This window comes from Microtus pennsylvanicus, chromosome 7 (assembly GCF_037038515.1).
Source record: "Microtus pennsylvanicus isolate mMicPen1 chromosome 7, mMicPen1.hap1, whole genome shotgun sequence".
Classification (NCBI taxonomy): domain Eukaryota; kingdom Metazoa; phylum Chordata; class Mammalia; order Rodentia; family Cricetidae; genus Microtus; species Microtus pennsylvanicus.
In genome coordinates this window covers 116,785,689-116,857,777 of record NC_134585.1, presented here as the reverse complement: position 1 = coordinate 116,857,777, position 72,089 = coordinate 116,785,689, and the positions used below count along the sequence as shown (strand labels likewise).

Here is a 72,089-nt window from a genome sequence, read left to right as displayed (position 1 = left end):
TATGTCAATCTTACAGATCCATGAGCATGGGAGATCTTCCCATCTTCTGATATCTTCTTCAAAGATTTGAAGTTTTATCACAGAAGTCTTTCACTTGCTTGGTTAGATTTACCCCAAGATATTTTATATTATTTGAGGCTATTGTGAAAAATGTTGTTTCCTGATTTCTTTCTCAAGTTCATTTGTCATTTGTACATAGGAATGCTGTTACGTTTTTAAAATTAATCTTGTAACCAGTCACTTTACTGAAAGTGTTTATCAGCTGTAGGAGTTCCCTGGTAGAATTTAGGGTCGCTTATGTATACTATCATATCATCTGCAAATAATGAAACTTTGACTTCTTCCTTTCCAATTTGTATCCCCTTGGTTTCCTTCAGTTGTCTTATTGCTCTAGTTAGAACCTCAAGTACTATACTGAGCAGACATGGAGAGAGTGGGCAACCTTGTCTCATTCCTAATTTTAGTGGAATTGCTTTGAGTTTAGCTTCATAACTTTGATGCTGGCTATAGGCATGCTGTATATTACCTTCATTATGTTTAGCTATATTACGTGTATCCCTAATCTCTCAAAGACCTTTATCAGAAGGGGGTACTGGGTTTTGTCAAAGATCTTTTCTGTATCTAATGAGACGATCATGAGTTTTTTTTCCTTTCAGTTTATTTATGTGGTGGATTACAATTACTGATTTTTACATATTGAACCATCCCTGCATCTCTGAGATGAGGCCTACTTGATGATGGTGGATGATCTTTTTGATGTGTTCTTCAATTTGGTTTGGAAGTATTTTACTGAATACTATTTTATAGTATTTTACTATTTTTGCATCTTTGCTCATAAGGGAAATTTGTAATTTTTTTCATTCTTGGGTCTTTGTGCAGTTTAGGTATCGGGTAAAGTAACTCTGCGGAAGGAATTATACAATCTTCCTTCTGTTTTTATTTTGCAAAATAATTTAAGAAGTATTAGCATTAATTCTTCTTTGAAAGTCCGGTAGGATTCTCTGCTGAATCCATCTGGCTATGGACTTTTTTTTTCAGTTGGGAGATTCTTAATGATTATTTCTATTTCAGTAGGGGTTAGAGGTCTGTTTAAATTGAGTGATAGCTGTTATTGGTTGTCAACTTGACTACATCTGGAATGAACTACAATCCAGAAATGGAGGGCACACCTGTGAGAGATTTTCTGCTTGGGTTAAAGTGGGTGAATCAACTTCTAGTCCAGACCTTGGAGGAAGGAAGACACAGGTCTTTGATTTGGATCTTGAGGCAGGAAGACACACCCTTAATCTGGAGGTCTATATAAGGATATAGAAGAAGGACTCTTTCACTCCTAGCCCATTTGCCCTTGCCTTGCTAGCACATCCATTCCGTCACTGGCAGTGTCTCTATTCTTCAGGGGTCCAGCACACACTGAAGACTGGCTGAGATGCCCTGCCTTGCGGACTGAGCAAGCCCACTACTGGATTCTTGGACTTCCTGTTCGTAGCCTTTGTTGCATAATTTGACTGTGGCACGTCAATCATTCCAATAAATTCCCTTTATGCATATACAGAGAGACATTCACTCTATAAGTTCTGTTCCTTTAAGAGAACCCTGATTAATACAAACTGCTTATCTGATCTTTATTTAACTTGGGTAGGTGGTATATATATCAAAAAACTTATTCATTTCTTTTAGGTTTTCCAAATGGGGGGAGTATAGATTTTTAAAGTATGCCCTTCTGATTCTCTGGATTTCCTTGGTGTCCATTGTGATGCCCCCGCTTTTTCATCTCTAATTTCATTTTGGTTTTCTATCTCTGTCTTTTACTTAGTTTGGCTAAAGGTCTATTTACTGTATTGATTTTCCAAAGAACTCTTCATTTTATTGACTCTTTGTATTTTTTAGTTTATTATTGTTATAATATTTTATAAGAATATATAAATATTTCTTATATTTTAGCCCCAAGTTTGACTATTTCTTGACATCTATTCCCTTTGGATGTTATTTTTCTTTTTGTTCTAGAACTTCCATATGTGCTAAGTCACTAATACTAGATCTTTCCAATTTTTTTATGTAGCACTTAGTGCCATGAGCTTGCCTCTTAGAACCACCTTCATTTTGTCCTGTAGGCTTGGGTTTGTTGTGTTTTTATTTTCATTTAATTCTAAAAACGTTTCTTTTTGTTTCTCTCTTAATTTCTGTCTTGACCCATTTTTCATTCAGTGGTGAGTCGTTCAGTTTCTATGAGTCTGTGAGCTTTCTGTTGTTGATATCCAGCTGTAATTCCTGCCATCAGTTAGGATGCAGGGTGAAACGTTCTCTAACTCTCCGCTAGCTGCATTTGATCTATAATGTTGTTCAGTGTTGGGAGCCGTGAATCTAATCTCAGACCAGATCTGACTGCCTGTCCAGTGGGTGTCCTCAGGGCAAGGCATCTGTGGAACCAGATTCTCACTTGCCGAGGACCAGGACCAGTGGTCCACAGCACAGCATAGGAATCTGCAAAATTCATGAAGCGTGCAGGCTCTTTTTTCTCATTATATTGGTGGTTCTTTGGGCAGTTTTTAGTTTCACTTTGTCACTGTGACTTCCCCTGGAAATTCTGTTCTTTTCAAATATTTCCCCCTAAGATTAAACAGAGGGCTAGTGATGTTCAGATCTTTCATCTGGAATCACTAACTACAACTCCTAAGCCCGGGAACTTTCCTGACTCAACTGAAACAGTTAGGTACATATGAGAAAACAACACTTGGAACACAGACCTTGTCCCACTGTCTGGAAAGGAGAGCAAGGCATGTATACATGTATGCTTCCTTTACCTTGATAGGTACCTCCTTCTTTAGATTAGGGATTGTTTTTCTTCAATGATTTTGAGGAATATTTTCTGTACCTTTGACCTGGATTTGTTATCCTTCCTCTATTCTTATAAGTCAGGGTTCTCTAGAGAAACAGACTGATAGAATGAATATATAGGGTGTTACTAGAGTGGTTACAAGCTGTGGTCCAAACAGTCATACAACAGCTGTCTACCCATGGAAACTCCAAGAGTCCAGCCGTTGTTTAGTCCTTGAGACTGCATGTCTCAGTTGGTCATCATTATACACCCGAATCCCAGAGAAGTGGGCTCTAATACCAATGAAAGGAGGCACTTGTCAGCAAGAGGAGAGCAAACAGGCCCAGAGCAAAACCTTCCTTCTTCCGTGTCCATATACAGGCTGCCTATATAAGGTGTGGCTCATGTTCAAGACGCATCTCCCCACCTCAAAGACTTTAATCCAGAAATTCCCAAGTGGTGCACCCAGACGCTTGACTTTTCGTTAATTCCAGATGTAGCCAGTTGACAGCCAAGACTAGCCATCACACTAGTACCACAGAGGTGGTCTTTTCACAGTGTCCCAGAGTTCCTGGAAGTCTTGTGCCTGGAGTTTTTGGGGTGAACATTTTCTCTGGCTGAGGTGGTCATGGCTTCTGCCTTGTCTGCGGTGTCCGAGGTTCTCTCTTCCATCTCTTGTATTCTGTTGGCGAGACTTCATTCTGAGGTTTGACTTGGCTTCCTAAAGTTTTCATTTCCTGTTTTACCCAAGTTTGCTTTTTCTTTAGTGGTTCTATTTCTTTGTTAAATTCCACTACCTGTCTTGAATTGATTTTCATCACTTCATTCCACTGTTTGTATTTTCACAGACTTCCTTAAGGGGATTCCTATCTTCTCTGAGATACTTAAACAAGTTCACAGCACTGTTCTGAAGCCCTTGTCTTGTGATTCAGCTATCTTTTATTCCTCAGGGCTAGTGTAATAGCATCACTGGATTCTAGTGGAGACACATTGCCTTGTGTGTTAACATTTGTGGTTTTGTGCTGTCTCTGGGCACCTGGGTTTGGAATGATTGTGATTCTGGGCATTGATAACTGGCTCGCCTTTGTTGGTTGGGTGGTCTGTTTTTTGGTTTCTTTGTCCTCTCTGGATTTGGGGAATGCGTGATGTCTGTGGGTTTCCTGGGCTCACTGCTTCCGAGTCGGTGCCAGGCAGAATGTTTTTCTAGGTATTGGGGCTGGGGTTGACATAAAGGCATGGGAATGGGCTAGAAAGGAGGAATTGATGAGAGAGCGGGTCCACAGGAAAGGGGAAAGCTGTGTCTGCCGTAAGGTCTGTCTGAGTCCTCAGAAAGTGGAGACAGAGAGGGAGAGCAGGCCCCTGCAAGAGCTCTGCTACAGGGCTGGAGATGAGGCAGGGGAGTTCGAAGTGGTGGACAGGAAGGAGAGCAAAGATGCTCTCTTGATCCCCAGGTCAGCGTGGCCAGATGGTTCTCTGATCGAGTCCCTCTGGGTACTGGCAGCTGACACCCTGAAGCTGCATTTATGCCTCTCTGGGTATAAGAGCTTCAGAAGCAGAAGAAATCCATAATTTTGTCATATAAAATAGTGTATGTATCTCTACCACAGGTACAGTGTGAATTTTATTTACTGATATAGTTGCATGATATAGAGAGTAAAATGCATTCATCTTAAGTGTTTGATTCGATAAATGTAGACAAAATTAAAGGTGGCTACCTAGGAGACCACCTGTCAAGGTGAGGTCAAGGTGAAGACCTCTGTGACTCAGAATCTCCCTTCTGTCCCTTCCATCAATCTCTACTGTCCACAACCCCCAGGGAACAACTTTCTCATTCCAGCCACTGTAGCAGTGCCTTGGGCTGGCCCAGCATAGATGTACTATTTTGTGTCTGGCCTTATTGTACTCAACACAAGGAAGCTAACTAACACAGTGTTTTGATTGTTTGTTCTTTCTTTTTAAGATGTAGGTTTTTTTTTCTTCAACAATCAGTGCTAGTATACGGTAGTATACTCAGGACGGAAAGAACCCCAACCCTGACTTTTCTCAGTGTTGAAGACTCGGTGTAAACTGTGCTGTGTTTATTCAGTTTTATTTTTAATTTATGAATAATTTATACGGTAATACACTTCTGTATAATAGTGGGTATTTAACAAAAGTATTTAGCTTATATATGGGTATGTTATATAGACTTAGTTTTTTTCTAAAGATGAAAAAGGCTATAAGGGGAACAAAAATTTATTTGCTAGATGCTAACAGCAAATTTAAACTTACAGAATAAAAGACCGATACACTCAAAGCTAGAGCAATAGAAACTATTTAAATTAAAGCACAGAGATTAGACAGGGAAGAAAGCAAACTTTAATAATTTGTGGGACAACAACACCCAGTGACTAATCCCACAGCTAACTGGAGTTTCAGGAAAGAGTAGGGAGAAGAATGGTCAGTCTTCACGCTATGAAGTTATAAGCCTCCAGCACAGCGTCGTGAGGCAGCGCATCATATAGCTAGCAGCAGTACTTTATTTTAGAAAAAGAAAATTTAAAGAAAACCTGTCTTACAAAAAGTATTATAGTAACCATAGAAAAATATATATACAGAGGAACAAGAGTAAGAATTATTGATGGCTTCTTGTGGCTAACTATGGGAGCCAGCTGACAATGGAATGTGATTTAAGTCCTGGGGAAGTTGATTACACCATAACCAACGCGTTTATCTTTCTTTTCTTTTCTCTTTCTTTCTTTCCTTCTTTTTTCCTTCCTTCCTTCCTTCCTTCCTTCCTTCCTTCCTTCCTTCCTTCCTTCCTTTCTTTCTTTCTTTCTTTCTTTCTTTCTTTCTTTCTTTCTTTCTTTCTTTCTTTCTTTCTTTCTTTCTTTCTTTCTGGGTTTTTCAAGACAAGGTTTCTCTGTGTATCTCTTGCTGTCCTGGAACTAGCTCTTGTAGACCAGGCTGACCTGGAACTCACAGAGATCCTTTTGCCTCTGCCTCCCTGAGTGCTGGGATTAAAGGCGTGCGCCACCACTGCTCGACTTGTATTTAATTTTCAAGAAAAAAATTAAAGTGAACACATTAGTATTGAAATCATCACTTGGGTGTTTCCTGTAATATTTATATTATTAACTTCTCAAAGATAGATCCTCCCGTGGATACATAATAGATAGCTCCTTAAAAATCTTCTTTATTGGGCTGGAGAGATAGTTCAGCCATTAGCCCTGTTGCTACTTTTGCAGAGGACCTGGGGTTCAGTTCCCAGCACCCACATGGTGACTCATGACTGTCTGTAGCTCTAATTCCAGGGGATTCTATGCCCTCTTCTAGCCTCTGTGGGAAACAGGCATGCACCAATGCATATGCATACATGCAAGCAAAATACTCCTGCACTTAAAATTTAAAAATACAAATAAACATATTTTTATTAATCTCTTTTTTGCACTCTTCCCCCATCTTCTATGTTTAACTCTCTACAATATTGCTGGAGATTTTTCTAAAATCTAGGAGTAATCTAGAACACTTATCTAGATATAAATACTAGATATAGGTAAACACTTATAGATATTTATATAAACGCATCGATCTTTTATTCCCTGTCCCTTCTGCCACGCTCCCTGAGGTTGGGGTAGGTAGGACAGATATTCCATTGAAGGCTGAGCCCTCGGCAGTTATTTGTTCTCAGCACTTTGACACATTTATAGCAACAACCAACTGCAAAAAGAAGCCTCCAGCAGCGCTGGTCTGCACACACAAATGTAAACATTTAGACGCGGTCGTTTAGAAGGTAGTTTGATGTGTGCAGCAAGTCCATCCAGCAGGACAACAGTCACGCCGCTATTGCATCAGGGGACAAACCTTACCTGGCATGTTAGGAGCATGCAATAGCCACAGCTAAGTAAGACAGTTGCTGACAGCTCAGCCCCGCAGCCGACACAGTCACCCCCAGCACCATGAAAGCTGAGCAGCAGGAGGAAGCTTCTAGCCCAGTTCCAGTTTGTGTGTTCTCCGGCCTCCAGCCAAAGCCTGGAGTGTCTGTAGAAATGGGGTCTTCCAGCCTGGGTCTAGTGGCAGTGACCTGTATAGTTTTGCATTTTTGTTTTTTTCATAATGTATTTTTGAAATTATTTTTTAATTTTGGATTTTAATTTAGATCAATTTAATGCTTTCAAGGGCTATTGCAATAATGACGCGGAGGAGCCTTTCTATTATGGCTCATTTACTTTCCTATCTAAGGCATTTATTTTAGACAGGGTCTCACTCTGCCTAGCCTCTAATTCACGGGTCCTCCTTCCTCTACCTCCCTGGTGGGTGCTGGGATTAGAGGTGTGCACTACACTGTACCTGTCATAAATATATGGTTACTCTTGCATCTCCTTTGCCTGGTGTACTGACCAACATCTCTGCAATGCAGGGGGCAGAGATAGGAATGCTCGCTGGTTCTTGGGCTTACTCGGTATGTCAGTCAGACTTCCTTATGGCTGTGAACAAGCACCAGGGAGAAACAATTTAAATAGGCTATTGTGTCTTTGTGGTTTCTGAAATTCTTCATTACATAGTCCTTGACTGCTCCACAGACTTCAGGTCAGAGGTGAGGCAGCACAACATGGCAGCAGGAGAACAGGACAGAGGTTGTACCCAAGACAAGAGACTTCCCATGGCCATGGCCTCAGTGGTCTTCTTCCAGCGAGTTCACATCTACAGTTTCCATAACCTCCAAAAAGGAGCCATCGTCTGGGGACCAACCCTTCAATCCGTGAGCCTTTTGGCCCTTGATATTCAACCCTAGCATTTGTCTTAGAGTTCTGTGCATCTGGGTGGTAGTTGCTCTTTCCAGAGGTTATTTTTGCCTCATTTCACGGGATTTTATCCTATGCACACATATCTTGGTATTTAGTCAAAGACTCAAGGGAATGCTTACATAAATTTCTGGAGCTCTTTCTCTGCGTGGCTTCCTGCGCTCAGTATTTCGTTTTCTTGCCCCCCTGTACTTCTGTGTCTCCTCAGATGAATGAAATTACTGGGCTGTGTTTGGAGTCTATCTCCCTGCGACACACATGGGAAATTACCTCGTGGTAGGAAGCCTGAATGATAGGTCTTTGTTATGGTTTTTCTATTCTCAGCGATCGCAGTTCTGTGCTGTCCAATATCTGAAATGTTATTTCCTGTGTTTTCACAGATTTTAAAAAGCCATTTATGATTTCAGGCTCTCTTACTCTTCAAGGTTGTAAGAAGAATTCCAGGAATATATATTTTGTTGTGGGAAATACGAGATGGGGTTGCTACATACAGTGTTTTATTGGGGGAGACAGATAGAAGATTGGTGATTTTTTTTAATTGATAGTTTTTTTTTAAAAAAAATACTTTCCAATTGTTTTTGCGAGTGTGTGTTTGTGTGAGTGTGTGTGTGTGCGTGTGTGCAAGTGTATGCGAGTGTGTATATGCAAGTGTGTCCTCAGTGCAAGAAGAGAGTGTCTTGATCACCAGGAGTCTGAATTAATTACTTGCAGGATGCCCATTTTGTTCTGTGGCTGCTGGAGTCTGAACTCTGACCCTCACAGTTGCATTGCAAGTGTTTTTAAATGCTGAGTCATCTTTCTAGCCCAATGGATTTTTCAAAGCTTCATTTATCTTAATTTTTAACAAGTTTGACTGCTGTGTAGCAATTATACATTTTATGGGGTACAGTGTTGGTAATTCAATCCCTATAACATGCACTGCAAATAATATGTACTGACCCACATTTAGGTGAATTTTCATTTTCTCATTGTTTCTTATATTTATACTTTTCAGCCTCCTTCCAGTTTTTCATAAAGTGTGTGCTACGTTGTTGCAAGCTTGTCACATTTTGGATGCTGAACATCAGAATTTACTACTTTTATCTAAATGTGTGTTGGTGGTACCTGATTTTCAATTTCTCTTCCTTCCCAGCTGCTAGTAATCACAATTCTATATTCAGACCAAATGTAGCTTTAGTTATGAAAACCACAAACTATTTGTATATGAGTTCTTCCATTTAACATGGTGTTCTCCAGTTCCATTTGTAATTGCGCACAAAGATGGGGTCTAAATAGTGGCCCAGCATTTGAAAACATGACAGTCCGGGAGCATCCAACCTCTAAACTGCTTGAGTTGTGAATGACATTTAAACAGGAATTGAAAGAACCACACGTGGGCTGGTGTAAGAGACTGTGGCATGGGGGCTGATGGGGACTGGTTTGAATGATTTGCAAGTGGAGAAACTGAGTAAAGTAATTACCCATCCTTCCTTGCATCTCCATTAATCTGTGTATCCCCACGAGGCTGTGGCTTACCAGGTAAAGCTCCGGCATCTGTCTCTGGTGGGGCTACATGGCTTCTCCTGACTCTGCCTTCTTTCTCCCAGCATTCAGTATAGTTTTCCCTACCTAATTCTACTCTGCCCTATCAACAGGCCAAGGCAGTTTTTTTTTAATTCATTAACCAATAAAAGCAACACATATACAGAAGGACCTCCCACACCAGACGGGACTTCTGGGTAGAGGTAGGAACCCTGGGAAAGAATCTGAGGTGAGAGATTCATCAGTCAGATGTGGAAGAGATTGGATACAGTACTGAGGAGAGGTAACGAGCATGTGACAGAAATTAGATTACTATAAACAGGTTGATTTAAGCTTTAAGAGCTAGTTGGGAACAAGCTTAAGCAAGACCAAGCTTTCACAATTCATGAAAAGTCTCCCTGTCATTATTTAAGAGCTAGGGATCTAAAGAGAGACCCACGACATTGACAGAGTGGGCTCCTATGAGCACCAGAGACTGGGTATTGCTTGCAAAGATCCCGAGATAGAAGCAGGGAGACCAGCATTATCGAGGGAACTGGGAATGTGTGAGACAGTGTTTGATTCAGGACGATGTCCACAGAGTTAAGGAAGAGGTTAACTTAGCAAAGTGCTCAAAGATGCTCTAAAACTTTAGCACTGTATGAAACCCTATGGTAAGATATGCTATTCTTAAGACAGGAGAGGCATTTGCAGAGCTGAGTGACTTATCATGGAAACCAGGTTTGGAAGCTGGAAAAAAATCGATATGAGATTGTTTTTAAGGCACAAAAAGGGGGGACAGTCTCCCAGGACATGTCTGGAAAAGGGGGCCTCACTTGGGATATTGCCTCCATCTAATTGGCTCCTGCTGGGCATGTCCGTGGGGGCATTTTCTTGATTGCTAGCTGGTACGGGAGGTCACAGCCCACTGCGGTATCATCCTTAGGTAGGTAGTATGGGCTGTCTATGAAAAGCATCTGAATAGGATTCTGCAAGCAAACCAGGAGCAGTGCTCTACTCAAACCAGGAGCATGGCTCTCGGCTCTGCTCCAGCTTGTGCTCCTGCCCTGATTTCTCGCGGTGATGTCAGGAGCCACCATTTTGTGGTGACTTTTGCTGTGGTCCTAACCAAGGCAGGTTCATACGCTCCAGGATAGGGGCATGAAGATTAGAAAAGTTAGGTAGGAGGAACAGAGATAAGAAAGAATCACAGAGACATAGGATTGTAACAGGAGGGCAACTCAGCACATACTGAATTCTGAGTTTGCCTGTGCTTAATTTTCCATACACTTTTATATATCGATATAAAAGGGGGGAAAGAAGGCAAAAGACTGCTCTAACATAATACAAAGGACAACTAGAATAGTTACTCTCTTCCACACTTGAGACATCAAGTCATTATTTCTTGAGAAAAGCATTCTGTTGTTTAGGCAGTGAACCCGCCATAGACCAAGTGTCCTGAAAGCAGCCATTCCCTGTGTCAAACCTCCTGTTTCAAAAGAAGGAACAGAAGTACACTTGAACTCTCTGACCTTTGGTCAGGGTAGAGTGGATCTACCTCTATGGGCCATCCTAATGTCCAAAACACCAAGTAACTACACCCTAAGTCAGGGTGCGTAGCCACAGTTGTTGTCAACAACTTTGAGCAAGCTAAAACTTTCTGACCTTTTTTATACAAGGTGGAAAAGGCACACATTTTTGGGCCTCCACATTGTGGCCTGGAAGTGGAAGCCAAATACCACTTCCACAAAGTTATTTTAGGTCATGGTATTCATTACAGCAATAGAAACCAAACTAGGGTACCAGGTTACTCCGAAGTGAATGTGGCAAGTTTTGTGTCAAACTGAGGTGAAAGCCAGTGGGGGAGCTACTGGGAGGCTTTCCTACCTGAAAAACAGTTCACAGAAGGTCTACACGGCAAAACAGCGTAGATGAGAAAGACTAAACTTGTTCCAGGGGTGGACAATTATCCCCAGAGAGTAAACCAAACAGCATGCTGGGAGCGGAAATAGCTCACCTAGCCTGCTGCTCTCGCGCAGACACGCGCTGCTGAAGCAGAGACGATGGGAGTGGTGACCCAGCAGAGCTGGCCCAGACCCGGGTCTCCAACAGTAGCCATGTGTGGCTGAAGAAAGCAGTGATACCGGCTGCGGGCCAAAGCTTGTCAGCCCCAAGGAGCCAACTCAACTGGCAGAGAAAAGCACAACACTGCTCCACCTTGGACCTAGCCTGGGCCAGCCGGTTGAGCTAACTCTACTGAAGCCCTTGGAGCGGAGAGATGCGCAGTGGGTCCCATGACAGTGCCCCAGCTAGTGAAGTGCACGGAATTATAAACAGCTAGATAAATTGGTGCTTCCCATACACACAACTATGCTCAACATAGCTCTTACTTTTTAGGGGCGTGTGCGCGTGTCCGTGTGCGCGCCTGCGCGCGCCCACCGCGCTTTTGTGTTTACACATGCGGATGCTTGTGGAGGCCAGAGAACACGGACACCCCGGAGCTGGAGTTGTAGGCGGTTTTAAACTGCCCTGTGTGGGCACTGGAAGCTGAAGCCCTGTCCTCTGCAAGAGCAGAAGGCACTTAAATACAGAGTCACCGCTTCAGAACCTCCACATTGATCTTTGGAGGAAGTAGTTGATAAAAGATAGGCTCTTTTCATGCTGCGCTGGACCTTGCTAACAGTTTAGCCCTTTAGCTGCTGACTCTTGAGATCAACTGAGTGCCGTGGCCTTTGGAGCGCCTGCCCACTCTGTTTGAACACTGACCTCTGAGTCTCTTAGAGACTTGTAAAACAGCCTTCAGACCAAATTAAGCAGTAAAAAATAATAAAAGTGGGGTTTATTGTTTGTTTGTTTCTTGGCTGTTAAATGAAAATCCCGGTGCCAGGGGTGAGTTTCTTCCCTTAGAGTTGCTGGCCAGGGAGATCCAGAGGACCCCCCAAACGAAAAAGGTCATTGACGCTGCTGTTGATTGGATGCCATAACTAAATGCTACCGTCTGGACGGGGCTGCATGCTTTGGTTCAGAACATGGAGAAATCAAGCCGGGACTGACCTGTGAGCGTTCCCTTCCTGCCGGCGGGTTCTCACAGCGCCGGAAAGGGGCTATGCAGGCTACTGGGGGAGAATTATCCCGCGGAGCCTGATTCGGCTGTGGCCCCTGCAGCCTGCTTTGCTATCAGCTTGTCCTACAGGCCGCACCAGCTGGTGCAATAGCATCGTGAACTATTTTGGATACAACCAACAACTTTCTGATTAGATTTAAGGCCTGCTCCACAGGAGGCAATTCGCACCTGGCCCTGTTAGCGCAGATAAAACCCCCCGTGGTGTAAAAAGCCATAGGCCCCGTGGGGGAAGCGGCTGCTGCTGTTTTGTTAAGTGGACGTGATGCACCTGTCAAATTGCCTTGGAAATCTTTGTGCTTACACTCAGAGTACTGACGCTGTCTTGCTTGTGGGGGAACACTTAACAGTGGACGTGGTTGCTGATCGAGAGACTCAAAACTGGCTAAACTGCTGAGAACAAGTGATGTGGTTGCCAGGCTGCCCCATCCTCAGAGAAGGTTAACGGCTACATCTCCTCTTCCAAGGCTCAGGGAAGCAGGGCAGAAGCAGACAGAAGGTGGAGGAACGGCGGGGGGGGGGGGGGGGGGGGGGGGGCGGGGAGTTGTGCGATGTGTTGTCCTGCAGACGCAATATGATGCTGTCTTGAATCAGTTGAACTTGAATCAGTGGCCATGGAAACTAAGGAGGCTCATGAGACCCTCGCCTGGGTTGAAGCTATTGCTCCCCCAACCGCAAGTAGATCTCGGGAGATGCTAAAGTCCATAGGAAGTAGAGGGTTAATTGAACGAAGGACTCCATGATACCGCTTCCATGAGAGCATCATGATGGGTCTGGCGGTAACGCAGCTGTTTTGGAGTCACCCATGTACCGGTACGAAAGCCCAATGAACGCTTCGGTTAAAGTTGTTCTATGGTGAAATTTTACTCTGGCCTGTTGATGGTATTCTGGGATGAACAGACATTTGTTCACACCTTCTTGGGGGAAAGCTAATACATCAGCTAAGCTAAGGGTACACCAAGCGCTGTTCCTCATGTTCACGCAAAACAGATGTACCAAGAAGCCCCAGCTAGCAAATTACTCCAAACATGCATGCCTCAAAGACAATGTGTCTGCTCTAAAAACGTGCTAATCCCATAGTAACAACTCACAATGACTATGACTTAGCTTTAATTCTAACAGTTATAGAAAGGTTCAAAGAATTCAAAGAGGAAGCCAATAAACTCCTGAGTAAATTCTAAGGGACCACAATAGCAAAGTCAATTCAGGATATGAAAATCTACATTGGTAATAAGATAGAAATAATGAAGAAAACAAACAAATGACACTGGAAATTCAATAAGCCAAAAAAAGAAAAAAAAAAAAGCCTGGTAGAGAGGCTCACCAACAGAATGGGCCCTGTGGAGACAGAATTTAAGGTAGGAGGAACTGGATTGTTTAGTCAAAGTCAATGATACATTAAATTTTTTGAAACTAAATCTATTTATTAATGCGTGTGTGTGCTATTGCACGTGTCCCACGACATGAGTGTGGTGGTCAAGGGACAAATTCCAGGAGTCACTCCTTCCTGTGGACCCTGGGAGTTAAACTCAGATTGTCAGGCTTGGTGGCAAGTACCTTTTCCCACTAAGACATCTTACTAGCCCAAACTCTAATGAAATGTATTGATGGAACAAGTAAGGTGTTTAAGAAAGCAAATCTGAGAATTATCAGCTAAGAAATATTTCCTGTAAAATCATGGGAGAAAAATTTCCAACTCCAGGGAAAGAGAGGTCCAATCAGTATGAGATACACACAGAACGCCACAGCGACAGCAACAGAAAAGAGATTCCCACACCATTTCATAGTTAAAACACTAACCACACAGAACAAAAGCGTACTGAAAGCTTCAAGATAGAAGGACCAAGTGGCTGGGCGGTGGTGGCACATGCCTTTCATCCCAGCACTAGGAAGGCAGAGGTAGTTGGATCTCTGTGAGTTCGAGGCCAGCCTGGTCTACAGAGTGAGTTCCAGGACAAGCTCCAAAGCTACAGAGAAACTGAAAATGTCTGGCAGAAATGAGAAGAAGACACGAGATGCAAATGAACCCACTTAGGAGTTTATTAAGAGGGGTTTTGCTCACAGGTCCCCGAGGAAAAGGTGTGGAAAGAAGGAGAGAGCGTAAAAATGGCGTGTCCAGCTTTTAAAGGCTTCCTAGCACATGCGCACGAGGGGAAAGACGTGCTTGTGTCAGCGCTGATGATGGGCGACACTATGCCTTGCAACTGCGTACAGGAGCTTTTGCATGGGCACGTCAGACGCTGATGACGCAGATGGTGGGCGACCCATGCATGCGCACACAGGGGGTACATGCGCCTGCTTTAGAACCCGGAAGTTCAGCCTGATGGGTGGTTAAAAGAATTACAGAAACCTGTCTGGAAAAAGAAGGACCAAGTCACACATAATGTAGGTACTGTATGACAGACTTCTTGAGGAATGCTGCATACATGTATCATGTATAAGGAATACTGCATACATTCTACCCACTCCAGATGGGGGGCCCACCACAGAGCAAAGTACTGATACCACTGAAGTCCAACTTAGTAGTACCATGGGTGAGGGGTTACTTACAAGAGCAGAAATGATTCAAAGACAGCTGCATCACCAGAACCCACCCTAGCGTGAGCGACAGCTTGCTGGAAACATGGAGAACACTGCACAGCCTATAGCAGCTCGACAGGCGGGAGAGTGTTGCTTCCAAGTGACTCAGTCAAGCTGAACCTCTTCCAGATATCCTGGCTGGTGTCTGCTTCTTCCAGGCAGCTCAGCAGGCTTTATTATTTACTCTTGGGAAGAAGGGGGCCGAATGAATCTGACCAGTTTCAGGGATTTCCTGAAGCTATTTTGAGTTATTGACTTTCTGTCTTAAGGAGGTTTTTGGAGAAGGAAAGTTTCAGTCTCAAAGAAGCTGCCACCTAACAGCAGGATCAGCAGACGCCAGCTGTTTTTGTCAGTGGAAAACTTAGAGCTTGGAATGATGTAAATGAAGTTTGAAAGGCAATAGCAGCCAACGCAGGCTAACATACCTTATAATGTCTGCCGTGAACTGAAGGAGAAGAAAAAGCTTTCTATGACAATAGGAGTCCGGAGGAATCCACGACCACGAAGCCAGCTCTGAGAAGATATGGGGAGAAGTACTTTGGGCTGAAGAAAAGATTAAACAGGCCTCAGAGACTTCCTGAGGGAAAATAGATGCTAAGACAGTTATAAGCAAATGAGGGTTCAGGAAGCAGCAAGTGTATAAAATCAACAAAATGATGAAAATTAATACACTCCTTTCAGTAATAACTCTGCATATTGATTGTCTCAATTACCCATTCAAAATACACAGAATAGCAGATTGGATAAGAAAACAGAATCCATCTTTGTGCTACCTCCAAGAAACACACACTCACCTTTAAGATAGATGCTATTGCAGGATGAAGGAATGAGCAAAGACTAAGCAAACAAAGCCAGGAAACAAGAGGAGTTCCCATTCCCCATTTGTTCCAATATCTGAGAAAATAGACATCAAGGCAAAAATGATCACTTCATACTGGTTGGGCAATTCTAAACATGCACACACTAAACACAGGTAATGTAATTTCATAAAACATATATTACTAAATAGAGATAAAGATTAACCTCAACACAGTAACAGTGAGTGATTTCAATACCCAACTCTCATCAGGAGACTGGGTGTCCCAACAAAAAATAAACAGAAACATCTAAGTTAAGTGACATCATAGATCAAATATACCTAAAAGGTATCTACAAAGCAGTCCCTCCTAACACTGCAGAATACATTCTTCTCAGTAGCCCCTGGGACTGCACATAAAACAGATCATGTGCCAGGACGCAAAGCAAATTTAATAAACAGAGCAAAATTAAAATAATCTTTTGCATCCAATCTGACCACATGGGATCCAGGTAGAAATCAACAGCAAGAGAAACTGTAGAACATAAACAGACTTCTGGAGACGGATTGGCACACTACTGAGTGAAGAGTGGGCCACTGAAGGAATTAATAAGAAAAATTAAAACCTTTCTATAATTGAATGAAGATGAAAATGCAGCACACAGAAGCCTCTGGAACCCAGTGACAGCAGAACGCAGGGAAGCCCATAGGTACAGGTGTTTCATTGGAAAACAACAGAGTGACCACAAATAAATAGCTCGATAAGGCACCTTAGAGCCTTAGAGAAGACACAAGAAGGAGACAAAATAAGAAGACAATCAAGATAAAGGCAGAGGTTAATGAAGTGGAAATGGAAAAAAAGACACCGACTAACAAAAATCCCTACAAAGTCAGGGCTGGAGAGAGGGCTAAGGAATTAAGAACATACAATGCTCTTGCAAAGAACTAGAGTTCAGTTCATGCGTGTGTGTGTGTGTGTGTGTGTGTGTGAGAGAGAGAGGGGGGGGGGGATGGTTCCAGCTCCAGGGGACCTGACGCCCTCTTCTGGAGTCCAAAGGGCATCTGCACACTCACAAAAATAAACACACAATTTAAAATGTCTTTAAAAATCCCACACAAAATCAAACAGGCAAAGAATGACTTCTTTGAAGAGATTAAAAAACTTGTAGTCAAATTAACCGAGAGAGAGAGAGAGAGAGAGAGAGAGAGAGAGAGAGAGAGAGGAGAAAAAAAAGACCTGAATTAGTAAAAGCAGAGATGAAAAGGGAGACACTATAACTGATGCCAAAGAAATATAGAAACATCATAAAGATATTCCTTAGAACTTATATTTTTCTAAATTGAAAACTCTAAAGGAAATGGCTGGATATCCAGATGCATATGACTCACCAAAGCAAAACCAAGCTGAGGTACATAATTTAACAGATCTGTAGAAAGCAAAGAGACTGAAGTAGTAATAAGATAATCTCCCAATTAAAACAAGCTCATGGCCAGATGGAGACAGTGAAAAATTCTACCAGATCTTTTAAGTATAACGAATGCTACCACTTATCAAATTATTATGTAAAAATATAAAAGGAATGAATGCTTCCAAAGCTAAAAAGAAAAAAAGGAAAGTAAGAAAAGAAAAAGAAAAAAAAAAGAAAATTATGGACCAAATTCTCCCAGGATATAGATGCAAAATTTCTCATTAAAACACTTGAAAGTAAAGCTCAAAAAACAAATAAAAAATCACTTACCATTACCAAGTTGACTTTATTCCAGAGATGCAGAGATGGCTCAGTATACACAAATTAAAAAAATGTGATGCAACTCATGAATGAAGTCAAGGACAGAAATCACAAGATCATCTCAATAGATGGAGAAAAAGCCTTTTATAACGTCTACCATGATAAAAGCCCTGAAGAGTCTGTGAATGGAAGGGTCTTATCTCAATATAATACAGGTTATACGTCATAAACCTGCAGCCATCGTTATACTTGATGGAGAAAAATCTCTGTTCTTATGAATACCAGAAAGAAGTAGGCTACTGTGGTGGTTTGAAAGAAAATGACACCCTTCCCCCCAAGGGAGTGACACTATTAGGAGGTGGCCTTGTTGGAGTAGGTGTGGTCTTGTTGGAGGAAGTATGTCACTGTAGAGGTGGGCTTTGAAGTCTCATATATGTTCAAGCCATGCCCAGTGTCTCAGTTGACTTCCTGTTGCCTTTGGATCAAGATGTAAGGACTCTCAGCTCCAGCATCATGTCTGCCTGTACTCTGCCTTGCTTCCTGCCATGACAATAATGGACTAAACCTCTGAACTGTAATTGAGCCACCCCAATTAAATGTTTTCCTTTATAAGAGTTACCATGGCCATGATGTCTCTTCACAGCAATAGAAACCCTAAGACATCTACCTACCCTCTCCATTCCTATTTGATGTATGATAGACGACTTAGCTAGAACAGTAACCAAGAAGATGCAACTAAGAACTAGAACATGCAACTAAGAAGGGAATAAGTCAAAATATTCTTATTTGCAGATGATATGATTTTATATATGAAAGACCTTAAAGCAGTGATTCCCAGTCTTCCTGATTCTGCAACCCTTTAATACAATTCCTCATGTTGTGGTGACCGCCCACTATAAAATTATTTTTGTTGCTACTCCATACCTGTAATTTTGCTTCTGCTATGAATCATAATGTAATTTTGGAGACAGAGGTTTGTCAAAGGGGTCAAGACCCAAAGGTTGAACTGATGCCCTAAAGACAGAACTAGAAAACTCCTAGAGCTGGTAAACTCAGCTAAGTGATAGCATATAAAATTAACACACATATCAGTAATCTTCCAAATGACAAACTGCCAATTACAAACAAATTGAGAAAGAAATCAGGAAAGCAATCTCATTCACAATAGCCTCAAAGATGCTGCGGAGTAAATCTAACTAAAGAAAACTTGCAAACACGGAGGAAAGAAGTTGAGGAAGACATTAGAAGTTGGAGAGGCCTCCCATGTTCACGGATTGGAAGAGTCAATGTGATTAAAACAGCCGTGGGATTTTACTGAATCTATAGAAACTCGTTGGGAAGAAAACTGGACTCAGTGGGAGTGGAAAGGGGTAAGAGAGCGGCGAGGGTGAATATGATCAAAGTATATATCTATATATATATCTATAGATATATATCTATATATATCTGCTTATGTGAAGTTGTCAAAGAATAAGTAGATAAACAAGAAGTTAGGTTTTGTTTACTGTTGTTTTACGGTCAGACCTAAAAATAAATGGCTGCCTAAAGGTCTTAGCATTTTTCTCCACTACGTTTCCCTCAAGGACTTTCACAACCTTACTGTTATGTTTGGGTTTTTGATCCATTTTTAGCTGCCTGGGTGAGAGACAAGGACCATGCTTCAGTCTTGTGTTTATGAGCGCCCAGTTTCCCCAGCATCGTTCTTGAAGAGATTGCTGTGTCCAGTGCTTGTTTTTGGCAGTTTGTCAAGAATCATCGTCTGTAGAGTCATGGGTTTCCTGCTTACAACCCCACTCTTCCATCAGCCCGCATGCCTGATTTTATGCAGAACAATTTGTATTAGGTCTTTAAATTATGTGCTATGGTGCCTCCAGCTTTGTTCTTTTTGCCCAAAATTTCTTTGTCTATTCGGGATCTTTTGTGCTCTCCATAGTCTTTAGAATTATTCTGCCCCCCCCCATTTCTGCCTAATGTTTGGGTGTGTGTCTCTGTATCTGCTCCAATTAGCTGCTGGGAAAAGCTTGACTCTGAAGAAAAGGGGAAGGAAGGATTGCAGGAGCCAGAGAGGTCAAGGGCATCAGGAGAACACGGCCCACAGAATCAACTAAGCAGTCTCTAGGGGCTCACAGAGACTGAGTGACAATCAGGGAGCCCATATGGGTCTGCGCTTGGTCCTCTGCATACATGCTGTGATTGTTAAGCTTGGGGTGTTAGTGGGAGTGGGTCTGTCTCGGACTCTTTTCCTAATCTTGGGATCCTTTTCCTCCTACTGGGTTGCCTTGTATATGAGGATATGAGGGTCTGTGCCTAGTCTTATTGCATCTTGCTATGCCATGTTCCTTGACGTCTCTGGGAAACCTGCTCTTTTCTGAATCACAGAGAAACAGTGGATCTGGGGAAGGCGTGGGGATTGGGAAGAGGGAGGGGAGGCTGTGTTCGGGATATATGAGAGATGAACAAGTAAAATAAATAAATCATTTTTGTCTGTGGGGAAAGAATTATCATCACCCCCGCCAGGCCTGTGAAGAAGCTATTACTATTATGACAGAGATTGAATTGAATCTCTAACCCACATTGAGTAATACAGGTATCTTTATCAATTTAATTCCCAATCCATGGACATAAGGTATTCTTCCCCCCCCCCCTCTCTTATTAAAATGTTTCTCATTGTTATTTTAAAATTTCTTTTCATGGTTCTTTTGCTCCCTTAGTTAACTTCATCTTTGGGTGTTTTATTTTGCTGCTGTTGTGAGTGGAATCAACTCACTCTCTCAGTAAGCTCATTACTCGTATATAAACATAAACCTATAGATGTTTATATGTAGATGCTGGGAACTGTGGATCACCAGACCCTGAACGTCTTATAAACAACCTTTTTCCCCTGATGGCAGGGGAGTGGGTTCTGATGAGTCTGCACCTGGAAGATCCCGAGAGCGGGGGCATGGCACTCTTGTATCAAGGATGACCCGTGTCCCCGTGTGTATGGGTGTGCTTTTAAGACTCCAGCTTAATTCCCGGCTTGCGTGCTGTCCCTTAGTGCAGGCACTACATGTAGTCATTTTAATCTTGTTTAATCCCGATGTCCTACTGAACATGTTCCCTGCTTCTCATGGTCTTCTGATGGAGCTTTTAGTGTTCTCTAGGTATGCATATATCCAAATATATAATATTGTATCACTCATATTATATGCAGAGATGGATAATTTGATTTTTTTCCTCTTCCTATTTTTATTTCTTTTCTTGGCCTAAGTGTTCTGGCAAAACTTCAAGTACCACACTGAACAAAACTAGCAAATGTGGGCAGCTTATCCTAGATCTTGGAGGAAATGCTGTCAGCTTTTCCCATCCATCTTCATGTTGACTCTCTTGAGGAAGACAAAAATAGAACACGATAGGAAAGATTAGAGACAGAAAAACAAGAATGAGGAGTCCCGCAAAATCCTGAGCTAATAGCTATAACACACACACACGGAGGACCTGGTGTAGACCTGTGCAGGCCCTGTATTTGCTGCTCCCGTCCCTGTGAGTTCATAGGCGCCTTGCTTGGTTGATTCAGAGGCCTTGTTCTCTGGGTATCCTCTATTCACTATGGCTTTCACAGTTTGGTCTCCTCTTCCACGGGCTTCCCTGAGCTCGGAGGGGAGAGATTTGACGGAGACTGCCAATGTAGGCTCTCTCGGCATGATGCCTGGCTGTGGGTCTCCACGTTTGTTCCCATCTGCTGCAGAAGGAAGCCTCTCTGATGATGCCTGGATGTTTTCTTTTCTTCCTTCCTTTCTTTTTCTTTTCCTTTTTTATTCTAGAATGGTCATTTTTGGTTCCATCCTAGGTCTCTGATTCTTGGTTACCCAAGCAGTGCCAAGTGTGGGTTTCATCTCGGGATGTGCGCCTTAAGTCAATTTAGACATCAGTTGGTTACTCCCACAAGTTCTGTGCCACCATTGACCTAGCATATTTTGCAGGCAGGACATATTATACGTCAAATGTTTTACAGGCTGGCTTGGTGTCCATGTTCCTCTTTGGGTAGCCTGCAGAGTACCTTCCTGCACCAAAGAGACTAGAGCAAAGGAGTGAAGGCTTCATGTAGGCACCCGTCCCACTTCTCCATGTTCAATGAGCTGTTTGAGAATTGTCTCGGCAATGGGGCCCCTTCTGTCAGTTTGTAGAGAGCAACCCTTGATCTTAGCATCAGCCTGGGTTGTGTGAGGATTTTTTATGACTCCCTTGGCCAACAACTCTACTGTCTTCAACTCAGACCCACCACTGGAAACACAATCATCATAGCACAAACATTTTCCCTATAGATTTCCACATACTTGAATATATAATTTATAAATATTGGGGAATACATATAAGATATTTCATCAATCCCATATTGTTGAAAAATTAGAGAAAAGGCTGTTTATATGTTTGCTTGTAAAGAAGTACTATGATGAGCATCTTTGATACAATTATATAAATCATCTGGTAATTTCCATGAGATAAATCTTCATGTTCCATGTTCTTAACAGATCTCTTAAGAATTACTTTTTTGAAGAAGCATTTTTTTTTCCAAATATTTTTATGGCCTTTGGTTTTCTTAATAAAGTGATTTCTCTTTTCACAGTCTGTAAATTTTAGAAATTTTAGTTAACTAACTCTTTTAGACCAACTTCTCTTGATATATTCTTCATTGGCATAGCTCATCAATCCAAATATGTTATATGTCTTGAGGACGGGAAGTCATCAAGATGGGCACAGATATTCTTATCTCTTCCTTTTCATTCAGAACCAGTGTTGGGCTGCTTCAGTGGGCTGCAGGGGAAGAAGCCTGTTTAGCTGATCTAAGATCATGGACAAGCCTTCTCTTCTCAGCCTTAGTTAATCCACACAGATGAGAACGACCGCCTCATACTAGATTATACTAGTCTTTGTAAGAGCCTCTTAAAACACAGCACTCTCATTAAACGTGTCTTCTGAGTCTCGCCACCACCTCCACTGTTAAGCTCCCCAGGCCAAGCCGCTTCTCTCACGTGGACTATGGACTGTCTGTCATCTGTCCCCTGACTATTGATTTAGTGCATTCTCATCGCAAACAAACAAGTGCCCACTTACTGACAACAGCCTGCTGCTTTCGAATACTCTTTTGTCTCTTTGCCTTGTTTCTCCACACAAAGCAAAAGGTCCTACAATTCCTTCAGTGACTTTCCATAGAGAGCCCTGCCCAGGAAAACCCAAAGCTCTCAGTGACTTTGCCTATGGCTGCTTGGCCTTGAACCAGTCTCTCTCCTGCTCACTCTACCGCATCAACAGAGTTACTGCTGTCGAACACGCCACACGCAGTGAACCCAGCCACTTCCCAATGGGCTAATTAACTTTTATCCAGGTGAGCTGCATATTTAACTAAGCAGAGGGAGACTGTAGGCATCAGGGGAGAAGCGCACTGTTGCCAGTGAGGCCACACACAGAACACGCTCTAATTATGGCAGGAAGAAAGATGCTGAAATGCCGTTATCCTCCTCCTAAAAGATGACCTCCATCAAAGGGGTCAGGGCTGGGGGTGTGAGGCCGGGAAAGCAAGAAATGAACAAGCCGCTTGCTGGTGGCAACTGGTGAGCCCAGGAGACTCCTAGTAACGGGAAGGGAAGCTTTTACACTGAAAACACAATTGTGTTCTTTATTGGGGTGGACAGAATAATAGACTTCAAGAGATGTTCCTTCCTAATACTTACAACGTGTGAATTGCAAAGGGGCCTTTGAATTAGGGACCAAAAAGAGGGGAAGTTTCTCTTGGATTCCCTGGGTCAGACAAATGTAATCATGAAGAGATTTATCAACAACATGTGGGTCAGATGTTAACGGAGACGATGTGACAATGGAAGCGGAGGTTGGAAGAATGGAAGAGGTGATGGTGTCTGGGGACTCAGGCGGTCTCTATCAAGGAAGAACCATGAACAGAGACACGGCCTTATAGGCTCCAGAAGGAATGTATCCCTGGGCCTTATAGTTCCTTAGAAGTAGATAATAGATTGGTCTGTTGTAAGCCCCAAGGTCCATGGTAATCGGGGATAACAGAGCACTAGGAAGCTATCCACTCAAAGCTGCTTACTACCCCACAGTCTGGGTGGTGGTCTCCAGCAGCGGAGAAGAAGCCAGTAATGAACTGAGCAAAACTGCTGCTCCAGCATCATTGAGATGTCAGACTAGGGGAACATATTCTATCTGTTCATGAGGAAATGCTACTCCAAGTCTACTCAAAATAATTTCTCATGTGTACGGACATCGGTTGAAAATTTCACAAAACCCAGAGGACAACATAATGATTCTCTTCTGATAGACATATCAGGAAGTCTTCCTTCCTCTCCCTGGATAGAGATGAGGTTAAAGCTATCCTTGACATATTTTCTTTTTTTCTTTTTGGTTTTGTTAGCAAATATGCTTTTTATTGAGCTTTACATTTTTCTCTGCTTCCCTCTCTGTCTCTTCCCTCCCTCTTCAGCCCCCCCCAAAGTCCCCATGCTCCCAACTTACTCAGGAGATCTTGTCTTTTTCTACTTTCTACTTCCCATATAGATTAGATTTATGTAAGTCTCTCTTAGGGTCCTCATTGTTGTCTGAGTTCTCTGGGATTGTGGTTTGTAGTCTGGTTCTCTGCTTTATGTTTAAAAACCACATATGAGTGAGTACATGTGATAATTGTCTTTCTGTATCTGGGTTACCTCACTCAAAATGATGTTTTCAAGCTCCATCCATTTTCCTGCAAAATTCAAGATGTTGCTATTTTTTTCTGCTGTGTAGTACTCCATTGTGTAAAAGTACCACATTTTCCTTAACCATTATTCAGTTGAGGGGAATCTAGATTGTTTCCAGGTTCTGGCTATGACAAACAAAGCTGCTATGAACATAGTTGAGCACATGTCCTTGTGGCACGATTGAGCATCCTTTGGATATATACCCCAAAGTGGTATTACTGGGTCTTGAGGAAGTCTGTTTCCTAATTTTCTGAGAAATCGCCATACTGACATCCAAAGGGGTTGTACCAGTTTGCATTCCCACCAGCAATGCAGAAGTGTTCCCTTTTCCCCACAACCTCTCCAGCATAAGTTGTCATCAGTGTTTTTGATCTTGGCCGTTCTTACAGGTGTAAGATGGAATCTCAGAGTTGTTTTGATTTGCATTTCTCTGATAACTAAGGATGTTGAACATTTCCTTAAGTGATCTTGACATCTTTTCTTATGAAAAATGATTCTGCAGAGAGGGCTCTGAAGGCCAGTGCCAGGGAAGTTCCTTGTGGTGTCACAGTATAACTGCACCATGGTCAAGGATTCCGGGTAGAGATGGGAGTCCTTGCTTTTTCTTTATAAAAAGCAGCAGGGTATGTACATATGTTAAAACTGGCCTCTTTCTTTTTTCATCTTTAAAATTAATTAAACATTTTGATAGTCGCACACATGTATGTCGTATGTTTTGGTTATTCTCACTACCCACTCTCTTACCTCCCTTCTGCCCTATTGACCCCCTGACTTCCCTACAATCCCCTTTCTCACCTTCATCTCTTTTTGTTTTGTTTTGGGACCCTGTGAGTTTACCCAGGTCTGTTTGTGTGACCATAGGTTTGGTGGGTATACAACTAAAGACCCTAAATCTCTCTCTCCCAGAATCTATCGGTAGCCAATAGTTCAACAGGGAGGGATAGGGTCACAAGAGTCCTTTCCCCATCCAGGACTGACTATTGACAAGTCTAGTCTTGTGCAACCCAAGTACAGGTAGCCACAGTGACTGTAAGCTCATGATTACAATGACCGTGTTATTCCTAGACGATGGTATTTTGTAGGCCTTCTTCTGGTCCTCTGGCTCTTATTTTATTCTGTGATGTTGCATGAACCCTAAAGGAGATAATATAAATGTCTTGTTTAGGGCAGAGCCCTCAAACACCACTTATTCTTGCTTGGTACCTTGTGCATCCCAGAGTCATACTGCATTCACTGGTAAGAGATGATTTTCTGATTAAGGCTGAGAGCAGCATTTCTCTATGGATATAAACATAGTTATTTAGAAGGCAGTTTGACAGTATGTTAGTTTAGCTAAACAACAGTAATAAGTTCCCCACTTAGTGCCTATGACTTCCGAAGATATGGATTTGTGCCAGAGTTATAGTACTGGGGGACATGAATCAGTATTGTTGGTTACCTCTATAGCAGCTGTGCCACTGTCATATAGGTGACCCCATCTTGCCTGGCAGATTGGTGTTATACTTCATAGAGCTCACAGCTCATACAACTATTCATGCCTTTTCTCCTCTTGGAGCCTGCATAGTACCTTCCAGCACTGTCTTAGTCAAAAACAACGTGTGGAGAAAAGGGTTTATTTTAGCTTAAATTTCCCAATCACAGTCTATCATGAAAGAAAGTTAGGGAAGGAATCAAGGGAGGAACTTGAAGTCAGGAGCTGAAGCATATGCAGTGGAGGATAGCTGCTCACTGGCCTACACCTCATGGCTTTATCAGCCCACTTTCTTATCACTCTCAGGACCACCAGCCCAGGGGTGGCACCACCCTTGGTGAACTGGCCCCTCCCAAGTTAATCATCTGTCAAGAAAATGCCATAAAACCTTGCCCATAGGCCAGTCTGGTGGGGATATCGTCTCAGTTGAGGTTTCCTCTTCCCTAATGACTCTAGCTTGTGTCAAGTTGATGTAAGATTAGCCAGCACAATCACTATGGAAACTAAACAGAAGGGGGGGGAGGACTGACATATCTTTCAAAAGTTTGGTGCAGTGAACCTGTTTATTGGGCCACTGGTTCTTGGAGCACAGATAGACTGCAAAACCATGTTCCCAGTGCTATATATTTGTGCAAGTATTTCTGGTTGTGTGTTTATAGTGGTGGTGGTGGTGGTAGTGTTGATGGTGGTGGTAGTGTTGGTGGTAGTGGTAGTGGTGTGTATGTATGTGTGTGTGTGTTGAGTTATTCTTTAGTTACCATGTCTGAGAACACATTTATTTAGGTAACAGATAAAAATCTGATGTTAAATGATATATAAGATTACTTCAGGTTATAGTCCAGTTATGAATATTGGCATGTTTATAAATACTTAGAATGACGATAACATGAAATCTCTGTGACGTTTGGCCATCCCCAAGGGATGTATAAATGCTGATGGGAAAAGATGCTTAGGTTCTGAGTTACTAAGAAACCCACTACCATCCACTTTAGCTTTGTCCCTGAAGGTTCCTACAAGGCTACAGCTGCTGGGTGACAACGACGGAAGTCTGTGTGGGGCTTGCACAGTTTGTTTCTGAGATATGAGACGTGATGGATGGGAATCAACTGTCTTTGGGAGCAGTGGGAACTGAGCGGCACCCTTCTTTCTTGGATTAGGTCTTTCGAAGCAAGTAACTAAATTCTGTTAACAAGAACCTCTGAGAATATTTTCCTGCCGTTTTCAGATCAGCAGGGTACTTGGGGATCTTCATATATGCCAGGGCAGGATGTGGGAATTGGCAGAACAGACTGTGAAACGCCTACTAAGGATGCAAGGATGAAGCCCTGAGAGAAGGGATGCTCACTCGACAAGAACACCTGGGAGAAAATACTCTGAGGCCGATCAGACCTCAGGGTCGCAGTCTGCTTTAATGATCTGATGAAATCTAAGAGTTAAAAAAATAACCTGCGAATGTGTACAGCATTTATATGTAATTTCAAGAATGAATGCCATGATTATAAAGCCTATCAACTTTTATAGCAGTAAGTGATTCTTTTTTTTTTTTTGTTTGTTTGTTTTTCGAGACAGGGTTTCTCTGTAGCTTTGGTGACCGTCCCGGAACTAGCTCTTGTAGACCAGGCTGGCCTCGAACTCCCAGAGACCCGCCTGCCTCTGCCTCCCGAGTACTGGGATTAAAGGCGTGCAGTAAGTGATTCTTAAGTTAAAAGAAAATCCCTCTTTTAAACCTAGCTTGTGGGTAGACTTACTACTGTAATTGAAAGGAATGAGTTACCATGTGGAGATAGAGGCTTTGGATCTTAGAGAGTCCTTGCAGAAATTTTCCATAGTATCAGATTCATTTTTAGAGTAACCTGGGGTCCGCCTGTGAGTCACAATTTGTTGAGACAATTTGGATAGTCTGTTAATAAGGAGATGCCATTAAGTGATGCATAAATTGTTGAGAAGGAGCAGGCATTAGAATAAAGCTAATGAATTACTTTGGGAAATCGCAGATGCTGTGAGAAATCCACGAGGAGGTACCCAGTTAGTTGTAAAAATGAGGTGCTGAGCTGTGGTTTGACTGTGACGTGTTTCTCACAAGCTTATCTGTGTGTATAGGCTTGGTCCTCCCTGGGGTGCTGTTTGGGAAGGGACTGGGAACTTTAGAAGATGGACCTACACGAAGAAAGTAGGTTATTTAGAGGATGACTTTGAAGGATGTCTTGTCCCTGGCCTCTTCCCTTTGTTCTCTGCTCCTGACCACTGTGAAATGAACATCTTTATTCCACTATGCCCTTCTGCCATAACATTCTGCTTCACTGTGGCCCAGAAACAAAAAATCCAGATGACCATGGACAATAAACCCCAAAATTGTGTGCCAAAATAAATCTCCTCATTTTGGATTGTTTTTCTTAGGTGTTTGCCACAGTATTGACAAGTCTGACTAACAAGGATTGGTACTTAGAAGAAAGGATGAAGACAACAGTTTACTAATCCTTGGCTGAAGCTGTGTCTGTATATCAGTTACCAGAGAGAAAAGGAGGCAAGAGCAGGAAGCTGACAATTAACCCCCTCCCTGTAGTAAGAAGGGGCCGCTTGTTGATCCCTGGCTGCTCATCCCTGAAATAACCATACAGAAACTGTATTAATTAAATCACTGCTTGGCCCATTAGTTCTAGCTTCTTATTGGCTAAATCTTACATATTAATTTAACCCACTTCTGTTCATCTGTGTAAGGCCACATGGCTGTGGCTTACTGGCTAAAGTTCTGGCATTTGTCTCCAATGGGACTACATGGTGTCTTTCTGACTCCACCCTTCTTTCTCCCAGCATTCAGTTTAGTTTTGCCCCTGCCTAGCTAAGTTCTGCCCTGTTATAGGTCCAAAGCAGTTTCTTTATTCATTAATGGTAATCACAGCATACAGAGGGAAATCCCACATCACCTCCCCCCCTCCACTGTACATCATATTGAACCTGGACCTTGTGCATACCAGGGAAATACTCAACCACTGAACTACATCTTTATCACTATTTTTAATTTTTATTTTGAGATAGGGTCTCATTGAGTTGCTTAGGCTGGACTTGAACCTGTAGCCTTGGTATGCCCTGAATTTGCGATCTCTCTGCCTAAGACTCCTGAGTGGTAAACCTGAACCAGCAGGTCCTGCTTTTTTCACAGTTTCAAAAGGCAGAAAAACTTGGATGAGGATCACTGCGCAGCTCCCAGCTACTCACTTCAGCCTCTAGAGAAGCTATAAACTTTGAAATTCACAAGGCTTAGATATTGATTTTCAGTTAGTCCACATCCAAAATCAGCTAGGAATCTGTGTGCCCTATGGAATACATATGTGCAACCACGTGCTGATTTTTGTAGACTTTATCATTTTCGTTGGATGAATCTAATGATCCTATTTCAGAACCTGGTGTATTACCTTATCTCACAATAAACAGATCCTAATTTGATCTGGGTGAAGTTATATAAAGAAATGCAGAAGTGGCTTATATAAGGACATCATCCACAAGGTGCTGAGACATTGCCTTGTTTTTGAAAAACAAATTATAACATGGCCGCAGATATCAAGTGTCAAAGCTTAGTCTTTTGGAACTCATCATACTGTCTGCTTTAAATGCCCTGATAATCACACCTGTATTTGTTTAAAGATACGGGCTACAAATAACGGTAGGTTCAGTGATAGTAGCAATAAAGCTTTATGTAGCCTCTACATGCCTAAATATATTAATTCAATCAATCTTTACAACAACTTCATGAAATAGATACTATTATGACCCCATTTTATGAATGAGAAGCACGAGACAGAGACACTGAATAAGGCATCCAAGTTCATACATTCATTGTCAGAGCTGAGATATAAGTCTAGCTCTTCAGCCCCCAGTGCCTTTTTTTTAAACACAGCTTGGGTGTCTCCACAGAGTTCCCTATAGACCATCATATCCACAAAGAAAATCCACAAGGAAATGGTTATTTATAAGCATACATCCTGGAGTCAATCAGGATTTCCCAAATTTTGTTAAGTGTGATCACTTATTAGGCAATAAAATATAACCCTTACCGAGCCCTGGCTTTATCCTAATTGCTTCCTGTTTATTAGCTATTTAATCCTTACAATGAAAGCTGGGTAAAGGCCGTGTGCTACCAAGCGTGATGACCTAAATTTAATCCCTAGGATGCACGCACAGGTGGCAGGAGAGAAACAGCTCCGACAGATTTTTCTCAGACCTCCGCATGAACACCTACACACATACACCTAAGGTACATTTTGAATAAATAAACACACGTAATACAATTTAACCCTTCATTGGTTCTGAGGTGTCCTGTTGTTAATAGAAGGTGTGTGCGGGAGTCGCTTGCTATATTGTCATTCACAAGACTTTATAATATCTGACTACAGATGTCTTTAAAGCACCTTAAAATAATGAGAGAAAATATGCCAAGGAAGCCACACATCTTACTTTTTATTCTAAACATTAAAAATACATGATTATTAATACTAGGCAAACATAGCTTTCCATTAAGAATTCCAAATCTTAGAGCCCCCAAGACTCTTGAAGTACTTGCTATTCAACTGAAACTTGCTACTAAAATTAAAATTAGGTGAGTATTAAAACTGAATTTATTTACTTAACACTAATTTATTAATGTTTTAAGTTAACATACAAAGTAGTGGGTTTCATTGTGATATTCCTACACTGATTTTGTGTGATTTCTCCCTGACTCCCTGTCCCTGTCCCTGACTCCCTGTCCCAGTCTCTGTCCCTGTCTCTGTCCCTGTCCCGGTCCCTGTCCCTGACTCTCTGTCCCTGTCCTGGTTCCTGTCCCTGACTCCCTGTCCCTGTCTCTGTCCCTGTCCCGGTCCCTGTCCCTGACTCTCTGTCCCTGTCCTGGTTCCTGTCCCTGTCTCTGACTCCCTGTCCCTGTCTCTGTCCCTGTCTCTGCCCCATCTCCTTCCTATTCTCCTCCTCCCTCCATCAGTTCTCTCCTTGTGCATCAGGCATTCCACTGCCCTCTCCTCTCTTTTCTTCCTTCTGTCCGCATACCTTAGGATTTCTTTTTCTCTTCTCACGGTCACCTTTCTAATTCCATGACATTATATATAGGCGCACACACATACAGATTAGAATCAAGGCTCTGCATAAGAGGGATAATGCGGCATTTGTTTTTCCGAGTCTGGCTCATTTCCCTTAATACAATGATCCAGTTCTATCCATTCTGCGACAAATGTCACAGTATAAATTTTCTTTATGGCTGAGTGAAATTTCACTGTATATATGGACTTCATCTGTTGATGGATGTCTGAGATGGTTCCATTTCTTAGTTGTGGGAAACACTGCAGCAATAAGCCTGGATGTGCAAGTATTTTTGTGGGAGGCTGATTCAGAATCCTTTGAGTTTGTATAAGGAGTGTTAAAGGCGCATCACACAGCAGATCTAGTCATAGCTTGTTTGAGAATCCTCTGTATTAATTCCACAGTGGCGGTGCCAGTTTACACCCTCAGCAGCAGTAAATAAGGTTCCCTCTTCTCTCCACCCATTGTTTTTGTTTGCTTTTTTTGTTGACGACATTCTGACTGAAACGTTCTAAGATGGAGCCTCAAAAGGTGTTAATGTGTATTTTGCTCATGGCTAGGAATCTCATGGCTAAGCATCTTCTCAAATATTATTTTCTGTTGAGAACTTTCCGCTCAGGGCTGGAGAGAGAGAGAGAGAGCTCAGCAATTACAAGCACACACTGCTCTTACAGAGGACCTGAGTTCAGTTTTCAGCATCCTTGTCTGGCTTCTCACAATCTCCTGTAACTCCTGCTCCAGGGGGATCTGACACCTCTGACCTCCATGGGTCCTGCCCCCACATGCACCAAATTCCACATATACATTTAATTCACAATAAAATTATTTAAAAATAACTTTCTGCTTAGTTTCCTAGAATGTTTATTGGTTGAAATGTAATTTGTGTGTGTGTGTGTGTGTGTGTGTGTGTGTGTGTGTGTGTGTGTGTGTGAATGTGTTTAGGTTTTGGATCAAAGAACAGAAATGTGTCTGCAGCCTTCATATACACTGGGTAGTAGAGGCATGCAGGTTGTGGAGATAGAGGCAGAAATGCAATGAAGTCTGAGGCTGAACTTCTCCATGCATGGGAATAGCCTAGAAGGAATGGCACAGGTCATTGCCCGTACTACCAACCTCACAAAAATGCAAGGAATGAACTGCTGAACTTGGCTCTAGTCTTACCTATGGGCAGGTCTGGGAAGACACAGCCTTATGACAAAGATAAACCAGTAGGGTTTGCACATCTCCTCCATGCTTTAGTCACAGAAAGCCCCAAATGCAAAGGAAGACCCCCAAGGCCCAAGACCAAAGTCATAACTCTCAGGTGTGTATATGTGGGGGGAGGTCCCCACAAACCAGAGGATTTTGAAGGAACATAGTCTCGTGCTGTGGGGCAGTGTCTTTTATCCTGTCACTTGTATTATTTTAATAAAACACTGATTAGCCAATAGGAAGTATAGGCTGGGTGACCAGGCAGAAAGTAGAGGCGGGGTGATGAGAACAGGAGAATTCTGGGAAGAGAAAATACTCAGTCTGCAATCGTCACTCAGACACAGAGGAAGCAAGATGAGAATGCCTCACTGATAAAGGTACTATGTCACATGGCTAACATAGACAAGAGTAATGGGCCAATTTAAGATGTAAGAATTAGTTAATAAGAAGCCTGAGCTAATAGGCCAAACAGTTTATAAGTAATGTAGGCCTCTGTGTGTTTCTTTGGGACTGAACGGCTGTGGGACCAGGTGGGACAGAAACCTCTGTCAACAGTCTCCCCTGTCACTTTTTAGTGGTAAAGGACCCAGGGACTGGGCTTGTTTGATCACTGAGACTGGCAGCCCTCCTGTCACCTTCAGAGACTAACACTAAAGGCAAACAGTGGAGTACAGAGGTCACATGCAAACCATCCAGGAAGAGACGCCAGCACGGATTAGACTTGACATTCCACCTGTTTCTGATTTCATATACATATGTGGGTATATTCTGCCACAATTTCTATACCCTCACCATGCTTCAGCACCCGAGTCCAGGGAAAGCGAGGTCGCTGGACTGTCAGAGAACGTTTCAGAGTCCTGCTTTTAAAAATGATCAAGCTTGGCATGGCGGCACATGTCTTCATGCTCAGTGCTTGGGAAGTATATCTCTGTGAATCCAAGGCCAGCCTGGGTTAGATAGTGAGTTCCAAGCCAGTCAGGGTAACATAGTGAGACCCTGTCTCAAAAAGAAAAAATCAGTGAGCATATAATAATAATAGATATTTTGGATGCAAGCTGGGTGGGATAGGAAGAGAGAGGCAGTATCCGGGGATAATAGCCCCTGCAGGAAGACTAGAAAGTATAGGGGGATGAAGAATGTCTGTGCTCACTATGTTGCCCTGGACAGGCATAGTAGCCACCTGTAAGGCAAGCATTTAGGAAGCAAAGCCAGGGAACTCCTGGGGCAAGCTGACTAGTTACACTAGCTATAATTGTTATACTCCAGGCTCAATGAGATACTTGCCTCAATAAACAAAATCACTGAGCAATTAAATAAGATTCCTGGCATCAACATCAGTCCTTCACATGCATGCAGGCATGTGTGCATCACACACACCCTCATGCATGCACACACAAACAGGTGTATTCACAAACATGGATGTACACACATATACATGTGAACCTACACATATGTGAATGTATACACACACATCACAAATACATATGCATACATGTAAGCACTAAAAAAACCATAGAAAATCTTCATGACCTTGGTCTAGATAATGGTTTCTTAGGTGTGACACTGAAGGCACATAAAGCAAGCCAAGAATGTTAGCATGTGCCTGTAATCACTATACTTAAGAGCCTGAGACAGGACTTGAGCTTGAGGCCAGCTTAGGCTACGTAAGCATTTAATGGAGTACATGTTTTTAGAGTATTTCCTTACAACATTCTGAATTTCATTGGTGTCTGGTGTAATGTGTTCCCCTGCTTCCCATTCACTTCTAATGCTGTTCACTTGGGTCCTTTCTCTCTCCTGGTTACCTGGGTCAACGATCTGTCCATCTTGCTTATCTTCTCAAAGAACCAGCTATGAGATTTGTTGATTTTTTTATATTGTTTTTCTTGTTTCTATTTTATTAATTTCTGCTTTGATTTTCATCATTTCTTGGCATTGGCTGTGCTTATATTTGGTTTATTCTCGCTTTTCCAAAAAGCAAGTTACATTGTTAAGTAATTTATTTGGGCTTTCTGATTTCTTAATGTAGACACTTAGAACACTTAGAGCTATAAATTTCCTTGTAGGATTGCTTTCAGTGTGTCCCAGGGGTTTTGTTGTGTTGTGTTTTCATTTTCATTTAGTCCCAGGATTTTTGATTATGATTTTTTTCAGTTTATCAATGATTTCTTCATTGGCTATTCATCATTCAATAATGAGTTGTTTATTCCCCATGAATTTGTATAATCACTAGAAATTTGATTGCTATCAGTTTTAAGTTTTATTGCGCTATGGTCAGGCAAGATGCACAGAGTTTTTCAATCTTTCTGAATTTGTTAAGATTTGCTTTGTATCCTGGATGATGATCTATGTCAAAGAACTTCCATGTGCTTCAGAGTATAGTGCATATTCTTTGGTGTTTGGGTGGAATATTCTCTAGATGCCTGTTATGTCCTTTTGATGTATAATGTCATTTAGTCCTGATATTTCTTTGCTTATTTTTTATGTCCAGATAACCTATTTAAGAAAGTAGGATCATGGCATATAGTGGTGGTGCACATCTTTAATCTCAGCAGAGGCAGAGGCAAGTGGATTTCTGAATTTGAAGCCAGCCTGGTCTACAGAGTGAGTTCCAGGACAGCTAGGGCTACGAAGAGAAATCCTGTCTCAAAAAAAAAAAAGCAGGACTTTGAATCACCTTATATTAATGAATTGTTGTTAAGCTCTGTCTTTAATACAGTATACACATCAATAAAAGCGGGTATGCCAGAGTTTGATGCCCTTATGTTTTGCATAGTAATGTCTTCTTGGTTAACTGTTTCCTTGGTTAGACTGGCATCCCTCTTTATCTTCTCTGATTAGTTTTAGCATCGTCTATTGTGTCAGATATTAGGACCGTTATGCTTGTTTGCTTGCTAGTCCCATGTGACTGAAGTACCGTCATCCCTCCTTTTACTTTGTATATCCTTTTGCTGGGTCTACCTTTAATGCTGTGCTTTTTTGTAGATAACAGATAGTTTCTTGATCTATCCGGTTAGCCTATTTTCATTGGAGAACTGAGTGTATTGATATTCAGAGTTATTATTGAAATGTGTATGTTAATTGCAGCCACCCCGCTGTTGAGTTTTGGTGGTGATGCTTGTATTCTTAGTGATACTTTGCGTTTTAGTGATTATGGTTAATATTTTTTCTATAGTCTCTCAGCTATGCTTGTTCCTCTCTGCAGCCTGAAATAATGCTCCCTGTATTTTACTTAGCTTTAGTTTGTTGGATATTTAAGGCTGTTTATATCACAGGAAGTTTTTCTTTCTCTTTCAATTATGGTGGATAACTTTGCTGGGTATATTAGTCTAAGTTAGTCAACATGGTAGTTCAGTATTTAGAATGCATTGTTCTAGGCTCTTCTGGATTTCAAAGAATCCACTGAGAAATCAGTTGTTATTCTGATGGATTTTCTTTTATATGTGATTTGTGTTTATTTCTCTTGCAGCTTTCAATACTCGTTCTTTGTTTGGTGTACTTAGTGTTTTACCTATGATACCCTATGGGAATTTTCTTTTCTGGTGTTGCTTATTTAGTGTTCTTTGTGCTTCTTGCATATTTATGGGTATGTGTTTTCTTAGTTTGAGGAACTTTTCTCCTATGATCTTGTTGTAGATCTGGTCTATGCCACTGACCAGGAATTCTCCCTCATCTATTGCTACAATTTGAAGTTTTGGTCTTTTCATGGTGTACCACATATCCTACATGTTCCTTTACTGTCTTTACTTTTTTTTATATTCTTTGCTTATTTCCTCTAGATCCTCAGCTTTATCTTTGAGTCTTGATATCCTGACTTCTGCTTGGTTCATTCTACTTGTAAGGCCTTTAGTTATTTAGTTGAGTGTTAACAGAGGTTTCTGTCTGGCCTGGTCCGGCAGCCATTCAGTCCCAAAGAAACACACATAGGTCTACATCAATTATAAACTGGTTGTTCTGTTAACTCAGACTTCTTATTAACTACTTCTTAGATCTTACCTTAATCATAATTCTTGTCTGTGTTAGCCACATGGCTTGGTAACTTTTATCAGTTAGGCATTCTCATCTTGCTTCCTCTGTGTCTGGGAGACAACTGCAGACTGAGCCTTTCCTCTTCCCAGAATTCTCCTGTTCTGATCATTTCACCTATACTTCCTGCCTGGCTACTGGCCAATCAGCATTTTATTAAACCAATACAAGTGACAAATATTTACAGTGTCCAAGACCATTGTCCCACAGTAGTTGAGTTATTGGATTTTTCAATTTTATCTTCATTTCAGCTTGAGTCCTCTCCAAAGCGTCTATCTTTTTGCTAAAATCTATGTTCAAATCCTGGATTGTCTTTGTCGTTTCCATTGTGTTTTCTTGGGTGTTATTTAGGTGTTTGTGATGGTTTCAATGCAACTGGCCTCCATAATCTCAAAGGGAGTGTCACTATTAGGAAGTGTAGCATTGTTGAATTAGGTGTGGCCTTGTTGGAGGAAGTGTGTCACTGTGGGGGTGGACTTTGAGGTTTCCTATGCTCAGGATACCACCCAGTGTCCAGACCACTTCCTATTGCCTGTAAGATGTCGGACTCTCAGCTATTTTTCCAGCACCTAGTTCTGCCTGAATGCCACCATGCTCCCTGCCATGATGATAATGGACGGAATCTCCAAAATGTAAGTGAGCCACCAGAATGAAATGTTTTCCTTTTTAAGAGTTGCCATGGCTATGGTGCCTTTTTACAGCACTAGAAACCCTAACTAAGACTGTATTTATTCTCTTTAAGTTCATTCTAGGCAAATTCATCGAGCTGTTTCTTTGTGTCTTCTTTAAACTCCTTGAATTCTTTAATGAATTTTTTAAATTGTTCTTTTAAATTCTGTGTCCCGGAGTTCATCTAGGTAATTCTCATCAACAAACATATCCCTAGGACTAATAGATTTTGGTGGGAAGATATGTCTTAAAGTTTCATATTGCTTGTAGTTTTGTGATGAGATCTGGACATATGAATTTCATTCACTAGTTTTGGGTCTGATATGGACAGAGCATGTTGGGAGAGAATATAGAATGTGTGCAAAATCATATGGACACAGGAGACTGGACTGGCATGCAAGATGTGTGTCCTGGAGCAAGCCTGGAGTTTAGGGAAATATCTTGGGATTAGGGAGGGTGTGTGGACTAAATGAATTCACCTGGCTAGACCCTGGTAAAGGATATGCAGCATTTAGCTGGGCAGAGATGTTGAATGTGGCATGGGAAGGGACTATAGGTCGAGAGCAGGAGGTTAGGTTCCTGGCACAAGCCTAAGAGTTAAGGATGCTGGAGACTAGGCTGGGGCATTGGCTGTGGGACCCTGACTAGATCCAGAGATTGAAGAGGGTGCATGGAGGAGGAGATCAGTTGGACTCACCCAGCTAGACCACAGCAAAGGACCCCAAAGTTCTCAACAGGACAGGCATCTCTGAAGGGAGCACTGTGTGAGTTACACCTGTGAAGGAAACACCTAAGCTTCAGTGGCACTGGGGCCCCAGGCTGCTAGAGATACTGGGAATGTGGAATGTCTGTTGGGGAATGCGTCAGGCACTGAGCGGAGTTTTCCTAAAAGAGAAGTCATGTGTGCTACAGCTGGAAGCGTCTCAGGGCAATGCTGTCCAGGCCCCTTGGAACTCAACAAGTTCCTGCTAGACACAGAGTTACAGAATTTTGTGCTTTCCTGACTGACTTCTGCTCTTGTTTTGGTCACATATCTCCTTGGTAGAATGTCTTTCCTCCCTTTTGGGATGGAAATCTATGCCACTTTATATAGAAAATACATTACTTTTTTTCACGACTTTCTAGGAGCTCACAGTTAAAGAGATCACCCTTGGAATGCTGTTGGGTTGTTGAGATTATGGGAACTTTCAGATTAAGTGCATTTTGTGTTCTGAGATGGACCCAGGCTTTGATGTGGTCAGGTTTGATTTGACCCCATAGGGTCATGTCTCGAATGCTTGATTCCCAAATTGAGGCAATCTTTTGAAGGAGTTTTAGAAGCAGGGGTCGGCAGTGTAAATAAGTCAGTGGTGGTGGTGGTGGGGCTTTAGTTACTCCAACTGTGATTCTGGCCCTTCTTTCTCTGATTTCTGGCCCATGCTATGTGGATAGCCACTGCTTCTCACTCCTGCCTCTGTGGATGGAGATGCTTAGGGCTGACTACTCACCATGAACTGATTTCCCTCTGAAACCGCGAGCTGTAATAAACAGTTCCTTTTTTATGATCTTCTATCGGGAGTTTTGGACAGAGATGAGAAAACTCTGTGTAGCCCAGGAGGTTTTAAACTCACGACCCTTCTGCCTTAGCCTCTCTGGTGCAGGCACTCACCACCACAACTGAATACTCTTTGTGAATGCATACAACACTCTAGAACTTTCTAGTGAGTCCAAAAATTAAAAAAAATGAATAAGTAGAATAACAAAATTTTGGATTTATTTTCATTTCAATTGATTTCTGTCCAAATATACCTCATTATTGGCCATAAATCTTCATAAAATTTTAGAAAAGATATAAAGTATATCTCTGGGCATAATAGTATTAAACTAGAAATTAATAACAGGGAGATAAATAAAAAATCACAAAGCATTAGGAAATTAAACAGCATACATCTAAAAACCTGGGAATAAGAAAAAGGGAGTCACAACAGAATTAAAAGTATCTGGGACAAAATGATGTAAAAATGGTAATAAAAATTTAATATTAAAATTGTGGGGTCAAAATATTTTATTCAGAATATTGCTTAACAAAAATATCTTTTTAAATGGTATTATTAGAAAATAAGAACTTTTTAAAAGATTTAATTTTTTTTAATTGTACGCATGTGGGCATTTTGCCTGCATTTGTGTGTGTAGCACAAGCATGCAGTGCCTGACAAGGCCAGAAGAGGGCAGCAGATCTCCAGGAGCTGGAGTTAAACGGTGGTTGTGAGCTGCTATGTGGGTGCTGGGAATTGAACCTCCCTCTTCTAGAAGGGCAGCCACTCAAACACTGAGCCATCTTTCCAGTCTTTGGGGAAGTTTTAAAAGGATACATCATACTTCTACTTTAAGAAGCAGGAAAAATAAAACCACAGAGCAGGAAAAAAAAAACCGAAGTCAATGAAGCCCAAAATGCTGTTCTTTGAAAACACTTTTGCATGGATTCTTAGGGTTTCGTGAGTTTCTTGAATCCAATGAAGAATAGGAGAAAACCCAAAATACCCTTGAAAAAAATGGGAAGAAAAATAAAACTGGCAGTTGAGAGTTGTGAAGTGCTTTTCCCACGCCAGTCAAATTAATAGACGTGAGATGCTCCCAAGGAGACTCACATATGTGTAGTCTTAAAAGGAGTTATCACTGAAGTTTAGTAAAGCAAAACGTCCTCCAAATAAATGATTCTGGGAAGACTTGATACCTGACTGAGAAAAAACATTCACAGAGCCTTTATTCTGCACCTTTCGAATCTAATTCGTGAAGAATCATAAGTATAGATAGGATGGAAAAACAGACATATTTTCACAACTTCGTGTACAAAGTTTTTATAGGGCACAGAAAGAATGATACATTGGACTTCATGAAAAACTAAGAGGACTTCTGCTCCACACACATGTAGTCTTTTCACACCTCATGAGAACATATAAAGAGTTTTTATTCGCCAATTAGGAAAGGGTTATAGCCCACTTAAACATGAGCGAAAGGCTTGAATGTTGTGTTTCTGTTGTGATCAGACAGCTTATAGAAGACGGGTTATTTTGGCTTACACTTCCAGAGCAAGAGTCCATAAAAGCCGGGACGGTATGGAAGTAGGAAACTAAGAGCTCGGGCCTTCAATTATGACCATAAAGCAGAGAGAGCAAAGTGGCACTGGGGTGAGGCCATGAACTATTAAGGTTTGCCCCCTGTAATACAAGGGCCCACATCCTAGACTTCCCCAAACAGTGCCACCCACTGGGGACCAAATGCTGAAATACCCTAGCCTATAGGGAACAGTCCCACTCAAACCACAGACTCAAATGTCCTATAAGCATATGAAACAGTGATTAAAATCATGCAGAATTTGGTAAAGCCATAATCAAACACCACTGCATACAATACCAAGACAGCTCAAGTTAGGAATATCGCACTGCGGCTCATTCGTATTGCTAGGATTGTGACCCAAACAAGAATTCTAGAAAGCTCTTTGGCAGTTTATAAGAAAGTTAACTGGTTAACATTTGCTTAGCTTATGATACATATATAGCATAATATAGATCCAAGATATATGAATGTGTGTGTTTACAGTCAAGACTTCTGTAAGACAGTCTGTATCTACTTTATTTGTTAACATACTTAAACTGGAGGAACCCGGATGTTTATCAACACAAGTGTAGGTGAACAACAGCATAATTTTCTGTTGTGGAATATTACTTTAACTATGTAAATGTGTTACATTTGTTTATGCTGCTTTGGATTGACTATGTAAAGATGTGTTGCTGTTTGCCTTGCCTGCCTATGGCACCTGATTGGTCTAATAAAAAGCGGAATGGCTAATAGCTAGACAGTAGAGGGGTAGGCAGGGCTGGTGGGCAGAGAGAGTAAGTAGGAGAACGAGGGAAGAGAGAGTGAAGGTGAAAGAGAGGGTAACACCTGGGGCTAGGCAGCCAGGCAAATGCCAGCCAACCAGACATGGACTAGGACATACAGAAGAAAAGGTAAAAATCCCCAGGACAAAACGTGATGAAGAGAAACAAGTTCATTTAAGTTCTAAGAGCTAGTGGGTCAAGCACAAGCTAAAGCTGAGCCTTCATAACTAATAAGAAGAAATCATGTCATGATTTGGGAGCTGGTTGGTGACTCCAAAGAAAGCCTACTACAATTTATCTCCTTAAAATAAAAAAAGGACAAACCACTTATACACAAGCTGGTTAATGAGAACGACATTATTATCTCTGTGTAAGAAGAATGAACTTATGTCTCATAGTGCAGCAGGACCATTATAGCTAGCAATAATTTATCACATTCTGCAAGATTACTGGAAGAGAGAGATTTTAATATTCTTGAGATAAGTGTTTGAGGTAGTGTCCATGCCAGTTAATCTAACTTCATCATTACACATTGGATACATGTATCAAAGTATCATGCCATGCCCATAAATAGTTATATCAATTAAAAAGGAACCATACAAACGAATCTTTGAAACACTGTAAGGAAAAAGCTAGATATGAAACCATATATATTGGGTCATTTCTTATATATGAAGTTCAAGAAAAGGCAAAATCAACTATGGCAACGAGGCAGCTGCAAAGACAATGAGAATGCTTTGCTTGATCTGTATTACGGCTACAGAGTTTGCCAAACTGTATTGAGTTGTACACATAATATGTGCTTTGCGATAATCAAATTATGGCTTCACAAAATGCAACTAGAATATATGGGCTGGAGAGATGGCTCCATGGCTAGGAACACTGGCTGCTCTTCCCCAGTTCCAGACCTGGCTTTATTTCCCACCACTCACAGGGCAGCTTATCTGAAACTCCAGTCTCAGGGGATTTGACACCCTTTTCTGATCTTCATGGATACTACATGCATGTGACACAAGACATACATGTAACAGAACACTACATATATAAAACAAAATCTCCAAAAAATATGAGCTGGAATCACACACACACACACACACGCACGCACGCACGCACGCACACACACACACACGCACGCACGCACACACACACACACACACGCGCACATATACACGTGAGCACACACAGCATCTTTGAGTCTTAGTTTTTTTACACTGTTCTTCTTTCTCCTTGAAATCATACGTACACAGTTTTCTCTTAGAATTTTCTCAATATCCTTTCACTCTTGACATATCTTCTTGAAGGATAAGTAATTTAACAGTATAGATGTTCTTACAGGAATGTTTATGGCTGTAATATTTTTGTAGATAAGAATTGCATGAAAATGAAGATGGAAATTTTTACTTCTCAAAGCTAGAGAAGCATGACACGAATAAGTTACAATACCATACAGAAAAACCCAGGGAAGTGTCGATACTTGTAACAACACTATAGGAAGTCTTGGTGATTGCCCTGTCAGTTTCTATGAAACAAAAATGTTTATTAATACCTGATATATATGCATGTATCAAAATTTGCCCCCAATTTACAGATGAAATACTTTCAGTAAGGTCTTTCACAAGACAAATGCGATGACACTCAATCTAGATTATCATCAATTTGATGAAAAATGAAGCTACCCCAGCCAAGTAGATCTTCCCCCACTGCCATCATAAGCATATAAACGCTGCGGGTGTGCTTAAGACACTGGAGCAATGTTTGATTTAATGTGGAAAGAATAGGGAAGCTGTCCACCCAGAATTCTGTATTCGGAGAAAGTGTTTCCTAGAATCAAGGTTAAAGCAAGAACATTTGCAATAAAGGAAGTTAAGAGAGTAAGTTGCACCACAGAAATGAAAAGACAAATTGTCCTTCCGGCTGAAGGAAAATGATAGGAGAGTCTTGAATATCAAAGCCATCATGAAGAGACCCAGAAAGAACAGATATTGGGGTAGACTGAAGAGGCCCCTCTTACCTGACTGCTAATCAGCCCTTCTTTCAACTCTGCTGAAAGCTAAATCTGCTTTAAGCATTTTCTCATCCCACAGAATTTATCTCAGCAATCGAGTGACTTCTCTAACCTTAAGTCTAATTGCTATTTTTATTGCAACCTAGAGAGGTTTCGATGCCTTCAGGGAAACACTAGAGTAATATTCAGAGAGAGGCAGAACAGGGCTTCAGACCTATGCAGGGTTCATTCACTGAGGAAGTTGTATTTACAGCTGAGAACCATGTGACATGGAGAACTTAGTTTGGCAATTGGAGAAGGCTGTGGAAGCACAGAGGGAGCAAGCTGGCACTTTCTTAGTGACCAGGGAACCAGAGAGACGGCATCCCTGCTGGACCTCAATGGTCGTGTGTTTGCTGCTGATGCCGCTGCAGGAACCTGTGCCAGTCTGAAGTCAGCTGAGAACAGGTTTACCTTCTTTCTGAGTTTGCTCTTGTCATTGGTGATTCCGAAGGCTGGAGCCAACCAAGAGCTCTTACTGCTCGGATGTGCAGTTTTCAGATTCTCCACCTTTATTGTTCCCAGTCCACTGAGTGGGGGTCATTGGTGCCATCTGTGTAGAAGTCATGAGCAAAGAACAACTCTTTAAGTGTTGGGTGGTGGCTTACTTCAGCACTAGATGGTGCCCCCTAGTGTTACAGTACTTGTATGCAGGCCTCTGGTGCAAAGATGCTTGCTTAGCTTTTTGGAAGTCAAGGTCACCGGTACTAGTTCCCAATCTTCATGTACTAGTTCCTAGTCTTCATGTAGGGAGGCAAATGCTGTTTTAACTAACTCTCTTTTTATTTTAGTAATAAAGACTTGGGAGCCGGATGTTGGGGTAAAAACCTGCCAGCTCAGAGAGGCAGAGGAAGCAGCCAGCTGCCCTTCTGTCTCCGCTGTCTTCCCAGGAAGAGAGTTTTTCTCTCATCCGGTATGAAACAGAAACCCCTCCAACCAGATGTCCCTCCCTCCTACTTCCTGTGCCTCTCTCTCACTGACCTCCTGACTTACCCTCACTCTCTATGGTTTCTCCCAGTTGACTGGTTGCTTGCTCTGCCTCTTCACCTATGGTTGATTTTATTTAAATAATGAAATCTTGGGATTTACAGTATGATCAAATATCACACAACACTCTGAGCCCTCCAGAGAGAACGGGGTCCCTTCCATCTGTCCCATTGTGCTTCAGAAGGGCACAAATGATGAGGAGGGGGCTGAATACCAGCTCACATGACTGGTAGAAGTTATTCCCTCTATCAATCAGTAGAAAACACAGGTCCTTAAGCTCCAACCTAAACTCATGCTCAACAGCCACACAGTGCTCCTAACACCCAACTGTCCCCCACCCAAAACACACCCTCTTATCAAAACACTTCTCTTGAGTCACAGTTCCATCTAGAATATTCCACAACTAAAGACTTAGCACAACTCACTGTTCACTGACACTCCTTATAAGGAATAGTGAGGAAATGAAAAGAGGGGGTGTCTACTGACTTTATACACATGGAGAACAACAAGGAGGCCATTGCACATGGCAGCTACAGTCCCCATCACCTACTGCATCGCACCAAAGGCTCCCATCAGCAGCACCAGTATCTAAGGGCATATTAACCGTTATGGGATCTATTGACTCACAGAGCTCAAGTGTAAAGCATCTTGCTTGGTAAACCTGAGCCTGTTGCAGGGCTCCACTCAAACCTGGCAGCTTTTGGAGGACCAAGTAAATGACCCAGAATAACACACAGATAAGGAATACATTGACACCAGTATCCAGATGCCTGCTCCGTTTGCATCCTGTGTCTTCTCCCCACTCCATTGTAGAGGAAATCAGATGCAATAACTCATCCTTTACAGGAACTGGCTCTAAATGCCCCACAGCCCTGGGCCCTCAGAATTTTACTAATGCAGAAGGACTCTGAAAATTTTTTCAGTTATATTTCCTACCCTTAGACATAAATGCTTGCAACTAATTTGACAGTAGTTACATTTTTGTTCATTTGGTAATCATAATCTCAGTGCAATGGAGCAACTTGTAGCTTGGTTACCATTCTATTGCTGTGAAGAGACACTTAAAAAAGGAAGCATTGAACTGGGGGCTTGTTTAGAGTTTCAGAGAGTGAGTCCATGACATCATGGTGGCAGGCATGACACTCGAGCAGTAGATAAGAGATTACATCTGATCCAGGCAGGGAGGAAGGGAGGAAAAGAGGGAGGGAGGGAGAGAAAAAGAGGGAGGGAGGAAGAGAGAGAGAGAGAGAGATATTGGGCCTGGTATGGGTTTTGAAACCCAAATGACACACCCCTTCAACAAGGCCACCCCTTCTATGTCTTCCTAAACACTCCATAACAACTGAGAACCAATCATTCAAGTATCTGAGCCTCTGGGGACCATTCTCATCCAATTCCATGACGTGTTATGTAGAAGAGGGCCATGATGATCAAGTCAGTTGCAGAACAGGGCTAAAGGGTTGAAAGATTGAAACACCCCTAGGATGCGACATTGCCTCATTACTAGTTGAAAACACTTGCTCTGGGTGCTCTTTGAATAACAGGTACGGAGGAAAATATGCCAGATCAATGGTTGCATACAGGATTCCAGGGGTGTGTTAATACATGCAACTAATAAACCTGCATCTGCTGTAGCTGCTCTGGCCAGCGTCACTGTCTAGTAAACTCCCCAACAACTCATACAGACCCAACAGATAAGAAGAGTGGGGATGATAGGAACGACCACCACGCGTCCCTCAAGTCGTTGATGGTGACACTGCTGTCTGCAGCCCACCAGGAATGAACTCTTGAGTTTTGCTGGTTTCTTGTCCATGTTTCTGCAACCAAGGCAGCAAACTGTCAGAGCCTGCTCAATTATTGAAGATTAGCAGTTATTTTTCTGTCCCTGTGACTTAAAACCTTGACCAGGGAAACTTAGAGAAGGAGGAGTTTCCTCAGGCTTACTGTTCAGCTTACTGTCTGTCACCTTCATGGCAGGAAGGCGCGGTGCCTGGATCAAAATGTCGAGTGCTCAGATCTTGAACCGCGAGCATGAAGCAGACAGAGCTTTAGAAATGGCGTGAAGCTGTTGAAAACCGAAAGCCCCGCCCCCTCCAGTGACATACTTTCTCAAGCAAGGCCGCACCTCATGTAATCCCAGCACTCAGGTGGGAGTTTCAGCCCCGCATGCCTACAGGGTGAGTTGTAAACTAGCCCCTCCATTTGTCCATCCGGCAACTGGCTGTGAAGAGTCTCCCTCTTCAGTGCATAGAGGGAGGAATGTGGACGGCTGAGACGCTTGCTCAGGCTGTTCACTTATGCCTTCTGCATCTTTTGAGCCTGATTTCATGTGCCACCTCCCCACTGGAAGTACTGCTCTGCTCGTGTGGGTCTTGATAGGTCAAGGGACACACAATTCACACACACAGCTCTGACATCCATGCGCCTAGGGGATGTTTCTCAAAAGGCACAGAGTTATTCGAAGAAGATGATTCGGCCCCAGATTCGAGGAGATTGGAACACTGATTTTTTGACAGGGGACTCGGAGGCTTTTTATGGCGCATGCTCGGCTGTAGATGCTGCAGTCGTTGAGCTCAGGAAGAGGACTAGCTGAGGGTGCCGCTCCATCGCGATGATGTCTAGACAGCAAAATTAGGAGGTTTTCATAGTATACATAACTGGTAATATTTTAGTTGAGTTATACTTCTAGGTCAGCCCCTACTAAATGTATCTACAGATTAAAATATTAGGATTCCTGCTCAGCCACATGACCCCTGTCATTTTTAAATGCCATCATCCCGGGTTGTCCAGTGCACAGTTCTCCTAGTCAAACAAGTACCATCTCAACTAGATCCGCTGTGCCTGCTCACAAGCCATCGTCACAGCCGGCCTTGTTCCTTCTGATGTTCCCCCAGAGAAAGAGGGGGAGGGAGATACACTGGGTCCTCACCTGAGAATTCAGACCCTTTTCTCAAGCAGCTGTTTACAATTCTGCCCTATTGCATATGCTTTCGGTGTCTTGGGCTCAAGTATAGAGACTTGGGAAGACTGGGGAAGGGAGTACCATCTGTGTGGCTGAGGGGAAGCCACCATGCATTTCCAGTGAAGCCTCTCCAGTGTGGTTGCTTTGGGGGAGCCCACACTCCTGTAAGCAACGCTTCACCCAGTTTCTGTAAGTAAGCTCAATAAACTCATTGGTCTCCCCTGTTCCAGGGAATTGAACTTTGGTTTGTTGTTGAGACCTTAGAGGGACAGAGTAGATGTTTCTTGGTTCCCAGACCAGGAAGAAAAATTTCCTAACATCCCTTTTGAAACTCGGTAGACGATTTCAACCATTTTGTCTCCTAGGCTGTTGAGGACAGATAGAACAAGCTGTACAGCAATGCTGGTACTTCCTTTATCATCGGCTTTCGCAGAAGGTTCGGCCAAGGGGATGTTCTCTGGTCCTTCCTTGACTGTTTTTATGGGGCTAGGGTAGGAGAGTCACATAAAATGTATACCCACCATGATGGATTGTACCCTCAAATTATGAAAATAAAATCCCCTTCTCTAAGGTGCTCTTACAGGTTTTTTTTTAAATAGCAATGAGAAAAGTAGCTAATACAAATTCACATTCCAACATTTTTCCTTGAGTTATTATTTTGTTTGCATGTGTGCACAGGTGCCACATGTATGCCTGGTCCTGGAAAAGGTCATAAGAGGTTATCAGATCCTCTGGAAGTGGAGTTACGGAACTGCCATATGGGTACTGGGAATTGAACACAGGTCCCTCTGTAAGTGCAGTAAGTGCTCTTAACCACTGAACCATTTCTCCAAACCAACATTCCAACATTATTTTCATCCATTTTATCTCACCTTTATGAAAGTTATGCCATTACAGAGTCAACCAGAGAAAGGGAGCATTCAGGGCCTCCCTCCAAGCTGCTGGGGCCAAGTCTTTGGCCCTAGCATTTCCAATGAGTGTCTCCATCTAAATGGGTGGACAAGCAAGGCTTCTGTCCTCTTTGGCCCAGAATCTGAAAAACCTGTTAGCATGAATATTACCAATGTTTCTATCAAAAATATTGAAATCATAACTATTTATTTTGAAATGAATCTGACATACTTTCAGAGTACACTTTGTTACTATCCATAATTTTGTATCTATTATTTGTAAAAAACAATGGGCTTCCCTCTGACATCTTCAAGCATGTAGACAATGTGCTTTGGTCATGATTACCCCATCAACCTTTCCTGTCCTCCTTCCTGCTTTTGCTTGTCTCTCCTTTGCCAAATAGACCCGCCTCTACTTTAATGTCATAAAAATGTCTACATTCCACATACAAGAGAAAACTGGTATTTGTCTTTCTGAGCCTGGTTTATTTGTTAAATACTGTGATCTCTAGTTCCATCTACTTTTCCACAAATGACAGAATCGTATTCTTTTCATGGCCGAATAGCGCTCTATTGTGTATCTATACCTCATTCCCTGGTCCATTCATTCACTAATGTATTTGCCTAGGCTGATTTCTATAACTTGGACCTGACAGACAATGCTGTCTGTGTGCATAGGCATCTTTATTGCATGCTGAATCCAATACGGATGAGCATCTTAAATGGAATCTATGTTACTTATAAGATAATTGATGATCCCAAAGGGTCTCCTCAGTGAGGGAAGGGCCCCTCCTGAGGACAACGAAGGTCAATGGAAAATTAATTAAAAAATTAATGCTCTAGTATTTGTCCAAATCTCGTTGTATTTTTTTATTCTTGTTAACAGGGTTTCACAAATTCTTCTGTTAATGCTCTATCGGAGCTGATGAAATTGTGGACTTATCATCTGTTTTGTAATTCTGCAGTTCACACTGTAGTGCTGTGGGAAGCATCTGGGAAAGCTTCGTGTTGAAGACTTGACCTCCAGTTGGATGATTAAATCACTAAGGTGATTGGATTTTGAGAGCTTTCCTCCATCAATGAACTGGTTTATTGATTGATTCATAACCTGATAGAATTATTGACAGGTGGTGGGCAGTGGGACCTGATTGGAGGAAGCTCTCCCCGAAAGGTATCTGTTCTCTGGTCTCACCCATCTCCTCCCTGCCCTTCTCCCTGCTTCCTGGATAACCAGAGGTTGTCACATTGTCACTATGTTTTGGCTCCAGAAGTAAGGAATGAACCGACCATGGGCCGAAGCTTCCAGGATTGTGAGCCAAAAGAAATCTTTTTCTTTTCTAAGTAGTGACTAAGGATTTGTCATAGTAATGAAATATCTACCACACAGATTTTTTGTTCTAGTTTTTACCATTTTGTTTGTCTGGCCCGATTGATTGAATACCCAAGCCTGTCTTAATCTTTCTGTAAGCTTCCTGCTACAGTCAGCAATGGCAGCCTGTTAACCATATTGCAGCCTTCACCCCACACAGAGGTCTATGATGAATTTCAATGGAAATTCTTCTTTGGGGAATGGCTGATGATAACTTCAAGCCTCTACTTCCCCAGTGCACAGCACAAGTTGCCATATGACTGTAACAGCACTACCACATTCCAGCTTGTAGGTCAGATCGCCGATCCACTTGTGAGGGGCTGTTTACAGCCCAAATGTGAGATAATGCAGCAGCATTCATGGTGGGAATCAAAAGCTACTGGAGATACTTCAGCACAAAGGAGTGTGACATGTTATGGGTAACACTGTCCTCTCATTAGAAGCTTCCCATCTCCACAGAAGCATTCCGACTACCCTTCTCCGGTCTTACATTTTGGGAGAGAGCATACAGCAGCTACTGCCACCCCAAGGGTCTGCGGCTTCTGATGATGCTACGAGGTCCACAAGACAATCATTTCTGTTTCCTTTGTCTTTGATAAGAAAAACACAGTTGGGTTTTTATTCCTTTTTCTTTCTACTACCTCACATCTGACTCTTACAGACAGAATCCAAAATGGAAGCCTGTTGGCAGGAGAGTCTAGGAGTACAGTTGCCACACTTCTACAATGTAGAGAAGAACGCAGGAGGATAGGGATGGTGCTGAAAACCAGCACAAGGTGTGTGTCGCATCATGACTTGCATGGTGTAGGAGGGTCTTCTGTTTATGTGTTGCTTTCATTGGTTGAATAAACAGACTACTGCCTTGGCCTTTTGATAGGGCAGAATTTAGATAGGTGAAGTAGACAGAACAGAATTCTGGGAAGAAGGGAAGTATGGCAGATGGCATGATTCTCCTGCACAAGACAGACGCTGGTTAGACTCATGTTAAACTAATATGGAAGAGCTAGCCAATAGAGGCTAGAGCTAATGGCCAGGCAGTGTCTAACTGAATACAATTTCTGTGTGGTTATTTCGGGTGTAAGCTAGCAGGGCAGGATGGAACAAGGGGCCCTGCTCCCTTCAACACTTGCAGAGTGGAAAACAGGACACTTGGGAAAGAGGAAAAGGTGCTCTGGGGAAGACTAGAGCTCCAGCAAGTAGAACGGTACGTAGGGTCTGAGAATTCAGATGAAGACTCCTTGAAAGCATCTGCATCGAAACTCCCATGTCTCAGAACATGGTCCAAGGAGGGAGCCATGTGAGGAGAATTCTGAGTGCTTGTGAGGAAACTGCAAGAAAACAAGACAAGAGTCCTATGGTCTAAGTTTGTTCAAAAACAATTGTTCTTAGAATGCACTGTTTGTGCTTCTTCCTTGTGTAGAAGACAGGAGTGAGTTTACTTCAGATTCTTCATTACACCTGGCTATTACTTGTTTACAAGTCTCATGGACAAAGGGTAGTAGGCCTTTGCCCCGTTATTCTCGCTCACTTCCTCCTGGGAGGGTCCCCACTCTCTCATCCCTGTCCCTGGAGCCACTTGTTTGCTGCTCTAGAGTGATGGTGGTACCTATGAGGGACCAGCAAATAAGGCAGACTGAAGTCTGATGCAATAGCCAACTTTATGCAAAGCATCCAACAATGTATATTCTGGGGGTTAGGAAGAACCACATAAGCAAAGTATACACTCGGAAGAACAAGCTAAATGCATCTGAAACATGTTTGTCCACGAGACATCTGCAATTTAGGCAAAACCAAAAGTAAAAATAGCGCCACCCCTGATTATGCCAGTGACAGCTCCCTCTGCTCCCTAACGGAGCCTCCTTTGAACAGGCATCTTCAATTACCTGAGGGTGGTCAAAGCATGGGGTGCAGAATTTGGTAATCAACCTGATCTTGAATTCTCTCCACTTCCTGATGAAGACTTAGAAGAGCCCTTGGAAATGCTAAGTTTACAACCTATGGGAAGTAAGGCGTGCAGGGAAAAAATTTCCCGATTCCTCCCCATCCTCATGAGCAATGCTTGGTATTTCCAGTGCAAATTCAGCATAATCAAAAGGTTTCTGTGCACTAACCAGTCTATTTGAAACTCTAGGAGGCATGACAGCATTGGAAAGTCCTCGAGTTTTATCTCGACAGGCAAAGGAAGAATTACAACTATTTGAATCCAGACTAGAAGACACATTTGTATATTGTATAGATCCTTCAGTGCCCTTAAACTGATTTTCCTCCTGAATTGTCTCCTACAGGGATTATAGCCCAAAAAGATAAACCTTTGGAATGGATCTATTCACATCATAAGGGCCATAAAACACTAACTTCTTACTCTTCTTGCTCAATTAGTAAATCAAGGATGGACTGATGTCAACAATTATATAGGTTTGATCCTTGCTGTATTATGTTACCCTTAACTAACAATCAGTTTTTTTTAAATAAGAGAGCTACAGAACTCTATGGGTTTTCAAATTTCATTTGCATATTATTATGGAAGGATAGAAAATGATTATCCAGCTTGCAAGCCATGAGATTTCTTCTTAGGAACTAAATTTGTGATTACAAAAATTGTTCAACTTTCTTCCAATCCGCAGGCTCAATAAGATACTTATACTGATGGCTCATCAAAAGGCATAGAAAGGATTCATGGTTCAGATATTCATCAATTAAAACTTCTTTTTCCTCAGCTCAACAGGAGGAACTGGCTGCTTTGAGTCATCTAACAGTAAACTCCTAAATATTGTTTCTTATTTCACCTCTGTTGTAGGATTATTTCCATCAACAGACTCACACGTAGGCACATTCTAACCTTCCTGGCTTTATTGTAGAAGGAAAGAAACAAGCTGATGCGTTAACCTGCTTGATTTTTACTTCTCCGGGAGAAAATTGGGAAGGGGTGTGCATCTGTCATTGCAGATGGAGCCATAGAAACATTAATCCCTTGTCGGCTCCTCTGGTCCCAGGCCATCAAGGATAACAGCAGAAGGCAAGAAGACAGTGGAAGTCATTATAAAGATGGCAAATCTCCAGCTAAAAGGTAAGAGAAGATACCAACCATATCATTAGAAGTCAAGTCTGCCCACCTGGAGTCAAGTTAAGGCCCTCTGCATCAAGGAAGAAATTGTTCTATGAAATGCACAGAGCCCTGAGCCCCCTGAGAATATTTTTCTGTCAATGTTATCTGCTTTGACCTGTGTTTCTTTGATGAGTGCTTCTGAACTAATGTATTGGACTTTTGTTTCTCATCCTCCTCCTTTGCTTCAGCTAGTAGATGGGATGGATCCAGCACCTGCTATCTTTACTGATGTCTCTGTGCTTATGACTGGACCTTGGGACTATAATAGACTCATTCATTTCATCTGGAGAAGGAACAGCATTTAATCTTTTCTTGAGATTTAAATCACTTCCTATTTGTATAGGACACAATAACGTTTTATTCCTATTAACAATAAATATGGGCTTATGTTCTATAAGATACCAGAACTAGTAATTATATGGGTCTCTTTTGAAGCTATTCTCTAGATTTTTTTCTGATCCATATAATAGTTTTCCCAATAGTATTAGTTATAGTTCTCTACAGAGCATTACACACAATGCTTTCACTGTTCCAATATTATTCATTATGTTTATAATTTGCTTGCATATAGAATACTCATGCATCAAATGACAATTAAATTTCTCTATAACATCTCTGGTCAAAACCCCTCTGGCTATTCTTCATTTAGAAAATAAGAAAGAAGATGTTAGAACACAGTCCAAGAATGGAGTCATATATCCAGGTAATGGTGGCGCACGCCTTTAATCCCAGCACTTGGGAGGCAGAGGCAGCTGTATCTCTGTGAATCTGAGTACAGCCTGGTCTACAGAGTGAGTTCCAGAACAGGCTTCAAAGCTGCACAGAGAAACCCTGTCTTGAAAAATAGAAATAAAAACAAATGAATTCAGGCGAGAAGATTTCTTCGTGCTTGTGAGAAAACTCCAGGAAGCAGAATCTTGTGATCTCAGTTCCTTCAAAACATGGAATTGTTCTCGGAGTGTGCTTTTGTTTGTGCTCCTCCCAGGTGGAGCAGATGGGGTGAGTTTACTTCATATTGGTCATTACAGCTGGTTATTGTCATTTGTTTATTTGCCTCTATGGAAAAGCACATTTTTTTTTTTACCACAAGTACCTTGTTTTGTGTTGGATGGCTTACTCATGTGGTCTTCCTAACCCTCAGAATATAAATTGTCTGATGCTCCAGATGAAGGCTATTGCATCAGACTTCATCCTCTTCATTTATTGACCCCGTTCTTCCAGATCCCCCCACCTCTGGGTGGTGTGACACCCATGGAGAATTTTCTTCAGATGATTGCATGTTCCACTTTGAAGACTATTGGTTGAGGCACGTCCAACACATGGCCCATGGGGCACATGTATCCTAGGGTAGCTGTGAATGAATGCAGTTGAACATAAAATCCTAAACTGACTTAAATGTTCTGAGTTTTCTGTGATTTTCGTTTCGTAACTTGATTCTGTGGCTCTGGGGTGTGAACTTTATAATTGACAATGTTGCATTACAATAACAGAATGTTGGGTTACTCTCTAGGCCTTGCTATCATTAGGGAATGCACACCCTCCAGCCAGCTTTCTCAGCGCACCCTTGATTTCCTTGTTTCTCAGGCTGTAGATGATGGGGTTCAACATGGGGGTCACAACACAGAAGAGAACAGACACCAGGATGTCCATGTCCAGGGAATAGCCTTCCCTGGGTCTGTCATAGTTGAAGTTGGCTGTTCCATAAAAGACCACCACCACGGTGAGGTGGGAAGCACAGGTGGAGAAGGCCTTTCTCCGGCCCTGAGCAGAGGGAATCCTAAGGATGACAGAGATGATGAGTACATAGGAGCCTGCAGTGAACAGGCAGGGGCTGAGGCCGATGGTGGCACTGGCCACGTGGAGCACTGACTCATTGACAGAGGTGTCTGAGCAGGAGAGCTTCAGGAGCAGCGGGATGTCACAGAGGAAGTGGCTGATCTGGTTGGGCCCACACAGGGTGAGTGTGGCTGCCAGTGCCGTGTGAGTCACGGAATTCACCACGCCACACAGCCACGAGCCGGCCACCAAGCAGACACAGACCTTTGCACTCATGAGAACCGGATACTGAAGAGGGCGACAAATGGCCACATAGCGGTCATAAGCCATGGCGGCCAATAAGACACATTCAGTTCCAGCACACGCCACAAAGAAGAAGATCTGGGAGAGGCAGCCCTCATAGGAGATGGTCTTCTTCTCCCTGAAGAAGTTCACCAGCATGGCCGGAATGGTGGTGGTCGTGTAGCAGATGTCTAAGAAGCTCAGGTTGCTGAGGAAATAGTACATTGGGGTGTGGAGGGCAGGGCTGACCCTGGTGGCAGACATTATGAGTGTGTTTCCCAGGAGAGTGGTCAAGTAAATGGTCAGGAAGACCAGGAAGAAGACACCCTGTAGGCTGGGGTGGTTGGAAAATCCCAGGAAGATGAATTCTGTGACATGGGTTTGATTGTCCATTTCAGATGGAGCCAACTACAAATAGAACAAAGGACTCAGAGTAAATACGTGTTGAAGACACCGTCAAACACATTGCTGAGTTACGGGGCCATGCCCAGTAACATCAGGGATACAGCTGTCTGGGCTACGGAGAGAGGTTTAGAAGAGAGTGTCCCCTGATATCCCAGGGTTTTTTGTATGGCTGCCAATTGGTAAGAACAAATACAGACCTGGGAAAAATCCATCACAAATTGCCAACTTCTGTGTTTCTCTGGGTCTGCTATATCTCCTTTCAAACCAGAAAATCACTCTTAAATTCTTCTTTGCATGTATCTTATTTAAGTAATAAATTCTTATTGTAAAAAATGTAAGAATAACGAAGAATGCTGTAACAGTAAACCTACCCATTCTTGGGTCCATGCTGCCTTTCAATGTATTCCTTTATAGACTTTCTCTCTCTGTGCTCATCTTTTAATCTAATTATATGTTTAAAATATCAGGAGCACAAACCCTAATGTTGCATTGTACTCTCTAACACAAAAGAAATTTCATCTCCATGTTGACTAGACACTTTGATGATTGATTCCCTTTCTCTATAAACCTTGGGAGGAAAATATGCACGCAGAACATCTGAAAATGTTTCTCACTGCTTCTCCAAAATGGGATTTTCAGTCAGTCTTTAAAATAAGTTGATGTCATTTTTCAACAGAAACCTTGATCTTTTCAGCATTTATAAAAAAATATAAACAATTGAGTTACTAATTTTCTCTGAGGTCTCTTGCACTTATCTCTGGGTCATTGTTGGAACTGCTAATTTCCTGTCAGTCTTAAAGGCAGGAGCAATTGTGGATTTCTGGTCTTGAAGTGGCTTGCTATACCCGTCGTTTGTTGACAGTGGGGGCAGTGCCCCCCTGCATTGTGAAGGGTGTCTGTTACACAATTGTTGGGAAAAAAACATGACCTTATATTAGTAGTCTGTGCCCTTGACACTAAATTTGTTCAGTATCTTTACTGAGTTGAAAAGCCCCTGTTATGTAGACTTTTGAGATAGTCTTGTGTGTGTTTGTGTGTTTTGGAACTGCTGAATGGACTCAGAGTTTTGTTTTGTTCTCAACTTCCGAGACCACATGCAGCCCCATATACTAACACACACACACACACACACACACACACACACACACACACACACACAATCATCAGTACATATTTAATTTTCTAAAAACATTACTAGATGTACTGGGATGATTTTGCTTTTTTTTTTTTTTGTAGCGTGTTGACATTATATGGCTCAAATTTTTGAATGCTGAATCAGCCTTACATTGTAAGGCTTGATCTCAATGACTGTTATGCCATCCTTCCTATATGCTTCTAGATTTGATTTGCTAATTATTTGTTAAAATACTCATATTCATGAGAAATGATGCTGGTGTATGGTTGTCTTTCCTTGTTAATTTTGTTATGAGGAAAATCTTCCCATATAAAATGTTTTAGGAAGTTTCTTTTGATTCTTCTAGCAGAGATTATGCACATTCTCTATTTTTGTTATATGCCTATTTAAATTCAGCAATGAAGTCATGTATGCTTGGCAGGCATTGTTTTGAAAGGTTTTAAGCTTCAAAGTCAAATTTTCGGACAGTCATAGAACTACAAAGGCTATTTATTTCTTCCTGAGTAAGTTTGTTTTTCCTGTGTTGAGGGGTAATGAACATAGGATAGCATGGATAGCGGCCCATAAAAGTCAGTACCCACCTCTCTTCTTTTGCTCCTGATGAGCTTCCTTTTTGAGACATTTTTAAAATGAGAGCTAATTTAGATAGTAGTTGGGCTAAATTTGAAATTTATTGTTTCTGTGGTCACTCTGAATAAGTCACAAGCTTCAGTGGTACACGCTTTGCTCTTAGGGACTGGACTAGTGTATCTACATGTATTCTGCTTGGCTTCGCATATCCTTCTGGTTTTAGTTCTCCAGAGAGAATCTGTTTGGTAGACTGTTTCCCAGTAATAGAGAGGGGAGTCCTGTTCTAGATGAGGCTCAGCCTGTCCCTTCTCCGGCTATAGCACTGCACCTAGTGTGTGTTCCTGTCCTCACCCAGGTTAGGCCTTGTTACCTACTCAGTTTCCTTTCCCACACACAGTGGTTCTCATAGTACCTTAATGTGGCAATTTCTGCTACTCTTGTTCTGAAGATTTCATGTTTGGAACTATGGCTATGAAGCACGGCTGGTAGGAGTCTTGCCTACTGCTGTCTTTCCTTCCTCAGCCTCTACAAGAAAGAACACCTTGAAAGACACAGCCCCAGAACATCTTTCCATCTTTCCTGTGAGCACTTGGTAGAATTCATAGAGAAAAATTAAAAAGTAAAAACAAACCATCTCTGATGGCTGTCAAGGACTCCGTGTTCTGATTTTAATCTATATTTAGTCTAGCAATTCACCATTTATTCTTATTTGAGTCTTACTAGCTTCTGTGACATATAATATCTGTTCTAGGAAAAACATATATAGATTATTTTGGTTGCTGATGTCTCCCCAGATTTCAGTTTAGTTATTTGTTTTTCAATCTCAATTCTCCAATAAATCCAAGAAAAGCTATCGATGAGCATTTTCATCAGACTCTTTAGAGGTTGTTGTGATGATAGAAACACCATTGTTTCTGGTTCTCCAAATCTTCACAATAGAATCAAAGTCTGTACATTAATTTTTAAAAGTAACTTGGCAATTTCCAATAAGTTATGGGTATAGTTATTCTATGACTTGATGATTTCAGTCTTAGAGGAGTCTTAGTAAAATGAATATGTCACAAAAAATCCTATATGACAACTTAGAGTAGCCCAAGGAAATGGTATGTCTATCAACAGAACAGACAACAAATTGTGGCATATCATAAAATAGAACGATGAATGCAGTTTAAAAAAACACAAAATAGTAAAACATTAATAGTATTGGAAGCCTAAACAGTTGTTGTTGCATGAAAGAAGCCAGACACAATAGAATAGCTACTATATCTTTCCTTTAAATGAAGTTCAGAAGTAGCTAAATCTAAGTTACGATGATCAAGTAAGAATAGTGATTATTTATAGAACTTGGAAATGGTGTTGTTTGGAAAAAAGAATGAAGGTATCTTCTAGACTGAGGAAAATGTTCTGTATCTTAATTTTGGTGGTTTATATATGTAAACATTTATCAGTGTATGTTCTTACAATTATACTAAATAAAGAGTATAATTTGAAATTTCAAAATAAGATGAAAAATGAAATAAAAATAGGAAAATTTTTAATGCAGTCTTCCTCTCAAGATTTGTTGCACCCAGGCTTAGTTTTTGAAAAGGTTATCAACATTTTCTTTTCCCTTTTTTGGCATTATTTATTTTGTTTTCTACCATAATTGAGTACGTAACACATTACAATTGACATGTACTTCTTTTCTGACAATGGCTTATTTGGGGGATTGAATGTGATTGGTGGGCAAATGGAATTTGGGTAACAGATTCAAAGTGTTCATATATGTCTCTGTGTGTATACATATGTGCACACACATATTATGCATATTTCTTTGAGCATGTCATGTCTGAGAACACTGGTCTGTAGCTAAGGGGAGGTAAGCCGGCCTCCCAGGTGATGCTAAGGTGGAAATCCCAAGGAAAACAATCTGGATCTATTCATCCAAGGCCAAACAAACTCAAAGGGCTTCTGTTGACTTGGTTGCTACAGAAGCAAGACTCTGAGGTCTCTGAGACCTCAGTGACTTCTATGAGAGCTGCATTGTCTCTAGATTCTGGGTCTTGGAAGCCCCTGCCTCTTCATGCCTCATAATTTGAGAGTCCTGCTAGATTCCCAGGAGCTGCTAAAACAATCTAGATGGCTGCCATTAACCTTTAGATTAATTCTCAACAGATTTGTGAGTTATATTTAAGCAGAACCTCATTGGTGACCCCTCCAGAGTAGGTGGTGGGCCATCAGACTCTTGAGGATAGAAACAAAATGTGCGAAGCTCTGTCAAGCCTGCCTTTTTGGACAAAGTCAATGGGGACAAACCAGCTAAATACTTCTGCTCTAGGGACTCGGAAAGTATTGTCTCTCTTGTATGGGCAGCTGACAATGTCTTCTTGGAAGCCAGAATTTGGTGTGAGAGTGGGCAAGAATATAGAGTATAAACAATAGGGGACCATGGACAACCCTTTAGATGAGGGCAGACTGAAAGTGGGGGGACACCCGGAGTGAAAGAGCTTGAGTTTTAGAAAATCATCAGCTTTGAGAATATGAAAACAAGCAAACAGTATTGCATGTCTAGAAAATGCATGAACATCCATTCATTAAATCTTGCATGAAATTGTGAAACCCAATGACCAGAGTCCCCCCACAGTTCCAATGCCTCAGATATAAACTGCTTTATTTAGTCTAAGAGACTCTTCTGAATGCTAAAACAAGAGCCAAATGAAATGGTCCATAGCTAAAAGTATAACATCTTGGAGCTTGGGAAAAGAAATAAAAACACCCTCGGAAGCATTGTAGAGTCCATGAGGACACGGAGAAGACACCCATCAGTTTGGGATCACTCATTAAAATGGGTATCATGCTAGATGTAGTAGATTTAGGAGGACATTGTAGATTAGATTTGAGTGATGTGGAATGCCAGGCAGTATGGGATATTCGCAAAAGTGACTTCCAGACAGGCTAAAATTGCAGATGTGCATTCGAGTTTGATCATCTCAAAGGCAACTGCTGTAGCAGTGGGTACGTCCTGGGGAAAGCAGAGGGAACAGCTGGAGAGGAAGGCCAGGATGAGCACTGAGAGAGTAGCGTTTGTAAGATGGACTGAGCATGTGCCGAGGAAGGACTAAGAACACCAACTTGGCTAGGTTAGCCGTGTGCCTTGCGGTCCCTAAGTAGTCCCGGTAACTGATGAGCGTGTTCCTTGTCAGCCCTGAAACTGCACTGGGAGCCGCACGTCCTCTTATTCAAGGGCCTTATGTGCTTTTCCTTCTGTCTGCCGCACAGATGAACTTCAAGCTGTTCTAAAATCAGGGGCAGGTATTTGCTTTGTTTACACTTTCCTTATGCGATACCTCCCGGTATAGGAAGATGTCCAGACGTATACACCGAAAGAAATGAAAGTCTTTACCACCTTTTCTCCCTCTGCATTCTACTTGGGGGAAATTGGTACATGAGCTGTGGAAGTATAAACTGGGAAAGTGTAAATAAGTATCCAGGGTTCAAACAATGTATGTTTCTTCCTTTTGCTTGGTTTGAGGTAAATTCCCACTATGTAGTCAGGACTGGCCCAGGATTTAAGAATCCCTCTGAAGCTGTGTATAATATCTACTCTAAAGTTCTTAGAAACTGCTGCTTAGGTGTCATCAGTTCCCAAGGAACACCTCCACGAGGCAGTTATTTAGCTTTGTCTCCTTATGGGTGTTTCCATGGATTTCCTTAGCTGATCTAACTTCTCCTGGGTCAGGGGTGAGGTGTAGTACAGTGACATCCATCCTGTTTTCCTTATCCCTGATGCTGAGTCTGTCAGCGTAGGGCAGCTAGGTTGAACTATCGCCATCATCAAAATGTGTCAAATGTCACCACTTACACATAACACAAAGTCACCACTTACACATAACACTCTGAGAGGATGCACATTTACCCCTGGGAATTTACACGCTACTGTACAGTGATCAGTAACCTTGATGGTCAGCCTTCTGCTGTGTAATAGTGACCTTACTTTCCACAGTCAGCTAGGATGTATATATCACAGAAAAGTGATTCTTTAAAGATTTTTTTAACTTTTATTTTTTGTGTGCATTGATATTTTTACCTGCATGTATGTCTGTGTGAGGATGCCATATCCCTTGGAACTGGAGTCAGCAGACAATTGTGAACTGCCATGTGGGTGCTAGGAATTGAACCTGGGTCTTCTAGAAGGGCTGCCAGTGCTCTTAACTGCTGAGCCATCTCTCCAGCCCCTAGAGTGAGTTTTCTTCAGGTGTTTCAGTATATGTAGCTGCCTGGCTTTTTAAAAAAGTCTTGTATAATAGTTTAAAAGAGGTACATTTTTTCTTTAAAAATTAAAATTGAATTTAGTACAACTATCCAATTAAAAACACAGTGTGTTACTGTGAAAAGATATGTTTTACATACCTGAATTTACCCAGGATTTTCCAAGCTGAATGAGAATAGAGAACACAGTAAATCTAATGCTGTGCCTAGAGGTGCATATTGTGGTGATCTTTCTCGTGAACTGCATCTAGGACTCGGATACGCTTTGGTTCATTTGGCTTTGCACAAGAACCTAGGAAATGATGCGCCATTTTGCAAATAAAGAAACTGGGGTACAGAGAGAGTTTATTTTATAACAATCATGACTGATGACAATATTTTGCTACGAATAATGGTATATTTGTAAACTGTTTTGTAGTCTTCAAAGCCCAAGAATTCTTATCTTTGGTTCTAAGAATTCAGTGCACATGATTAATAAGCCAACACAGCTTTCATTAGAAATTCCAAGTCTCAGAGCCTTAAGGAGCTTAAAGAATTTAAATTTCAATAGAAAGTTGGCGCTAAAGTGGAGCATAATTTTCAAACCTAAATATAAACAAACTGTGGAACATAAATAACCCTAGGGGTCTTAAAAGAGATTTTTTTTTGCAATAAATAAAATTTTCTGTTGACTAACCTTAAGGGGTTCATTTCCCCAAAGGAAACAAAATGGGCATGAACGAAACGAGAAGCTGGCGACTGTGAAGCCCTCGCAGCACATCAGGGAAACATCTATTCATATTTGATTCCAATAGCACAAAGCAATGATTAAAAGTTTAAAATCTAATTCTCATGGAGCCCAGTAAATTGCTGACCTACTTAACACACACACACACACACACACACACACACTCACACACACACACACACTCACACCACCACCACCACCACAGCCGCCACCACACATTCACACCAATTTATCTAATTGAAAGTTTAAATGATTTCAAGGGCTTGTAGCAACGTTAAAATAGTAACTGGATATATGAGCTTTTGCTTTTGTTTTGCCGGGCCCTGAACTCTGCGCAGTTCCCTTAACATGGAAACTGAGGAGCAGATGGAACCTTCAGAGATTGATTGCCATGCTACTGCTCCACTTTGAATGTTCGTGTAAGCCTCCCACAGCTCTCATGGGCTCTCGGGTGATGCTGATGTAGCCGGTCCGAGGTTGGTAGGTGAGACTGGCCTGGTCCCACCTAGCAGGCAGAGCTGCACCTACTATAATCCGTGGGTTAAAAGTCTTAAAAAAATCACAACATTGCTCAGAAATTTATCTTAGCATGTAATTCGTCTAGCACGTCATACTTCCTTTGTGCTTCTCCATGTTTCGGGGAAGGGAAGACAAATGACTGCTTCCTTTGATATCTAAGGGCCTTCAAGCCACAACATCCTTCGAATTATGAATTCTTTCTTCCTCTCAGCACTTGCCCGCAATCTTTCTTTGCGGGCAAAGTCATACAGACAAGTCTCAATGAAATCCATTCAGTTCTGTTGTGGGGTCTAATACAGCCCTGTGCTAGTATTAGGAAGAAACCCTCACCCTTGACCCCATCAAAAATAAAATAAAGTTATTCTTTGTTTATCACTTGCTAGAGAGCCCCTACTTGACTACGGATTACCTGCCCGGAGCCCCACACTCCATCTTGAGTGCAAGTTCCTTGAGGTCTTAACTTGGGTCTTTCAGTTCTGCATGGAAAAGCTCTAAAAGGCCGTGTGTGAATGGAAGCTCAGCAAGTTTCCAGTGAATAAAGAAGAGCTATCCAGTGCATTTATGGAAAAGAGACCTCAAAAGGCTCTTTAATGACAGCCTTGAGTGAGCACTAGGGGATTTGGATGGGCATGGGAGAATGCTGGGGGACATTTCTGTCCAGAAATTCTCAAGCAGATATCCTCTAGACCTGAGGATCTATTGGCTGCCATGGGCAGAAATGTGGCACTCCGACCCTTTGGTCTGTGAAGGACTTACTCTGGGTCTAGCCCCTCCCAAGAGCAATGGTCCCGGTGGAGACTGTTTGGAGGCATTGACTCGGTTCCCAACTGAAAGCAACAACTCCACTTCTTTCTTTCCCAACTGACAATCATCTCGAAGAGAGATGATGGAGGATGAAATGATTCAAGAGCAACTCCAGATACATGACATTTCTAACAGGATGTGGGGCAAAAGCAATCACTTAAGAGCTTGGGGTCTTACGGCTGCTAATAAGCTGCTTGCTACCCATGGCCTAAGCATCACTGTGTTTCAGCAAAAGACGAAATCTCTCAACAAATGAACCCAATGGCATTTTTGTAGACTTCTTGTTTAATGTTGCTTCCCCCCATCTTATTGGTCTTTTGCTCATATATATATATATATATATATATATATATATATATATATATATATATATTCCTGTTTTTTGTGGATGTGTGTGCATGTGTGTGTGTGAATGTGTCTGTGTGTTTTCTTCTTTTTGCTTGGTTTTTTGAATATAGTGAGAGGAAGAGAATGTAAGGTCAGGTGAGCAGAGATGTTGGGAGTGGGGAGAATCTGGGAGGAACTTGGGGATGGGAAAACATGATCAAAATGTATTTGGAGAAAAAATTTCAATAAAAAATCCTTTAGTTGGTGAATAAATATAATCTCTAAACCCATTTGTACTAAGTTAATTATATTTGTTTAAACAAACATTTTGCTCGCATATATCATCATACCTAGCACAGGAGCCTGGTGGAAATGTGTCCCTGTGCTTTCTCCATGGAAATTATTTCTTTCTGCCATGCTTTCCCAAAGCACAGGATAAACACTCAGCATTGTATATTATTTGCCACAAATATATTTTCCACTAGTACTATTTCACTTAAGGAATGCAAACAGCCCTTGCGTTTTATACTAGGTGATCTCTGAAGTGAACTCCATCCTGGTTTTATAAGCACCATTGCAGAAAGTTATACATATACAGAAAGATATTTAAAATGTCATTACATAAATGCCACCAAAACGGTAATGGAAATGCATATACTACCCTACAATGTTTTTCTTAAGGTTATATCAGATACTTGAAGTCTTTTTTGATAATGACAATAAATAAATACACTTACTCTCAACTCTTACCAAACGCCTTAGATTTCTGTCTTTGGTGCGGGACTTGCTGCTTTTCAAACTAGTACTTGAAAGTACATTCCTTGCTAAAAGCTGAAAGTTGACCTCCGAGCACCATGAAGGAGATTCTTCATTCTGGAAGCTTCATAGCGCACATACACCAGCTAACACAGGAGCTGGAAATCCTTTGCTTTTTTCCACAATTCACTTTTCCAGAATGGCCATTTATAAAGGCCCAACCTTTTGGGAACGTCCCATCTAATCTGCCTCTGAGCAGCTGTTCTGGGACTCCTTGCTGTGCAAGCACAAGTCAAGGGCAACAGCCTGAATAGAAATTGGAGAGATGAAGAGCAATTCTCTCTTGGATTCATTAAAGTCTTGGCAATCATCTTTCCCAAGTATGCAGTGCGGAGATCAGTTTCCTATCTCTTTGGGGACATTGGTAAATGAAGTTCACTACCAGATTTTTGCTAAGAGGCAGTGGGCAGCTAAAAGAACAAGGCTGGCTTCCCCTTACCTTAGAGAGAGGATGTAAGTACTGACACGTGCTTTCCTAGACAGAGTCTGCAAGCTGGGTACTGCAGTATGTCTGCTGTCTTTACGGCTGGACCACTCTGAGTTAGGACTTTTCTGCTGGACACAGTCTTGCCTACGTCTCTGCCAGTACCCACTATACCATTACCCACGCTGACTGATGGTCCCTTCTTCTCATGACCTGCTGACATGCTGCGAAGGGTAAAGGAGAGGAAGGCAGAGCCGTCAAGCAGTTGGGCAGAGCACATGTGGAGAAGAAGCCTGTGAAGTTTTAAGTCTTGCAGTATTTTACTGAACAAAAGTAAAAACATTAAGCCATGCCAAAAGTCAAGTCTCTAAATTCAACTATCTCATTAATAATGTGGTTTTTGTGTGGTGGCTCAGCACTTAAGAATGATTTAAGGAAATCAGTACCAATTTTTCTGAAGAACTGATTGCAGCTCCCAGCATCCTATTGGGTGGTTTATGGCTACCTGTAACCTTAGCTCCAAGGGGATCTGACACCTCTGGCCTTCAGCCCCACCTTAACACACACAAACACAATAAATCTTAAAAACATTTATTTGCAAGTTTTTTTTAGAATAAACTCTATTAAATAAAGGACAAAACAAAATAATGAAACTACTTTAGACTCATTGACTGTTAGGGCATGCTCTTCCTCTGAGCTATAACCCCAGCTATAAACGTGGAAACTTCATTCTAAGTGAAAGAAGCCAGATCCACAAGGCACATACTATTTCAGAGCCATGAAGCACCCGGGATAGGACTATTTATACACCTAGAGTATAGACATAGGTTTCTCATAGATGTACAATAAAGATGTTACAGAAGCACAAATCATAATTACGTTTGTTATAACTCTTCACACATACTAGTGGTCGCAGAAAAATCTGGAAAATTGGAAAGAATTATAATATAGGGTTTTGAAGGGAGAAAAAGGTGCAAATATTCTAAAAGTACCGGAGGACACAGAACACACGAGATAAACACCCTGCGAACTGTTGAACCCAGGACTTACTGCCTGTCCTAGTGGGCTACTACAGCACAGCTGTCAAGACACGCTGTATACAGTGACCATTGTTATAACCACAGCTGAAATCTGCCTGATGGTCTTAAATTAAGAACATTTCCAGAATGTGAAATACTATCTAGAATTCAGAGAAGGGGGACAGTGGGTTAGGAGCACCGATAATTTTCTTGTGCTTCTGGAAGTCTGGAATAAACCATCAAGCAGCTTAAAAGGCTCAGAGTACAATAGTGACTGGAAGACAGAACCAGGCAAGTCAAGAAATGGTTAGTGGGTTGAAGAGACAGGTAACAGAATTAGAGAATATCTTCACATTATCATTCATTCGACGAAGGATTAATACCTATAACATGTAAAGGACTAAAAAGCCACCTCTGAAAACCAAATAAATCAATTAATAATAGGCAAATGAACATACCCTTTCAAATAAAGGGGTACAAGTGGTCAATCAAAAAAAATTATGTATGTAGCCATCATAGAACTGCAAGTGAAAGTTATAACGGTATCCCATCATAACCATTCAGGATGGCTTAGAACCAAGAAAAATAACAAGAAATAAAATAAAATACTGGAAGAGAATGGCGGGGGAGAACCTTATAAACCATTGCTAGGCATGCTAATCAATGTGTCAGCTGTGGAAATCAAGATGAAGATTCCCCAGAAACTTAAAAACGGAGCTTTTCTATGATCAAGTTTTGTAACTTCAGACTATAGAGCCACAATTACTCATACTTATTAAAGTATACCAATGTTTATTACAACACTTTTCAAAGAGCCAAACTGTGGAATTAGCCTAGGTGCCCAACAGATGAATGGATAAAGAAAACTTGGCATGTATACACAATGGAGTTTTAGTCAGAAATAAAGAAGAATGAAATTCTCTGTTTTCAGGCAAATGAATTGAACAGGAGACTATCATAATAAGAGAAATAAGACAGACTCATAATGACAACCATCACATGTTTTCTTTCATATTGGGAAGGGATAGACAGGAATGAGAGGGAGAAGGGGGATAGGAAGGGTTGTAGAGACTAGGGATGTAGCTCATTGGTAGAGACCTACCTACCATGCATAGAGTCCTGGGCTCGGTCCTCATATCTACATAAACTGGGTGTCATAATTCAGTGTAATAACAGCACTCCAGAGGTGGAGGTAGGAAGAGCAGAAGTTCAAGATCATACTTGGCTACATAGTGAGTTGAAGGTACATAAAACCCTGCCTCACGAAGAAACAAAAAAGAAAAAAGAAAGACAAGATCATAGAGGAGAAATATGAGCAAATAATGTTACAGGCATGTATAAGAATTCATAATGAAACACATTAGTTCGTATAACTAAGCCATGCCAGTAAAAGGTTAACAAATAAAAACCTAGCACCAGGAATGGGTTATCTCTTTTGCAATTGTTGGGCAGTCATGTCCCATAGATCTCCAAACATTACAGATGATTGCCAGTGCTGTTGGTTCACCTCCAGAGCTTGATAGTAGGAACCTATTGTAGAAGACACCACATACTTGCCTCATAGAATATAGGCGAGAATATAGCTAGCACTGACCTGGGAGTTTCATCCCTACTGGCTGACTTTCGTATTGCCAGAAGATGCTGTGCGTGCTACTGCAGGTGAAAAGTCATCAATATTTACCAGCTGTGAGCCCTGAGAGCTGTGAAAGCAGCTCTCCTGGAAAGACGCACCAACTGATGCAATAGTGGCACAAATGTTACAGGAATGACCAATCTATTTCTGATTGAACTGAAGTCCTGCTCCTCAGGTTAAAACCCATTCGCAGCATCATTACTGGGCCAAGAACCTGTGGCTAGGTCAGGCATAGGCCCTGGGGGGAACCTACTACTAGTAGTCTGACACTTGGATATAGTATTAAACCAATTCATTATTCGCCATTATAGTCATAGATTAAAATACCTCTCAATCTTCATGAGAAGACTATTTTCAGTAGAAGCTGATTAATGCAGAGACCCATAACTGATCAAGATGCAAACAATCAGAGATTTTGGAAGGCTCCACATAAATGGGACATCTGCATCACCTGTCTCATATCTCCTCCTCCCAAATTCAGGGTCGCTGATAAGAGGAGGCAGACAGAACATAGTAATCAGACACAGTGGTCGACTGACAGGAAATAATGTCTTTAGACATAGCTGGGAAGCTGTAGGAACTCACAGTGGTTGGGATAGCATGTACAAGATCTGTATAAGCCCAATACAGCCCAAATCCCAGCATGGAGATGGGGAGAGACATCCAGTCCTACCCCTAGCCAAGGAGCTGCTAGCAACTGATAACTTCCAGGAAAAGAAAGCCCAGTTTTTCCTTTAAGAGTGCTACCCTTGGTAAGACAACTACACACCAGGGGAAGGCCACACACTCAAGAAGACATGCGCATCACAAATTGAATTTGATGGATGTTTAAAAGAAAAGAAAAAACATAAAATTGGGTAGGTAGTGCAAAGGGGTGTAACTGGGAGGAGGTGGAAGAGGGGTTGAATATGATCAAAATACATTGTACAAAATTATCAAAGAACTAAAAATTATTTTAATGTACTAGGCAAAAAAAGGAAAGAAAGAAAGAAAAGACAGATAAGTAATCTAGTTGCTAATTTTACTGGAGAAGCCATGTGTTTTAGTAAGCTTCCTCAGGGCACCCTTGACCTCTTTGTTTCTCAGGCTGTAGATGATGGGGTTCAACATGGGGGTCACAACACAGAAGAGAACAGACACCAGGATGTCCATGTCCAGGGAGTAGCCTTCCCTGGGTCTGTCATAGTTGAAGTTGGCTGTTCCAAAGTAAACCACCACCACGGTGAGGTGGGAAGCACAGGTGGAGAAGGCCTTTCTCCGGCCCTGAGCAGAGGGAATCCTAAGGATGGCAGAGATGATGAGTACATAGGAGCCTGCAGTGAACAGGCAGGGGCTCAGGCCGATGGTGGCACTGGCCACGTGGAGCACAGACTCATTGACAGAGGTGTCTGAGCAGGAGAGCTTCAGGAGCAGCGGGATGTCACAGAGAAAGTGGCTGATCTGGTTGGGCCCACACAGGGTGAGTGTGGCTGCCAGTGCCGTGTGAGTCACGGAATTCACCACGCCACACAGCCACGAGCCGGCCACCAAGCAGACACAGACCTTTGCACTCATGAGAACCGGATACTGAAGAGGGCGACAAATGGCCACATAGCGGTCATAAGCCATGGCGGCCAACAAGACACCCTCCGTGCCAGCACATGTCACAAAGAAGAAGATCTGGGAGAGGCAGCCCTCATAGGAGATGGTCTTCTTCTCCCTGAAGAAGTTCACCAGCATGGCCGGAATGGTGGTGGTCGTGTAGCAGATGTCTAAGAAGCTCAGGTTGCTGAGGAAATAGTACATTGGGGTGTGGAGGGCAGGACTGACCCTGGTGGCCGTCATCATAAGTGTGTTTCCTAGGAGGGTGGTCAGGTAAATGGCCAGGAAGACCAGGAAGAAGACACCCTGTAGGCTGGGGTGGTTGGAAAATCCCAGGAAGATGAATTCTGTCACGTGGGTTTGATTGCTCATTTCAGATGGAGCCATTGCTGCAAATGAGAAGAAAGGACGCAGAATAAATGTGCTGAAGGCACCGTTAAGCCATCTCCAGTAAGGGCTCATAAAGGCGTCTGGATGGCGGTCGCCTGTGGGGTTAGCCTTGCAGTGATCATTGTAATAGGCCAAGCCAACTAAGCCCCCAAACCTCCCACCAACTGGCATGGTGGATGAGGGGTGAGAATAAACGGCAGCACACCAAAGCCAGCACTAACCCCCAGTGACTGCATTGCTGTCAGCTCATCGTCTCAGTGCCGTCCCTCCCTTATTATTGTCCCTCTTTGTAAACAGCTAAGTTTTCCCTAAAAGGCATGAATTTCCATTGCAAAAAAATAAAGACAATCACAAGAATTCAGTCATCTACAGATCAGGTCAGTGTTATCCCTCAGTGCACTGCACTGGAGGGTCTTTGCTTCCATTTTATGAGAGAGAGGGAGAGAGAGAGAGAGAGAGAGAGAGAGAGAGAGTGAGTGAGAGAGAGAGAGAGAGAGAGAGAGAGAGAGAGAGAGAGAGAGAGAGAGGAGAGAGACCGTGGATAGGAACATGTACACATAATTGTACATGCACATGGATGTCACAGGTCAGTCTTGGGTGTAGCTTCTTAAGTGCTACCCACATTGGTTTCTGAGGAGGGGTCTCTCCCTGAGACCTCGGGTTGGTTAATTAGGCTAGCCTGGCTAGTCAGTGTCTGCTTCAGGAGCTCTGTGTCTGCTCACCCAGCACTGGACTTACAAGTGTATGCCAACAATCCCTAACTTTTTACTTGGGTGTAAGGATTGAACTCAGGTGCTCATGCTTGCAATAGCAAGCATCTTACTGATGCGTTATATCACTTCATTTATATGACTTCGTTTAAAGTGTTGATCTCAACAGAAAACTATAAACTACTAAGAGAACATTTTTTTTCAAAATGGAAAAAATGAGATTAAACCATCTCTAGTCACAGATTGTTGATTTTATATAAAGTCCCCAGCAATTCAGCAGAAGGTGGCTAAAACTAATAAACAAGTTTGGCGATATTGCATATAAAATGAAACAGTTCTATCCCATACATTTGCACTGACAATCTAGAAAGGACATTTAAGAAATCAATTCTGGAATTTTCAGTAGTTACTGAAAAATTCCCTCCCGATACTATCCTGTATGTTCTTGCATTTTATTATTTTCATTCACATCTTCATATTCTTTACTATATTTCTAAATTTCCACACTTCTACTCTAGAAAAAGGTATTTTTGTCGAGGCTGGACCCCGACAAATGGTGCCACAACATGGGGCTGACCAGTGAATCATGAAAAACATGTAAGAATGTATGGAGGAGAACATGAAGAACCTGAGGAAAAAATTGCACCACAGGTGGATAGCCAGCTGCCAGAGTTGGTCAATGAAAATAAAGAAACTATTTAAGACTTCAAAACTGAAATAAAGACAATAAAGAAAACACAAGTCGAGGGAATTATAGAAATGTTAATTATGAGAAAACTATCAGGAACCACAAATGCAAGCATAAACAGCAGAATACAAGAGATGGAAGAGAGAATATCAAATGATGAAGATACAATAGAGGAAATAGACTCATCTGTCAAAGAAAACATTAAATCTAACAAAAACTTAAAATATCTAGGGTTGAGAAAATTCTTTTCCATCAAGTGGACATAAAAAACAAGCTGGTATAGCTATCCTAATATCTAACAAAATAGATTTCAAACTAAAATTCAATCAAAAGAGACAAAGAAGTACATTTCGTATTAGTCACAGGAAAAATCCATCAAGAGGAAATATCAGTACTGAATATATATGCTTATACTCCATGTTTTTGTTGGATTATTTGTTTTTTTGATGACCAATTTTTTGGAGATCAGTTCTCTGTCTGATGTGGGGTTGGTAAATATCTTTTCCTATTATGTAGGCTGCCGTTTTGTCTTGTTGACTGTGCCCCTTGCCTTGCAGAAGCTTCTCAGCTTCAGGATTTCCTATTTATTAATAATTGTTCTCAGTGTCTGTGCTACTGAGGTCATATTTAGGAGTGCTCTCTTGTACCAATGTATTCAAGTGTACTTTCCACTTTCTCTTCTATGAGGTTCAGTGTGGCTGGATTTATGCTGAGGTCTTTGATCCATTTGGACTTGAGTTTTGTGCATGGTGATAGATATGGGTCTATTTGCAGTTTTCCACATGTTGACACCCAGATATGCCAGCACCATTTGGTGAAGATGCTTTCTTTTTTCCATTGTATATAATTTTAGCTTCTTTGTCAAAAATCAGGTGTTCATAGGTGTGTGGGCTAATATCACAGTCTTCAATTAGATTCCATTGGTCGACCTGTCTGTTTTAATGCCAATACCAAGCTGTTTTCGTTACTATAGCTCTATAGTATAGCTTGAAGTCAGGAATGGTGATGCCTCTGAAAGTTCCTTTTTTTGTTCTTTGAGAAAATCAATAAGATAGACTAACCTTCATCCAAACTAGCCACAACAGAGAAAATATCCAAATTAACAAAATAAGAAATAAAAAGAGGGACATAACAACAGCTCTGAAGGAAATCCAGAGAATCATCAGGTCATACTTCAAAAACCTGTACTTCACAAAATTGGAAAATTTAAAGGAAATGGAAAATTTTCTGGTTACCACATACCAAAATTAAATCAAGATAAAAATAACCAATTTAAATAGACCCATAACCTGCAAAGAAATAGAAGCAGTCATCAAAAGTCTTCCAAACAAAAAAAAAAGCCCAGGGCCAGATGGTTTCAGTGCAGAATTCTACCAGAATTTCAAATGAGAGATTATACCAATACTCCTCAAATTGTTCCACACAATAGAAACAGAAGGAACATTGCCAAACTCCTTTTACGAGGTTACAGTTATCCTGATACTCAAACCACACAAAGACACAATTAAGAAAGAGAATTTCAGACCAGTATCTTTGAAGAACATTGATACAAAAATACTCAATAAAATGCTTGCAAACAGAATCTAAGAATACATCAGAAAAATCATCCACCATGTTCAAAATCGACTTCATCCCAGAGATTCAGGGATGGTTCAACATATGAAAATCTATCAATGTAATCTACCATATAAACAAACTGAAATAATAAAATCACATGATCATTTCATTAGATGCTGAAAAAGCATTCAACAAAATCCAACACCCTTTCATGATGAAGGTCTTGGAGAGATCAGGGATATAAGGAACATACATAAACATAATAAAGGCAATATACAGCAAGTCAATAGCTAACATCAAACTAAATGGAGAGAAAAATCAAAGTGATTCCACTAAAATCAAGAACAAGACAAAGCTATCCACTCTCTCCACTCTATATCTACTCAATGTAGTACTTGAAGTTCTTGCTACATCAATAAGACAACAAAAGGAGATCAAGGAGACACAGAATGGAAAGGAAAAAGTCAACTCTCATTATTTGCTGATTATATGATAGTTTACATAAGCGATCCCCAAAATTCTACCAGGGAATTCCTACAGCTGATAAACACCTTCAGTAATGTGGCATGATACAAGACTAACTTTAAAAAGTCAGTAGCCCTTCTACAAACAGATGATAAATGGGCTGAAAAAGAAATCAGAGAAACATCACTCTTCACAATAGTCACAAATAACATAGAATATCTTGAGGTAACTCTAATCAAACAAGTGGAAGACCTGTATGACAAGAACTTTTAAGTCTTTGAAGAAAGAAATTGAAGAAGACACCAGAAAATGGA

At 41.7% G+C, this 72,089-nt stretch overlaps 2 protein-coding genes across 2 annotated transcripts; both read right to left on the bottom strand.

Annotated features, from left to right (window-relative positions):
• Positions 1 to 45,797: 45,797 nt before the first annotated feature.
• Positions 45,798 to 63,955, bottom strand: LOC142854070 (olfactory receptor 5V1-like). The gene is made up of 5 exons (XM_075979186.1): positions 63,833 to 63,955; positions 53,237 to 54,165; positions 49,802 to 49,921; positions 46,653 to 46,820; positions 45,798 to 45,990 (listed from the first exon to the last, which is right to left on the bottom strand). The coding sequence occupies exons 1-5, from the start codon at positions 63,953 to 63,955 to the stop codon at positions 45,798 to 45,800; spliced, it is 1,533 nt and encodes a 510-aa protein (XP_075835301.1).
• A 3,437-nt stretch (positions 63,956 to 67,392) lies between these two features.
• On the bottom strand, positions 67,393 to 68,352 carry LOC142854069 (olfactory receptor 5V1-like). Its single transcript, XM_075979185.1, has one exon. It carries the CDS (start codon positions 68,350 to 68,352, stop codon positions 67,393 to 67,395), a length of 960 nt encoding a protein of 319 aa, XP_075835300.1.
• Between the last annotated feature and the right edge of the window lie 3,737 nt (positions 68,353 to 72,089).

Bases quoted from the DNA above. Each gene is read 5' to 3' on its own strand.
- LOC142854070 (XM_075979186.1), bottom strand. From the start codon at position 63,955: ATGTCAGCAGGTCATGAGAAGAAGGGACCATCAGTCAGCGTGGGTAAT. The intron at 46,821-49,801 runs GTACCGTTCTAC...CTCCTACCCTAG, and splicing joins TCTGAATTCTCAGACCCTAC to CCCCATAAAAACAGTCAAGG. The intron at 45,991-46,652 runs GTTAGGAAATTT...TTTGCTGTCTAG, and splicing joins TACCGAGTTTCAAAAGGGAT to ACATCATCGCGATGGAGCGG.
- LOC142854069 (XM_075979185.1), bottom strand. From the start codon at position 68,352: ATGGCTCCATCTGAAATGAGCAATCAAACCCACGTGACAGAATTCATC.